The sequence below is a fragment of the Hyperolius riggenbachi genome, chromosome 4 (genome assembly GCF_040937935.1).
Source record: "Hyperolius riggenbachi isolate aHypRig1 chromosome 4, aHypRig1.pri, whole genome shotgun sequence".
Taxonomy (NCBI): Eukaryota; Metazoa; Chordata; class Amphibia; order Anura; family Hyperoliidae; genus Hyperolius; species Hyperolius riggenbachi.
Genome location: NC_090649.1, coordinates 139,022,197 through 139,094,285, shown reverse-complemented (window position 1 = coordinate 139,094,285; position 72,089 = coordinate 139,022,197). Strand labels below are relative to the sequence as shown.

Here is a 72,089-nt window from a genome sequence, read left to right as displayed (position 1 = left end):
TCCGCAAACGTATGCATTATACGCGGAAAATCATCCCGACGGCAAAATCATGCATACGTATAAGAAGGTCCGTATGCGTAAAACTGTACACATCTAACGCTGAAAAAAACGTACGCGTCTAACGCTAAAGAAATCCACTAACATGCGTCAATATAGCCGCAAAAAAGGTTGTAAGTGAAATGTAAAGATATAACAGCGGTATACACAAGTGCCTGGGGATTACCAAAAACGTCACCACAAAATATGAATCGGTCACCACCGCTAAGTGTGACAATGTGCAATGACCACAAACGGGTGTCCCCAGAGCAAACAACAACCACCTATACTTACAAAGAAGCAAAATACCACACATCGCTATGCGTTTAGCAAGACACATGGGGGTTTTCCTAAAAAAGAAAAAATTAGAAACAAAATAGAAAAAGTAAAAGGAACAAGGAATCAGTTCTGAAAGAAACCAGTTACTAAATGAATCTGGACACTACAAAGTGCATCTTCAACTATCGGCGCAGCAGAGGCTGAAGAATGTGTATGTTTCAAATGCTTTCAAGTAATTGGTGGGTTTTGCACTCCAGCCTAACCTTAACCCTGATCAAAGCTGTTGGATTTGTCAAGGGTCCATGCATAGTGCACAACATTGGAAAGGATAGATTAAATGTGGTGGAGATAGCGAATGACCTATTTCCAGATGTCAATTGTCCCGTTATGAGATATGAATGGGCATACTTTTGACCCTTTTTGCCCTTGGGTTACTCTTTGTTGGAAAAAAAAATCACAAAGGAAGCTTTCCCTTTTTCAGGAATTTTCACATTTACCACTTTATGTGTAAGTGAAACCAGTGATTATTCCTTTTTAAGTGATTTTTCACCATAGCAAATTTATTTTACTACACTGCTTCCTTAAATAGTAAATGGTCTAATTGGGCATACCTTGCACCTTTTGGAGCTTTTGAGGCCCACAGAGCGATCGCTCTCATAGGCTGATGCCTATGAGAGACGATCGCGGGGATTGGCTGGTGGGGGAAGGGAGACTTAAAAAAAATAGTACATTTTATTACAAAAATAATAACAATTAAATTAATTAAAAAAAACAAAAGCCTGCAGCAGCCGATCAGAGCCCACTAACAGAAAGCTCTGTTAGTTACAATAAAAAAAAAAACATAAATAGTTACCTAAGGGTCTGAACTTTTTAAATATGCATATCAAGAGAGTATATTATCTTATTTTTTAAAATTATAAGTTTGCAAATAGTGATGGACGCAAATGGAAAAAAATGCACCTTTATTTCTAAATAAAATATCGGCGACATAAATTGTGATAGGGACATCATTTAAATGGTTTAATAACTAGGACAAATGGGCAAATAAAGTACATGCATTTTAATTACAGTAGCATGTATTAATTTTAAACTATAATGGCCAAAATCTAAGAAATAATGAATCTTTTCCATTCCTTTCTTAATATTCCTGTTAAAATGGATTTAGAAAAAAATAATTCTTAGCAAAATGTACCACCCAAATAAAGCCTAATTAGTGGCGGAAAAAACAGGATATAGATCAATCGTGATAAGTAGTTATAAAGTTATTGCCGAATGAATGGGATGTGAAAGTTTCTCGGATGAATAAGGTGAACAACACTGTAGGCTGAAGTGGTTAAATACTGTGCGTACAAGTGAAATGAAAAACTGCACAACATGGCTGCCTTCAAAAACCAACCCGCAAGATAGTTGGGCAGGTTGATCCACTGGATGGATCTGGCAAACCACATGTTAATTATTAGTTGCTCATCTTGCTGTTTGCGAGCCATACACATTCCCAACTATCTTCCAACAGACCAAGTTTAGAAGAAAGTTCTTGGACTGGCCCAAAACCTGTCATCTGTCACCTTTTTTAACTGCCTACTTATTTCGCGAAAGAACTCCTTTAAACAATGCCCAGATATGTTTTTTGAAGACAGAAAACTACTTTTAAAAATCTTTTCACCTAAAAAGTAACACATCAATGTATTAGAAATTCCCTAAAATATGTCATCTGTTCTTAGTAATCAGAAGTTTCATGTGGTCCTTGGGGACTGAATATAGTATAAATTATAATTTACTGAATTCTTCTTGAAATGTGAGAGCAGGATTTATCTTTGCTACAAAGAGAATTTGCAATAAGAACACCAGAAAGAAGACTCAGTTAAATTCTCTTTTACAGCTACATAATTGAAAAGAAATATTATAGACTGCTTAAGCTCATCCAAAGCACAAAAATGACAGCAGGGTCATGCTGCAAGAGAAGCACAGCCATACCTGTCACAATATGTAATTTGTCTGTAATCTGTTCGTGTTGTGGTAGTTTGCACCCTGCTTCTCTCTCTGTCACCTTTGAGCGCAGACCACAATGGCAGTGCTGCTGACGGCTTTGACCTCTCTGTAGGTAATGCGTGAGTGTGCACATGCCATTTATAGGCTAGCTTATTAGCAATAGGGCCTGGTGCACACCAAAAACCGCTAGCAGATCCGCAAAATGCTAGCAGATTTTGAAACGCTTTTTCTTATTTTTCTGCAGCGTTTCAGCTAGCGTTTTGCGGTTTTGTGTAGCGGTTTTGGTGTAGTAGATTTCATGTATTGTTACAGTAAAGCTGTTGCTGAACAGCTACTGTAACAAAAAACGCCTGGCAAACCGCTCTGAAGTGCCGTTTTTCAGAGCGGTTTGCGTTTTTCCTATACTTAACATTGAGGCAGAAACGCATCCGCAATCCAAAATCTGCTGCAGCCCGGGAGTATGCGTTTCTGCAAAACGCCACCCGCTCTGGTGTGCACCACCCCATTGAAATGCATTACCCTAGCAGATCCGCACCCGCAAGCAGATCGCAAACCGCAGCGGAAACGCTCCGGTGTGCACTAGGCCTAACACAGTGGTCTGATCTCATAATCACAGCCAGGCGATGGGGAAGGGAAAGAGCACTCACCATAACACTCCAGAAAAATGCTAGATTTAGGAGATAAAAAAGGCCATGTAGAGCTGTATCTGCAACACTATTCCTAAAATAAGGATTTACATTTGGACTTTGGATAAGATTTTCATGTTTGCTGAATTGCAGTCTGTATCCAGTCTCTAATGTTGTCCTCAACTCGCCATTGCTGCAAAAGTACTTAAGGCTAGGTTCACATTGCTCAGTTACGTTGCGTCATAACGGAGTTTTTTAAGCGTACAAAATCGCACAGCAATGAAAAGTAAATGTGACGCTCACAGTGCATGCAGTGCAATGCATGTCAACGGGGAACGTAGAAATAATGCAGATCCTGCTCTGCGTGTATGCAAATATATGCATTGACGCGTTTAACTGCTTGCCGACTGCATCATGCCGAGGGGCCCAGGACCGCCTAACGCCAATCGGCGTAAAGTCATGGGGCTTCAGTTTGCTGGAGATCGCGCGCAGGCTGCGAGTGCATTTCCTGCTTGGTAGGCTAAGTGGACCTCCGTCTTCAGTCTCTCAGCAGGCAATCGTCGTCTAATTAGCATGTACAGTGCTGCGATCTACAGAAGCGATGTAGTGGGGACTCTCCCTGTGGGACACAGGAGCAATTGACAGTGATAGGCTGAAGCCTATCACAGCTGATCAGTTTGATAGGCTGGCCAGGGGAGGGAGGGACGGAGGGTGGGCAAAATAAAAAAGAAATACACATATTTATACGAAGAAAAAAAATAAGATAAAATTTTGTAAAAAAAAATACATCTGGGGTGCAATAAGACCCCACCAACAGAAAGCTCTGTGTGCTGTGTTGTGCGGCCCTGCAGCTTGGCCTTAAAGCTGCAGTGGCCCATTTTAGAAAAAATTGCCTGGTCTTTAGGGGGGCAGGGGGGGGGGGTAAAGCCTGTGGTCCTGAAGAGGTTAATGTTAGTCTATGCTTACGCTTCCATTTTTGAATTTTGGTGCAGTGTTGCACTAAGTTATGGTCATTACACATGCGCACATCTGTTTTTAAAAGGCGGGACTTTATACTCTGAAATGTGCGACACAAATGGCACACATCTATGATGCAATTTTGATTCTTATGCCTCCGTTACATCGCATGCCACCGCAACCACATTACTTGCTACTTTGCATTGCATTTTATCTGTTAGCCCTGTGAACCTAGTCTAAAGCTTGGCTCATAGTGGTCAGTTGCATAATGCACCCGTTATAATACGTTACAATGAGTGTGAACTGCAATGGAGACTAGGCATAGACTTTAATACAAATTCTGCATGCAACAAGTTAGAATTATGGAATCTGTTACAATTACTGTGAACAGGGCCATATAATTGTATGGGCAGTGAGTAGGCATGCAGAATTATTCTGCAATGCAACTGAGTGAGCACTGGGAACAGAGCCTAAAGTTTTGTCCTGGGAGTCCAAAAATGTGAATCATTTAAAATCAATTTTGCATATTATTAGGAAATCCCCGTTTCTCAAAAAAATCACACAGGGCGCACTAAGCTGCTGCTCATACTAAGACACCACCCACACCTAAGCTGCTGCCCACACTAAGACAGCGTCCATAGCTGCGCCGCCCCCACTAAGCCGCTTCTGTACTAAGCCACCATCCACAGCTGAGCCGCGCACACTAAGATGCCGCCCACACTAAGACACGCTGCCCACAACTCTAGTACACATTTAAGGCCCATACACACGTCGGATTTTCGTGAACGATGGGTCGTTTGAACGTCCCGTCGTTCAGTTGTTCGCCCGCTAAATCGGACGTGTGTACAGACTGTCGTTCGCGTGATAAGACTCAGTTTGAGCGATCCGCACGGCGGATGAATCAGATGCTAGAGCTCTAGCAGATACTAGGGTGAGAAAGTCCAGCTACAGAGGATGTCTCAAGACTTGGAGAGTGGATGGAGGAGATGAGTAGTTCCTCCCACTGTGCTACTCTGCTGGGGGGCAGAGGTCATTGGGAGGAACAGTGAGGACATACACAATGATGCATGCTTCTTGTGGAGGCTCCATGCACCACAGCTTAGAGCATGTTACCACAACACCCAGCATGCCCCATAAAGACACCACAGCATCTAGCTTAGCACAACTGCACCCAGCATGGCACTATGGCACCTAACATGCCCTCATAAAGGCACCACAGCACCGAGATTGCCCTCAATTGATGTGCCACAGCTCCCAGGATATTGCCATAGAGGGACCACAGATCCCTGCATACCCCCATGGAGCTGTGGAGCCTTTATTGGTACCTGGTAAAAGCTGTGGTACTTCAATGGCCAGTATGCTGGGAGCTGTGGTGCATCAATGATGGTATGCTGGGTGCTGTGGAGCCTCTATGGGGACATGCTATGGTGCTATGCTGGGTGCTGTGGTACCTTTATGGGGGCATGCAGGGAGCGGTGGTTCTTCTATGGAGGCAATGGTGGTTCCTCAGTTGCGGTGCTTCAATGAGAGGCCCATGGGGGCATGGGAGGGGGTTCATTAGAAGGTCGGGGAATGCTATGGGGGGACTGCCAGACAACCTTGAAGCAGGCTAGCCCACCCAGCAGAAAACCAGACTAGCCAGCGAACAAGCAAGGTAACTCTTCCTAGTTATGGTTAAGTGACACTGCCTATTTATGTGATATGCAGCATTTTTTTTTGTATTAATAGAGAGGGGGGCATCATCCAACATTCTGCAGAGCAGGCCTACTTAACCGCTATTAAGTTCATGTAAATTTGGCTCCACCCATGACCACACCCACAGTCTGGTGCGTGATCACACCCATTTTACACCCGGAGTGCTAAAAAGTGCCCTGGATCTCTTAGGATCCTAGCAATGTATATTTTTCATAAGGTGTGAAAACACCAATTGTGAGAAAATGTTTATTGACTCAGTGTTGTTGAATCATGTGTTATATTAATCCCCAGATAATGCTGTTATTTTTCAGCTAGCAATGGACTTAAAACTTTTTTTATGTATTATTTATCCTAGTCTAAAACTAATTGAATATTTTAGAAGATAACTACTTATTAGATTCAGTTTATCTTATTAATGCAAGTGGCTGTACGCGGACTTTGCTATTAAACTACTGTTTAGGCAATGCATGTTAGTCTTACTGTCTCACGGCAACGTTAATATTCATGCATGCATCCTCTCTACCCCAGAACAATTGTCTCTTCACATACAGAGTTGTTTTAGACACCATAATTTATAGGCGCTAAAGCTGCTAAGAAATTATCACAGTTTCCTCTGCACAACAGACAACAAGATACGGAGGCATTGCAAGGCAGCATCAGAATACGAAATAGGTGACATATCACAGATGGCAAGATCTATGGGAGCTCAGAAAGACTTAAATCACTAGTCAAGAAACCTTGAATTTAATCAATGTTTCCATAGAAAGTACATTTTCATTTTTATATGAATTCTATAACTCTTCCAGTCGCTGAGGAACTAATTCACTAAGGCAAACCATACGAGTAGTATATGCCTGCCTCTCATTGAACGCTATAGCTGCAGTGGCTTTCCAACTATGGTCTGATAACACAGACATGGGATGTAACATGCTTAATTAGTTGGGTTGGGGTTAACACTTCACTACAGGGGGTAAAACACTTTATTTTTTTAGACTATGGCCTCAATTCACTAAGCGTATCTCCTGTCTTTAATAACTCTTCTAGAGTTGTTACCATGGTGATAAGGCATGTAGTATTCAGGAAACATTTTACCTCAGGTAAACCTAAAGTTAACTCTTCTGTCTTTAACCACTTTACCCCCGCGCGTACGTATTTCTCCGCCCCTTTTTCCATCCTTTAAAAACCAGGGACGGAGAAACACGTACTTTCCGCGTTCCCGACGCTGTCCGCGCTCCCGCTCGTAAACACGCCGCCCGCCGCTAGTAAAACCGCCGCCGCCCGCTCGCCCGGAGATCAATGAACGGGAAAATCCATTCCCGTTCGTTGATCTAAGCCCCACAATGACCCGCTGCTCTCCTATGGGCAGCGCGATCATTGTGAGAAGAAACTCACGTGTCCAGCCTCCTTATTCTTCCTCCAAGCTTCCGGAAGGAGGCTTGGAGGTCGCAATAAAGCAAAAAGTTACTGTGGCCATCTTGTGGCCAAATAGTAAACTACACCCTACACATTTTTCACATAGAAATAAATGACTTTTACACAAAAAATTAACTCATTACCTCCCACACTCCCCATTTTTTTTTTTGTAATTAAAAAAAAATTCAAAAATTTACAATTAAAAAAAATACATAATTAGTTACCTTAGGGACTGAACTTTTTAAATATTTAAGTCAAGAGGGTATAACACTGTTACTTTATAAACTATGGGCTTGTAATTAGGGATGGACGCAAAACTGAAAAAAATGCACCTTTATTTCCAAATGAAATATTGGCGCCAAACATTGTGATAGGGACATAATTTAAACGGTTTTATAACCGGGACAAAAGGGCACATAAATTTCATGGGTTTTAATTACAGTAGCATGCATTATTTAAAAACTATAATGGCCGAAAACTGAAAAATAATTTTTTTTTTCCCCACATTTTTCCTATTTTCCCATTAAAACACATTTAGAAAAAAATAATTCTTGGCATAATGTCCCACCTAAAGAAAGCCTAATTGGTGGCGGAAAAAACAAGATATAGTTCATTTCATTGCGATAAGTAATGATAAAGTTATAGACGAATGAATGGAAGGAGCGCTGAAAGGTGAAAATTGCTCTGGTGGTCAGGGGGTAAAACCCCTCAGTGGTGAAGTGGTTAAGTTAACTCTCTAATCCTTAAAATAACTCCAGAGTTAAAGACAGGCTGTTCATTAACTGCGTGTAAAAATAACTACAGAGGAGGTAACTTAACTACAGAGGAGGTAAATAAACTACAGAGGAGGTAAATTAACTACAGAAGAGGTAACATAAGGAATGAAGAGATAAGATAACTCTCTCACTGTGTGGAGGTAAGTTTTCTCTTGCCTTATTATCTCCAGCATGATCTTAGTGAATTGAGGCCATTGGCATTAACAGCCTGTCTTTGGCCTCAATTCACTAAGCTAATCTCCTGTCTTTAACAACTTAACGACCGCCCACTGCACAGGGGCAGTCAGAAAGTGGATGCCGCAAGGACCAGCTCATGTGCAGAGGCGGCGGTCCTTGTATGGGCATAGGCGGAGCGATCGCGTCATCCGTGACGCGATCCTCCGCCGGGGATCGATGGCCGGGGATTTAGCCTCCAGCCCGACGGCCAATTAGCAGCTCCGGCGGGCGGAGGAATACAGATATCCGGCATTTAAAGCGTATAAAGCACTTTGTTAGGTAAACAAAGTGCTTTATACACGCTTCCTCCTCGCCTCGTCGTCTCATTGTTCCAGAGACCACCAGCGAGGAGGAAGCAGTAGTGAGTATGCACCACACATTTTTTTTCCACACACCCACCCTGATCGCCCACCCCAGCCTTCAGACCCCCCCTGCCCACCCCCCAGAACACTGTTTGCACCCAATCACCCCCCTAATCACCCATCAATCACTCCCTGTCACTATCTGTAAAAGCTATTTTTTTAATGCCCTAAACTGCCCCCTGCTCCCTCCTGATCACCCCCCACCCTTCAGATTCTCCCCAGACCCCCCCCCCCCCCAGACCCCCCTTGTGTACTGTATGCCTCTATCCCCACTGTAATAACCCACTGATCACCTGTCAATCACCTGTCAATCACCCATCAATCACCCCCTGTCACTGCCACCCATCAATCAGCCCCTAACCTGCCCCTTGCGGGCAATCTGATCACCCACCCACACCAATAGATCGCCCGCAGATCCGACATCAGATCACCTCCCAAGTGCAGTGTTTACATCTGTTCTCTCCTCTAAACACCCACTAATTACCCATCAATCACCCATCAATCACCCCCTATCACCACCTGTCACTGTTACCCATCAGATTAGACCCTAATCTGCCCCTTGCGGGCACCCAATCACCCGCCCACACTCTCAGATTGCCCTCAGACCCCAGCCCTGATCACCTCGCCAGTGCATTGCTTGCATCTATTTCCCCCTCTAATCACACCTTGAGACACCCATCAATCACCTCCTGTCACCCCCTAGCACACCTACCCATCAGATCAGGCCCTAATTTGGCCCGTGTGGGCTCCTGATCACTCGGCCAAACCCTCAGATTCCCCTCAGACCCCCTTCTGATCACCTCCCCAGTGCATTGATTGCATCTATTTTCCCCTCTAACCACCCCCTGAGACACCCATCAATCAACCTCCTGTCACCCCCCTAGCATTCCTATCCATCAGATCAGGCCCAATACAACCTGTCATCTAAAAGGCCACCCTGCTTATGACTGGTTCCACAAAATTCGCCCCCTCATAGACAACCTGTCATCAAAATTTGCAGATGCTTATACCCCTGAACAGTCATTTTGAGACATTTGGTTTGCAGACTACTCACGGTTTTGGGCCCGTAAAATGCCAGGGCGGTATAGGAACTCCACAAGTGACCCCGTTTTAGAAAAAAGACACCCCAAGGTATTCTGTTAGGTGTATGATGAGTTCATAGAAGATTTTATTTTTTGTCAAAAGTTAGCGGAAATTGATTTTTATTATTTTTTTTTCACAAAGTGTCATTTTTCACTAACTTGTGACAAAAAATAAAATCTTCTATAAACTCACCATACACCTAACGGAATACCTTGGGGTGTCTTCTTTCTAAAATGGGGTCACTTGTGGGGTTCCTATACTGCCCTGGCATTTTAGGGGCCCTAATCCACGAGGAGTAGTCTAGAAAACAAATGCCTCAAAATGACCTGTGAATAGAACGTTGGGCCCCTTAGCGCACCTAGGCTGCAAAAAAGTGTCACACATATGGTATCGCCGTACTCAGGAGAAGTAGTATAATGTGTTTTGGGGTGTATTTTTACACATACCCATGCTGAGTGGGAGAAATATCTCTGTAAATGGACAATTGTGTGTAAAAAAAAATCAAACAATTGTCATTTACAGAGATATTTCTCCCACCCAGCATGGGTATGTGTAAAAATACACCACAAAACACATTATACTACTTCTCCTGAGTACGGTGGTACCACATGTGTGGCACTTTTTTACACCCTAAGTGCGCTAAGGGGCCCAAAGTCCAATGAGTACCTTTAGGCTTTACAGGGGTGCTTACAATTAGGCACCCCCCAGAAATGCCAGGACAGTAAACACACCCCACAAATGAGCCCATTTTGGAAAGTAGACACTTCAAGGTATTCAGAGAGGAGCATAGTGAGTCCGTGGCAGATTTCATTAGGAAGGAGTTACAGCATCTAGCAAAACAAACAACACTCGGCACCTCTGTGACCAGAGGTGTTGTTTGTTTTGCTAGATGCTGTAACTCCTTTTTCTATTGCGGAGGAAGCGGGCATTGACCCGTGAAACGCGTTGCTTTGTTTTATCTGGAGTTCGTTAATAAATAGACTGAATGTACAGTCGTGTTGTGTCTGCTTGGAGGAGGTAAGTCCACCACTGCCTCCTCTAATTACCAAATTTTTGGCTTTTAAGCTCATTTAAAACCCCTTTTATCCTTTTGGCGCCTCTGTTCTCTCCTATATAATACCACATGCCTTATCACCATTGTGATAACTGTAGAAACTTTATTAAAGACAGGAGATAAGCTTAGTGAATTGAGGCCATTGTCACTTCTATGTTTGCTGCTATTTGCTACAGCAGAAATCATGCACATTTAAATGGACATGCATACATGCAGGTGCATAAGTGATGACAACAGGGGGGCATGCACATACACACACAAGAGCACACATGCACAAGCGCGTGGTAGAGTTTCAATGCAGGACATGGATTTCAAGTCCTAGAATGTAAAGAAAGACCAATTAGGATGTGAAATTCACAGTTTAAGTGGTTAACCACTTCCCTACCACGGTATTTTGTGCTGATCGGTGCTGCGTGGGCTCTCCAGCCCGCAGCACCGATCAGCTAGCAGCCAGGTCGATCAGACTTCCCCCCTTTTTTCCCCACTAGGGGGATGTCCTGCTGGGGGGGTCTGATCGCCGCCGGCTGCTTGCGCTTGCGGGGGGGGGCTCTTCAAAGCCCCCCTCCGCAGCGCTTCCTGGCCTCCTTCCCCTTCCCTCCCTCTCCCTCCCCCTGTGAGCGGCGCAGGACGGATTTCCGTCCTGCGCCTGATGGGATAGGCTTTAGCCTATTAGATGCCGGTGATCCCCGGCCAATCAGAGGCCGGGGATCACCGATCTCCTCTACGGCGCTGCTGCGCAGCAGCGCCGTATACATGTAAACACCGGGGAAGGTCTTCCCCGTGTGTTTACATTTACCCTGCGAGCCGCCGATCGGCTCGCAGGGTGTTCACGGAGACACCCTCCGTGAGCTGACATGGAACCCGTGGAATACACTTCAGGATTCAGGGGCGTGTATATACGCTCCGAGAATCCGGAAGTGGTTAAACAATCACTGCAGAAAACAAACAAATGCTATTTTGGTTTAACCTCCTTGGCAGTAACCCTAAGTCAGGCTTGAAGTGGAAAAAAGAAGCTAGGAGCGGTGATCTCAAGCCTGACTCGGGGTAGCCACCAGGAATCAGTGCAGAGCCTTAAGCGCAGCGGGCGCTTTAAATCACCTCCCCCAGAATCCAGATGCTAGCAGCCAGGTCCTCGGAGGCTCTGGATCCCTCTGGTGAGATCACCATTTATCATCATGATGACAGACGCCAATCTCACTGCAGGGTTACATCGCCACCCGGAGGACAGATGGAGATTTGCAGTACTGGATCCCAGGGAGTTGAGTAACTGCAGGTTTACCGTGGATCTCTCAGCGGTTTGATTTGTTTCTGGTTTTACGGTCTAAAAGTGTGCAGCAAAAATTGCACCACTTTTAGACCCTGAAATGCAGAAATAATCATACCACCAGGAAAGTTAAAGAAAGAAAAACACATTATACCATTAAAGGAGTTCAGCATTTGCTATGAATTAGTGGGGAATTATTTTACAGGCAAAGCACTGGTTATAGGTAGTACCTATGACTTGGTACAGAGTGGTCAAGAAAATAGAACTGTTTTCTCTCTTTATAACTGGATTAGTAAAATAGAGAACAGGCTAGAAGCACAGAACATGAATGTATGTTTCTTCATCCCCACTTTCCACTAGGGTCTACCCAAAGAGAGGTCCAAAAGCAGTTTGAAGATGCTCTACTGCGCATTTGAAGAAATGGTTTGGTGTCGTGCGCTCCTCACTTATCGATCAACAAATGTCCTAACCTCTATTATGCCTGGTGCGCTACAATCAATTGAGGGGTGTATGCCCTCTAGAACATATTATATTAAAATGATATTAGCGCATCCATTTGGGCTACAAGTGTGGGGTATTAGGATTGAGGATTTGTATATCTACCTGCTCTGTATTCTGTGGGGTTTATGTCAATATTTTCATAGTGCACTGTAACCTCATGTAGAGGTGTGGTGCATAAGGAGGGATTGTGAGGAACATCTGGTATTAGGCTACACGGCATGTTAGGTGCCGTGCCCTGTGAGTAACGTTGAAGGCCATAACATTTGCTGGGGCTAGGGAATTATTATATAGAGATCTGTTGAGCGCTAATATCCTTTTAATATAGTATCTACTGTGCATTTGCATAACGCTCATGGCGATGAGCGCGTGATCGAGCCGGGGGCACGAACAGGCCACGCATGCACAGTTGTGCAAAACTCCTCGCCAAGTCAGGCAGCTAACAGAGCTGTCAATGGGAGAACAGAGGGAACCCAGAGGACAACAAGGGACCTCGCAGGCTACCGGGGGCTGGAGGAAGCCCTAGGTAAGTTCAGTATTAAATTTTTTAGAACTGCTCAGGGTCACTTTAAAGCTAAGAATTCAACCAATCAAAAAGCATTTTATGTCAATCTGGATGGATGCAATTCAAGCTGCTTACAAATTGTAGCAAAATTTGCATCATCAGAAAAATGTGATCACCTCCATACCTATAATTCCCACTGCAACATCGACCAATCACTAGGCACAAACATGGTCATGTGATTTGCATATTTGGGAGTGATTATGGAAAACCACAGTTGCTCACTTAAAGTGTACCAGAGATGTTAAACTCTAAAGGTTTGATACTTACCCGGGGCTTTCTCCAGCCCCATAAGCTTTTATGAGTCCCTCGCCATCCTCCCACGATCTGCCATTAAGCCGCGATCAGCCCCGGTAAATGGCTTAGTCAGGTCCAGTCTGGGTCTACTGCGCAGTAGACCCAGACTGGACCCGACTGAGCCTGTTACCAGGGCTGATCGCGGGTGAACGGCAGCCCGCAGGAGGACGGCATGGGACTCAGACAAGCTTATGGGGCTAGAGGAAGCCCCGGGTAAGTATCAAACCTTTAGAGTTTAACTTCTCTGGTTTACTTTAAAGCTTAATTACCACAAATACCTTCTGTTTTAAGAAGGCAATTTATATTCAGTGATTTTTGCTTTTTAGTAAGAGGGCTTTTTGGTCTTTTTTAGCCCCTTCCCTACTTCCCTAGGGATTCTGAGTCATTATGAGTTATCTAGGTATTCTGTAGTACTGGCTGTGATTTACAATTGTGGGCTCTGCATTAATATAGCTAATGTAGAATCCGTTTAAGGGAACAGTTTCTCAGAATATTATCAAATTATGTCTAAATAGTTAAATATAAAATGACACTATTCATCCAATACTCTTTTTTTCCCGATCCCAGCAACACAGATGTGCAGGAAAATAGAATACCTGACTGACATCTGAAGAGGAAGCCAGCTGGTTTGAACCCACCGCATAGCCAAGTACTGTCAGCAAATCCATTGTAGTCATTGTGGTTGTGCAGAATGAGTTGACACGGCTGTCAAGGGAGATCTTGAAGACAGTGTAAAAGCAAAAACAAAAAAAGAAAAGGAAAGAAAAAAAAGTAACACCTCACTACTTGTGGCAAAAACTAACATTCAATAAAGCTGTTGTGTATGAGGAAGAATGAGTGTAGATCACTGGAGACTGATGGCAGGTGTCTAGAAGTTGAGGTTGTTGGGTGGGATGGCGGATGACACTAGGCTTTAATCATTAATGTTACAAGCCCCAGAGTGAGACTGACTAAGCTATGGCCTCTCAATGCTTTGCAGTATAATAATATGGAATCATGAGGCAGCCTGGCAGACGTCTTAACAGCGGGGGCCTTGTATGCCTGCAAATGATAAGCAGGAGTAAGTGATAACAGAACGCTGTTATTAACATTGCTTGTATAATTTCACATTTTTCAGCAAATAATTCAACATCAGAAGGAGCACTCTTCAAAGGAGAAATGACTGATTATACTCTTTTGAATTGTATTCCTCTGAAACACTTAATGGAAAAGACTGAGAAACCTTAGAATCTTTGGTATAAGATGTACTCAAACTTAGAAGCCAGAAATAATTACCTTTCAAAGACTTTTCATCAAAGAGCCCACATTGATTACAATCAGAATTTTAGCTTTAAAGTGAGAGTGTGTGTATGTACTGTATATGAGTGTGTGTGTCTCTGTAGGTGTGTCTGTCTGTGTTTCTCGTGAGTGTACATGTGTTTGTGTCTGTGTTTTGTGCGTGTCTCTGTCAGTATATATGTGTGTGCAGGGCTGGGCCGAGGCTTGCAGCGCTCGTGTACCGCCGTTGGGAAGATTATTATGTGCATCTGGTAAGCTCAGACGCCCCCTAGTATACGGTTCCTGATCCCTTTCTGGTTTTTCGTCTTGTCTCTTGTTGGTTGAGCCACACAGAGCTGGATATCACGGCCTGATGAAGGGCGCATACAGATTTATACAAAAGCCCGAAACGAACATGTGTCGTAGCCTTGAAATCTAATACCCTTAAAAGCTACAACTGCTTTTTGATTCAAACCAGATTATGTCTTCTTGTTGTTGATCCCTTGAAAGCCTACCATTTGAAAATTGAAGAACCGTGTTTTTAATTAATTTTTCTATATGTGTCAATAAAGTTTTTTTCAAAAAAACTTTTTTTTTGTATCTTTAAAGATTGCATTAGCCCTATTCTTTTTTCTTAAAGCAATAGATGAGTCTTGGGGGGCAAGGTGGATTGCCCTAAAAGAGGACTGTGTTTTGATCCTTCACGGCATAAAGGATTACACCCAGAGATAATTATTATTAATAGTATATATGTATGTGCAGGGCTGGGCCGAGGCAGAGGCGAGAGAGGCTCCAGCCTCAGGGCGCAGTGTAGGAGGAGGTGTACAACTGACTCAGTTATCATTCCCCTATTGTGTTTGAAGCAGAGAGAAATAAGAAAAGGGGATACATGGCAGTGACTGCAAGCCAGACAACTAGCGATTCATGTGTTTGGGGCCCTGGGATGCCTCTCTAATAGAAATCAGTGTGCGACGGCTGAGGTGGGAGGGATGGGGGGTGCGCTTCGGTGTCTCAGCCTTGGGTGCTGGAGGACCTTGTCCCAGCTTTGTGTGTGTGTGTGTGTGTGTGTGTGTGTGTGTGTGTGTGTGTGTGTGTGTGTGTGTGTGTGTGTGTGTGTGTCAGTGTGTCTATCTGTGTGTCGGTTTGTGTGTATGCATATGTGTGTAACAAATCCGTAATGTAAAGTAATATCCAGTGTGTTCAGACTCATCCCATGATGAAGATCAGGGGTGTAACAATGATCCAGGACCCACCTCCTTGTGGAATTGTCATGGGTCCCCCTGAGAACCAAACTCCTCCCCACCGTACTCACTTTTCCCCAACACCTTCGCAGAGTAGCACAGGGAATGGAGGAATAATTACTTGCTTCCAGCCCTGTGGGTCTCCTCCATGCATCACAGCCACACACTCTCTGCTGCCATTTGCTGAGTCTCAATCATGTGACTCCCTCATGTGATCGAGAGCTGACAAATGGCAGCAGAGAGTTTGTGGCTGTGATGCATGGAAGAGACCTGTGGTGCTGGAGCAGGCAAATATTACACTGCCTGCACTACTCTATGATCCCGGAGTAGCACAGAGAGCAGTGCAATAGGTTAAAACGTTCCTAAACTGCATACTTACAACTCACGTCACTTGCAGAGATTAGGACGCGGTCCCCCCAGACAACAGCTGGGGGCCGTGTTGTGTACAGATGCATCGCTAGTCTGTAGTTTAGCGTGAGAGTAAAGGGATAATGTAGTGCATGATAGAGCAGTATGGAGCGGGAGGGATAAAGAGGGAGACCAATGAAGTCAGCCAGAGCTCAGACAAGATGATATGGTAGTCTGGATTTCTCACCGATGCAAAGAAACATTTTGCATAATCATTCGCTGAGCAGAACTGATGCATCATGGGAAGTCCTTCTTGTAAACCTGAATAACTGCAAATACCAGTGGTGTACGGAAGCAACATTATATTAATCACAGGAATGGGAACTTTAGGTTCCACTTGTAACTTACAATGTCCTTGTGGGTCTTGTTGGATCCGACTTAACTGGGTACTATGTAAACTTCCCTGAATATTTTAAATACTGTAGATCATGAAATTCTCATATTCTACACACTTTCATATTGAGGAACTTAAATTGTTACATTATTTTCCAATGCATTGCTTCACAGAATGATGTGCCTCTCCCTTTGTTTTAAGAGACTCAGATTATCTGGGATGCCTTTGTTATTTCCATTCATGACACTGACCTGTTGCCAATTAACCTAATTTGTTGTGAGATGTTCCATTATGTACTTTTTTTTAGCATTACGCAACTCTTTCAGTGCTTTGTTGCTTTTAACCCAACCTTTGTTAATTGGTCCTGCCACAGGTTTGTTAATTATAAGAATTTAGTCCATTCATTTAGTTCATCACATCATCACAGGTGAAAACAATGAACATTAAAGAAAATGAATCAATACCTGTCTTCTGTTACTAAGGCTAAAATACATTATAGCCAGCATCTGTTGCCATTCCATATTTGTGAAGCAAATGTTCAGTGTGTGCTAAAGTGTGCCCCTTATCAGTAGCAGGAATGACAGGACTTACTTACCCAGGTCTAGATGATGATGCCTCTGAAATGTCTCTCCTTGCTCTAAAGCACAGGTGTCAAACGTCAGGCCTGGAGGGCCAGATCCATGCCAGTGTTTAGGATGGACTGAAAAAGAGAGGAAAGTGTTCCCATCAATTAATTTAAGCTGGATCAAAAATTTGTGAGGACCTCGGCCCTCGAAGGAGCGGTTTGACATCCCTGCTCAAAAGGCTCATACACACATCCAAACACTCTACCCGCCTATACTCTTAACTTGGTCTGTTGGACGACAGTTGGGCGACTGGCGTGTGTAGCGCTGGAAAACACCACGATGACCAATGGTAACAGGCGGTTTGCCCGATCTATCTCGCGGATCAACCTGTACAAATACCATGTAAGTTGCGTGCAAGTCGTTTGAATGACTTTGTTGTTTTTGAGTGCGGAAATGTTGTGCAGTTTGTCTTTTACCTTGCGTGCACAGTATTTAGGTGAGTTGGTCGTTTAGTCGGTTGGCATGTGTGTGTGTGTACGCACTGCACTTGTCGTGCAAACAATGTGTTGTGTGGTTGGTCATGCCTTATGTTGCATGCAGGGATGGTCGTAGTCAGCCAACTTCGCTACGCTAGAACTACGCGTATTTTTACGCAAATACGCTTCGCAATCTACGGCTCCGACATCAGCCACTTCACTATGTTAGCATACCGTAGACTACTCATTAAAATACGCAAGCTGCACGTATTGCGTAGCGTAGTTGATGCGACCGCTTATGCCCTTGTGCGGAAAAATTTCCGCAATAATCTGCTAACTATGCGCATACACAAACTAATATAAGCATACATTCCAACATCCAATGCGGAATTGTATGCGTATAAAGAGCAATAAAATTTCTGCGCATGCGCAATGACCCATATAAATGCAGTTACCGCACGCGTAGTTGACTTCGCAATACATACGTTAACTACGCGTAGCGGGCGAAGCTACGCATAGCGGGACTACGACTACGCGGAAATGCGTACGTGTAGTTCTTAAACTTCGCCTACGAACTACGATGCGTAGTTGCGTACTACGATGCGTAGATTCGCGCTGGTGTAGTTTACGAGCAACCCTGGTTGCATGTGTGTACAAGCCTTCTGCCTGAAGCTACAGTAGAGAAACATGTTTGAGCCTTCACATGATACTCATATAGAAGTCTAATTAGGAAATAATTACCCCATGAAGTCCCACTCAAAGGTTTTTTTTCGTGTAATACATTGACTATTTGGGATGTTGGGGAGAACAATATAATTCATCATCAGTTATTGATATCATCCCAAAATAAGCCATAACTAAACAAGTGTGCATAGAAGTCTAACAAAGCCCATATAGATTATACAGTATATATATATATATATATATATATATATATATATATATATATATATATATATATATATATATATATATGCAGTGGGTTGCAAAAGTATTCGGCCCCCTTGAAAGTTTTCCACATTTTGTCATATTACTGCCACAAACATGAATCAATCTTATTGGAATTCCACATGAAACACCAACACAAAGTGGTGTACACATGAGAAGTGGAACGAAAATCATACATGATTCCAAACATTTTTTACAAATAAGTAACTGCAAAGTGGTGTGTGCATAATTATTCGGCCCCTTTTGATCTCAGTGCAGTCAGTTGCCTATAGACATTGCCTGATGAGTGCTAATGACTAAATAGAGTGCACCTGTGTGTAATCTAATATCAGTACAAATACAGCTGCTCTGTGAGGGCCTCAGAGGTTGTCTAAGAGAAAATTGGGAGCAACAACCCCGTGAAGTCCAAAGAACACACAAGACAGGTCAGGGATCAAGATATTGAGAAATTTAAAGCAGGCCTAGGCTACAAAAAGATTTCCAAAGCCTTGAACATCCCACGGAGCACTGTTCAAGCGATCATTCAGAAATGGAAGGAGTATGGCACAACTGTACACCTACCAAGACAAGGCCATCCACCTAAACTCACAGGCCAAACAAGGAAACAAACACCTTCTTCCAACCATGTGGAAGAAGGTGCTCTGGTCACATTAGACCAAAATGGAACTTTTTGGCCAAAATGCAAAACGCTATGTGTGGCAGAAAACTAACACTGCACATCACTCTGAACACACCATCCCCACTGTCAAATATGGTGGTGGCAGCATCATGCTCGGGGGGGGGGGGGGGGGGTGCATCTCTTCAGCAGGGACAGGGAAGCTGGTCAGAGTTGATGGGAAGACGGATGGAGCCAAATACAGGGAAAACTTGGAAGAAAACCTCTTGGAGACTGCAAAAGACTTGAGACTGGGGCGGAGGTTCACCTTCCAGCAGGACAATGACCCTAAACATAAAGCCAGGGCAACAATGGAATGGTTTAAAACAAAACATATCTATGTGTTAGAATGACCCAGTCAAAGTCCAGATCTAAATCCAATCGAGAATCTGTGGCAAGATCTGAAAACTGCTGTTCAGAAACGCTGTCCATCTAATCTGACTGAGCTGGAGCTGTTTTGCAAAGAAGAATGGGCAAGGATTTCAGTCTCTAGATGTGCAAAGCTGGTAGAGACATACCCTAAAAGACTGGCAGCTGTAATTGCAGCAAAAGGTGGTTCTACAAAGTATTGACTCAGGGGGCTGAATAATTACGCACACACCACTTTGCAGTTATTTATTTGTAAAAATGTTTGGAATGATGTATGATTTTCGATCCACTTCTCACGTGTACAGCACTTTGTATTGGTCTTTCATGTGGAATTCCAATAAAATTGATGCATGTTTGTGGCAGTAATGTGACAAAATGTGGAAAACTTCAAGGGGGCTGAATACTTTTGCAACCCACTGTGTATATATAGATAGATATATATATATATATATATATATATATATATATATATATATATATATATATATATATATATATATATATAAAGTTCAAGATACTGTAGAGTCATGATATCCAGCAATGCAAGTTCAAATACATACACAGTCAATGTGTGAAGACAACAGAGGCACCATTACAATAAAATAAAATCAAAATTTTAAAAATTGCTTGGAAGGCAGTGGTAAAACAGTATATGTTCAAAGTAGCACACAGGCACCTCGTGCTACTTTGAACATATACTGTTTTATACCCGTTTATTGCCTGATGCAGCGGGTTATGCCTGCGAAATGCGTTGCAACTTTTATTGGGGAGTATATCAATAAATGCGTGTCATTTTCAAATTGACAGTGTTGTGTCTGCTTATATGAGGTAAGTCCACCACTGCCTTCAAAGCAATTTTTACATTTTTTATTTTATTCTATTGGCGCCTCTGTTTTCTTCATACAAGATTTGTGTCTACCCCTGCTGGAGGGGTGTTATACCCCTTTTCTTCCGATTTGCAGAGTGCGACTTCTTAATCTTGAGTGAGGACAGGTTCTAAACTCCTCACCTGCATTTACAGTGGTTGCCTTGGAGATAACACTGGTTTGTGAGTATCCTTTTCTCATGTCTCATTATACACTCCATTACCAGTACATACTACACTATATTAGGCTCTCAGTGTTTCTTTTGTAACAGTTAATGTGTGGTTTGATATATCACTGAAAGAGGAGCTGTCAGCCATACTATCTCAGAAAAAAAACACATATATAAGTAGATAAAAACTTGCTCTACTTACATATGTATTGCACTGTCCACATTTTGATTTTAGTGATTTTTCTATAGTAAAAAAAGAGACATTTTTCTTAGGATTTTCCATTTTAACTGTGTCTATCTTGAAGCCAATCCTGATGTCATTTCCTCCCTTACTCTCCTCTGCCTGATTGTGTATGCATTGCCCGCCCTCCTCCCAGTCTTCAGGCACTCCCACCCAGCTCTGCAATAGAAAGTGCACTGCCTCAGCATGATAAATATTGGCCAATAAGAGAGGAACAGAGGTGTGGGACAGTAAAACAGGGAATGATCATTAATCAACAAGAAAAGTATTAGTGATTTTTAACTTTGGATTCCCTGGTTAGCAATCCATGCAGTTCATATGGCAAATTACAGCAACATTAGAAACAATAGGCGAAGGTCCCTGCCCTTGCGAGCTTACAATCTAGAGACAGATATATGTCCTGCGTGTCTTTTCAGTGAACAAAGCACCATATAGAGCGGCTAATCCTCTCCATGGTTACTTTCCCAATGAACCATCTCAATCTACACTAGGCAGGGTTGGAAATGTCAATAACTTATACCAATGGAGTTTCAAATTCTGAGTAAATCAGAATTACTGATTTCTGCTGAATGTTTCAGGTTTTGTTTTGTTTTTTTGTTTATTTGTCAATAAAGTTAGTTCATTTTAAAAAAAAATCTTGTTTTTTTGCCGAATCTGCTATATTTTGTGGATGTACGCTTATTAGGCGTAATTTGCATTTCTGATTGGCAACTGGAATAGACTTCCAAATTCTCTGATTGGCCTAATAATTCTAAGTCTTGTGATTAGTCTAAAAATGTTGAACCTTGGTACTCTGTATTTTGTGGAATTCCGATTTCCGTGGTACAATACTAATTCTTTGATTGGCCAATACTTACAAGTCTTATGAATGGCCTATAAATTTCAAGTGTTGGTACTCAGTATTCCACAGAATTCCTTGGTACAATACTGGTTCTCTGATTGGCCCAATACTTCTGAGTCTAGTGATTGGCCTAAAAATCTTTGTGTCTCAGTAATGCAGTATTCTGCAGAATTCCAATTTCCACACTCATCTCACAAGCTCATCTCTAATCTACATCATTGACCTGTACACTGCTGAACTGTACTATGGTTCCTTGCTCTACTTGGCCAGTAGTTTTGGACAAACAAAGGTAGACCTCCCTGATAAACTGAAATGAATTATATTATGAACCTACCGCGGAAGTTTGGTTCGCACAAACTTTCGCGAACCGCAATAGACTTCAATGGGGAGGCGAACTTTGAAAGCTAGAAAAAATTATGCTGGCCACAAAAGTGATGGAAAAGATGTTTCAAGGGGTCTAACACCTGGAGGGGGCATGGCGGAGTAGGATACACGCCAAAAGTCCCGGGGAAGAATCCGGATTGGACGCAAAGTAGCATTTTAAGGGCAGAAATCACATTGAATGCTAAATTGCAGGCCTAAAGTGCTTTAAAACATCTTGCAATGTGTATACATCAATCAGGGAGTGTAATTAGAGTACTGCTTCCCACTGACACACCAAACTCACTGTGTAACGCACCGCAAACAGCTGTTTGTGTAGTGACGGCCGTGCTGGACTGGTGCGCACCATGGCCAGAGTGCAGGCCGTGATGGTTTTCAAGCCCATATGGTCACCGGGCTGTGGTAGCTCAATGATAGAACAACAGTGACTGTCCAGCTGATCGAATTTGGTCTGTCCACAATAAAGCAACGACCTTATTATCATATACACTCATATAGACGGCGGTCATTGCTTCATTGTGATACGCAAGCCCCTTCACCGCGGCAAGGTAATGATCACGAAGGGGAATGGGCACTGTTAAAGGAAAATAACTTACTCAATGAGACTTCTCCAATTCGTGCCAATGAAAATGAAATCTTTATTCACTCAGCTGAGGACCCTTTTATATACCAGCATTTATTAAAGGAGAAACAGGCTAGCTGCAGCCTGGCCAGTCACAAAAGGGTGGAGACTTCCTTCCTCTGTTGATCTTTATACCCCAGTTAACATGCTAATATATTCCTCCCTCCAAACAGTCTGTAATCCCATGAGTCCAATGAGCAATGTCCAGTTTCTTCTTCTGGGTGTGTCCTCCTCTGTGTCCTTCATAAATAATTTAGAAGTCAACAGGAACAAGAAATCTTCTGTTCACCAGTTTCCTGTTTCGTTTCTCTCAGAGTCGCTCTCACCTTCAGGAAACTGGTTTAGACTGGCCCCTTCAACCTGCTCATTCTGCGCCTGGCACAGAATGACACTGGGGGGAGGTTTGAAGGTTGTTCTGGTCTTTTACTGTGAAGGAATATAGAAAGCTGTGCACAGTGAATGGTTCAAAACATATATATAACATATATTCAGTGATATCGTGATAACTCCTTGGTTAACAATAATCCTTTTACTTAAAGTGTCACTCTAACACAATAATCTAATCTTGTGCATGTGGTCTGTATAGCCACATAGGTTACACAGGATATACATAAAGATTAACAGATTAATTATAAAATTCTTTCCACAGCACATGTACATGCCTTTTGTTTTGTTGTTGCAGCTGCAGTGCAGCCAGAAAAATTAGGCAGGCATGTACACGCACCAGAAAAATTATTATAGCGGCTGCTAGCAGCGGCCTTAAAAATTCAGGAATCCGCCTGGAGTCCTGGACCCTGTTGGTGGTGGCAGAGAAGGCAGTCAAGCGGCCTGGGGGCAGATATGCTGTGTGGAGAGCGACTTAGTCTTGGGGCAGGCAGTCACACGGCGTGCAGGCAGAGATGCTGTGAGTGGGGACTGACTTAGTCTTGGGGCAGGCAGTCACATGGCGTGCAGGCAGAGATGCTGTGTGTGGGGACTGACTTAGTCTTCGGGCAGGCCTGAGCGTGCTTTGCAGACCAGGCATCCGTGGTCAGATGGACCCTTGACCCAACGCTGTGTGCCAGAGATGTCACCACTTGCCTTTCAACATCATGGTACAGTTTAGGTATCGCCTTTTTTGAGAAAAAATTGCAGTGTGTGGCTTTGCTTTTGTGTGCTGCTTTTCCTCAGGTGGTCATCCCATTGCAGTTTGTGCTTTGTAATCATGTGCCTTCGTAAGGTAGTTGTCCCTACGCGGGTCTTGGTCTTTCCACAGCTCAATTTACGGTGGCAGAGAGTACAGATGGCATTGCTCTCATCTGAGGCAGACACAAAAAAAAATTTCCACACAGCAGAGCCCTGGGCTGATGGCACTTTGGTGGTGGCGGCCGACTGAGTGTTAAGTTGGGTGCCAGAATCAGAGCAGGAGGACGAAGATATGTCAAGCTTCTGTGCGGAAGCTGAGAAAGATGAGGTGTTCTGTGTTCAATAGTCAACTACGTCCTGACAATATTGGGGGTTGATGGCACGTGCCTTCTTCTGAACACTGTACTTTGGTCGAGGGCCGCACAAAATCATGACAGCGTGACCTTGAACAGACCTGCCAGGTGGCCTGCCTCTGCCTTTTGTTTTGTCCATATTGGGGAGGATGAAGTGAAAGGTATGCACTGACTTGACTAATACAATGTGCAGTCAGTCACACAGGTGCAGTTAACAGTTATGCACGGAGTGGTATATCACACTGCATGCGCTCACGTAGGTAGGTGGGTGCACTAAAGTGAACAACAGGTAGTAGGTATATGCAGTGATGGGTATTACATGTGCACCTGTCACACACACACAGGTACCGGACAGGCACAGTGACACTGCGTGCGCTCACGTAGGTAGGTGGGTGCACTGAAGTGAACGACAGGTAGTAGGTATATGCAGTGATGGGTATTACAATGTGCACCTGACACACACACAGATACTGGACAGGCAAAGAGACACTCTAGTTAGTATTCCATTTTTACAGAATCTGTTTCTTCAGAAACTGGAATGGGTCAGAGCCAGGTTGCCCATAAGACATCTAGGCAAATTGCCTAGGGTCTAGTGGATGTTCAGTGGCCTTGCTTCCATCTTTACTGACCCCAGCAGTGGGCACCAATATTGACATCTTGCCTTGGGCCGCACTAATCTGCTACTGGGTTGGGAAGAGATAATATGTACGGAAGGTGTGTAGAGATATGCAGAGGCGTAACTACAAATCACTGGGGCCCCCTGCAAAAATTTGGATGGGGCCCCCCTACACCCCACCACAGGAATAGGTGCCTGCTCTTATTATAGCCAGTTATAGGTGCCTACCCCTAGTATAGCCAGGTATAGGTGCCCTCAGTATAGCTAGGTATAGGTGCCCACAGTTCAGCCAGGCATGGGTGCCCCCAGTATAGCTAGGTATAGGTGCCCACAGTTTAGCCAGGCATGGGTGCCCCCAGTATAGCCAGGCATGGGTGCCCACAGTATAGCTAGGTATAGGTGCCCTCAGTATAGCTAGGCATGGGTGCCCCCAGTATAGGCAGGCATGGGTGCCCCCAGTATAGGCTGGCATGGGTGCCCCCAGTATAGCTAGGTATAGGTACCCACAGTTTAGCCAGGCATGGGTGCCCCCAGTATATCCAGGCATGGGTTCCCACAGTATAGCTAGGTATAGGTGCCCTCACTATAGCTAGGCATGGGTGCCCCCAGTATAGCCAGGCATGGGTGCCCCCAGTATAGGCAGGCATGGGTGCCCCCAGTATAGCTAGGTATAGGTACCTACAGTTTAGCCAGGCATGGGTGCCCCCAGTATATCCAGGCATGGGTGCCCACAGTATAGCTAGGCATGGGTGCCCCCAGTATAGCCAGGCATGGGTGCCCCCAGTATAGGCAGGCATGGGTGCCCCCAGTATAGGCAGGCATGGGTGCCCACAGTATATCCAGGCATGGGTGCCCACAGTATAGCTAGGTATAGGTGCCCTCAGTATAGCTAGGCATGGGTGCCCCAGGTATAGCCAGGCATGGGTGCCCCCAGTATAGGCAGGCATGGGTGCCCCCAGTATAGGCAGGCATGGGTGCCCCCAGTATAGCTAGGTATAGATGCCCTCAGTATAGCTAGGCATGGGTGCCCCCAGTATAGCCAGGCATGGGTTCCCCCAGTATAGGCGGGCATGGGTGCCCCCAGTATAGCTAGGTATAGATGCCCTCAGTATAGCTAGGCATGGGTGCCCCCAGTATAGCCAGGCATGGGTTCCCCCAGTATAGGCGGGCATGGGTGCCCCCAGTATAGCTAGGTATAGGTGCCCTCAGTATAGCTTGGCATGGGTGCATCCCTTGCAGCCCCTATTGTTACGCCCCTGGGGATAAGACACGGTAATAGTCAAACAGAAGAAAAACTTTCTGATATAATCATAATTGCTCCAAAAGACTTCATTATTCAGCATCCTTCTTTAAATGCTGCCAGCTGCCCATCCAATGCCAGGCAATCAAAAGGAAACACACCGCAGATATGAAAAAAAAGATGCTTTTAATTGTGTACATATTGTGGCAGAAGAAAAAGGGGTAAACATCAAATCACGTATAACAATGTGGCAGCTGATTTGAATTGTTACAGTGTTGCTGATAGAAGTTGTCTTGCGCCATATGCAGACATTACGGCTGAGTATAGAAATGCAAGATGTGTAGGTGAGATATTGTGTTGGAAAAGCAGCCTGTGGGCATACACACAGCATTGTGAAGCCATAAGACACCTGTTAAATCCAATCACTTCAATAGTGCCCTCCAGCTCTACAATGCTCTGCAACATGGCTCTGCTTGCTTTGTCTATCGGAGATATCACAACAATTTCCTATTCCCACAGTAATTAATTTCTGTTTAGCCTTTGTATGTCTCCTTTTATCACTGCCTCCATGCCTCTGCTTTTATTTTCCAGTTGTTTTTGGAATTCCGTCTTTGGCTGCCTAGTTGAAATTCACTTTGTAGAATGTACTGACCTGAGGATCTGTTCTTTTGTGTTCCTTCCCTCATGATAACTAATTAGGGACCCTGCAGTTGGCAGCTGTTAATACGTCCACTGTTCCTTCAGCAGTTGTTTTCTGTTTGACTGCATTAAACATAGATTGATTTGTCACCGGGGAGAACTTCATATTATCACAGCCAAGCTGAAGCTGAAAGCCGCTAGTTCTATCTTAATCGTACGACTTTATTTAAGGACATATGCTTTTGGGTTCATCACATCCCGAGACAATAATGTTTTGTTCACAATATCAAAAAGCTTTATTGGGCACAACCTCAGTGTGCTGCTAACCTGCTAGCCCGCTATACATGAGCAAGATCCAACAAGACAAGATAGGAATAATAATGTCGGTAGCATTAGCATCTAAGCAAAAACTTCAAAACTCTAGTGAATAGCATTACGATAAGCAAATTGACCCATAACAGTGTTAAAAATATCAGAGATTCAGTAGACCTGATCAGTGTATTCTACATACATTCTCTACAGGAATAATTCACAGTAAATAATTTGATCGGGAGGTTTATAAAGGTGTGTAAACACCTTCAATCGTTGTCACTGGTAAGGATCGAGCTCAATGTTGCTTTGGAGTAGTCTGTTTCTATGGAGAGGGGCGGAGGTACAAAGGATTGGCCAACTACAAAATGGCTTCCAGCAGGCCGAGTAGGCAGAGAATAATGCACTTTCTCATCAAAGTCATTTGGAGATACAGCATGATGCATTACTATGAAAGTTCGAATAACAGCTGTCCACCTCAGCTGAGAGGGCCACAAATGGCTGCCAGGTTCTGAAGTTCTGCTTAGCATGTGTACAAGACTTTATTCTCTGAATGTGTGGTGGTTGACTGGTCGTAGTCTTACCGCACATTACAATTCCTGTTTCAGCCTGCACAGAAATCAGAAGAGAGACATGACCAGCCAATCAAAGATCTACAGATCAATCACGTAATTAAATGAATTCCATACATCTTAATGAATATATATATATTATAGAAGACAAGACATAAAACATTTATATTGCGCTTTTCTCCTGGCGGACTCAAAGCACTTCAGAGTTGCAGCCACATAGGGCGATCTCCATGGAGGACAAGGAGCAATAGGGAGCCTTGCCTATAGACTTCTTACTGGCTTGAGCCCTGGTCAAAGGCTCAATCTTTATATCAAAGGCAGCACCCTTACACAGTACACTATCCAGCTGCTACCCAGCTGCTATAATTTAATTATAATTGTCTCTACAAACCAGTAAAAAAACCTAATGGCAAGCACCACTCTTAAAATATTGCATGTTCCTAGATGAAAGCAGAACTTGTGCATTCACAACAAAGCTACTGTATATTTCAGAATCAGAAGGGATTATTTATATATATATATATATATATATATATATATATATATATATATATATATATATATATATATATAAATATACAGACCAAAGGTTTGGACACACCTTCTCATTCAAAGAGTTTTCTTTATTTTCATGACTATGAACATTGTGGATTCACCCTAAATGTATCCAAACTACGAATTCACACATGTGGAAGTATATTACATGACCAAAAAGTGTGAAACAACTGAAAATATGTCATATTCTAGGTTCTTCAAAGTAGCTACCTTTTGCTTTGATTACTGCTTTGCACACTCTTGGCATTCTCTTGATGAGCTTCAAGAGGTAGTCACCTGAAATGGTTTTTACTTCACAGGTGTGTCCTCTAAGGTTCAATAAGTGGGATTTCTTGCCCTATAAATGGGGTTGGGACTATCAGTTGCGTCGTGGAGAAGTCAGGTAGATACACAGCTGATAATCCTACTGAATAGACTGTTAGAATTTGTATTATGGCAAGAAAAAAGCAGCTAAGTAAAGAAAAATGAATGGCCATCATTACTTTAAGAAATGAAGGTCAGTCAGTCCGAAAAATTGGAAAAACTTTGAAAGTGTCCCCAAGACACCAAAAACCATCAAACGCTACAAAGAAACTGGCTCACATGCGGACCGTCTCAGGAAAGGAAGACCAAAAGTCACCTCTGTTGCGGAGGATAAGTTCATCCAAGTCACCAGCCTCAGAAATTGCAGGTTAACAGCATCTCAGATTAGAGACCAGGTCAATGCCACACAGAGTTCTAGCAGCAGACACATCTCTAAAACAACTGTTAAGAGGAGACTGTGTGAATCAGGCCTTCGTGGTAGAATATCTGCTAGGAAACCACTGCTAAGGACAGGAAACAAGCAGAAGAGACTTGTTTGGGCTAAAGAACACAAGGAATGGACATTAGACCAGTGGAAATCTGTGCTGTGGTCTGATGAGTCCAAATTTGAGATTTTTGGTTCCAATCACCATGTCTTTGTGCGACGCAGAAAAGGTGAACGGATGGTCTCTACATGCCTGGTTCCCACCGTGAAGCATGGAGCAGAAGGTGTGATGGTGTGGGGGTGCTTTGCTGATGACACTGTTGGGGGTTTATTCAAAATTGAAGGCATACTGAACCAGCATGGCTACCACAGCATCTTGCAGCGGCATGCTATTCCATCCGGTTTGCGTTTAGTTGGAACATCATTTCTTTTTCAACAGGACAATGACCCCAAACAGACCTCCAGGCTGTGTAAGGGCTAATTGACCAGGAAGGAGAGTGATAGGGTGCTGCACCAGATGACCTGGCCTCCACAGATGACCTGTCCCCTAGCATAAGTAGCTAGAGGAACCCCCTGTATGGTTAGCCAAAGAGACCCTGAGTATAGGTAGCCAGAACCTCCCGCACCCCCTGCCCCCGTTTACGTAACCAGAGAGCTCCCCCTACTAAAGGTAGCCGAAGAACCCCATCTCAGAGGGTGCCTCTCAATGCAGAGTGTACAGCAGAGGGGTTAAATAACCCTCTCCACACTTGGCCTCCTATATATACATCCACACTGACCCTCCTATATATCTATATATATACAGTGGGTTGCAAAAGTATTCGGCTCACTTGAAGTTTTCCACATTTTGTCACATTACTGCCACAAACATGCATCAATTTTATTGTAAGTCCACGTGAAAGACCAATACAAAGTGGTGTACATGTGAGAAGTGGATCGAAAATCATACATCATTCCAAACATTTTTTACGAATAAATAACTGCAAAGCGGGGTGTGCGTAATTTTCGGCCCCCTTAATCAATACTTTGTAGAACCACCTTTTGCTGCAATTACAGCTGCCAGTCTTTTAGGGTATGTCTCTACCAGCTTTGCACATCTAGAGACTGAAATCCTTGCCCATTCTTCTTTTCAAAACAGCTCCAGCTCACGCAGATTAGATGTACAGCGTTTGTGAACAGCAGTTTTCAGATCTTGACACAGATTCTCGATTGGATTTAGATCTGGACTTTGACTGGGCCATTCTAACACATAGATATGTTTTGTTTTAAACGTTTCCATTGTTGCCCTGGCTTTATGTTTAAGGTCATTGTCCTGCTGGAAGCCCCAGTCTCAAGTCTTTTGCAGTCTCCAAGAGGTTTTCTTCCAAGTTTGCCCTGTAATTGGCTCCATCCATCTTCCCATCAACTCTGACCAGCTTCCGTGTCCCTGCTGAAGAAAAGCACCACCCGAGCATGATGCTGCCACCACCATATTTGACAGTGGGGATGGTGCGTTCAGAGTGATGTGCAGTGTTAGTTTTCTGCCACACATAGCGTTTTGCATTTTGGCCAAAACTTTCCATTTTGGTCTCATCTGACCAGAGCACCTTCTTCCACATGGTTGCTGTGTCCCCCACATGGCTTGTGGCAAACTGCAAACAGGACTTCTTATGATTTCTGTTAACAATGCCTTTCTTCTTGCCACTCTTCCATAAAGGCCAACTTTGTACAGTGCATGACTAATAGTTGTCCTATGGACAGAGTCTCCCACCTGAGCTGTAGATCCTCTGCAGCTTGTCCAGAGTCACCATGGGCCTCTTGACTGCATTTCTGATCAGCGCTTTCCTTGTTCGGCCTGTGAGTTTAGGTGGATGGCCTTATCTTGGTAGGTGTACAGTTGTGCCATATTCCTTCCATTTCTGAATGATCGCTTGAACAGTGCTCCGTGGGATGTTCAAGGCTTTGGCAATCTTTTTGTAGCCTAAGCCTGCTTTAAATTTCTCAATAACTTGATCCCTGACCTGTCTTGTGTGTTCTTTGGACTTCACAGTGTTGTTGTTCCCAATATTCTCTTAGACAACCTCTGAGGCCCTCACAGAGCAGCTGTATTTGTACTGACATTAGATTACACACAGGTGCACTCTATGTAGTCATTAGCACTCATCAGGCAATGTCTATAGGCAACTGACTGCACTCAGACCAAAGGGGGCCGAATAATTATGCACACACCACTTTGCAGTTATTTATTTGTAAAAAATGTTTGGAATCATGTATGATTTTCATTCCACTTCTCATGTGTACACCACTTTGTGTTGGTCTTTCATGTGGAATTCCAATAAAATTGATTCATGTTTGTAGCAGTAATATGACAAAATGTGGAAAACTTCAAGGGGGGCGAATACTTTTGCAACCCACTGTATATATATATATATATATATATATATAGAGAGAGAGAGAGAGAGAGAGAGAGAGAGAGAGAGAGAGAGAGAGAGAGAGAGAGGGGGGGGGGAGAGAAATGTACCCTAAAATTCATTTTACGCTCGATCTTCAACAACTATCACCCACAACGATCTGACTGATAGATCAGCCAACATGACAGACAACCGCCAGTCATCATTCATTTTTCCAGTTATTGGCGTTCTTTTATTTTAACAATAATCAGATGATCCGTCATTAGTCATTCATTCTCACCAACTTTTGCCTGACGTGTACAAAGCTTAAGACTTCTCAGGATGCTAGCCTGGTCTTTGCCGTTCTACTATTATACAATTACTATTAACACCTCTTCATCTACAGATTCCTTGGCTATAGCTTCTAGTACTTGAAGTTATTGCCCGTGTTTATTTCACACAGGGAAGTGTGTGTAAGGAGTGTCCTGCATGCTTCTAACATTATTCAAAGGTACCGAGTTTAAAAATACAATCAGAACACTCATATTGTATGATTTCCTGTGTTTAACCATTTTCTGAGTTTAACTTTAGCTTGTCTTGGCTCCCTGCTGTCTGTTTCTCACATCCGCTAAACTGCTACCTGGCAATCAGTATGACCCTTTGCCTTTTGTCCGGACCTTCTGCTTCATATCTGACTTTGTCTGTCTGCCTCTTGTCTCAACCACTTGCCTGTTTCCAACTATAATTTTTCTGTTTTGTTTTTCACTTTGCTTTGGCTGCCAGCTGTTGCCAGATGAGCAAGCCGGAGGGGTGCAACTTTAGAGACATTGAATCTCGTAGCAAAGCTTACTATAAGCCTATCAGAGGTGTTCTGCACAGAACAAGCTGTCCCTTTACATTCTGTGCCTTGGATGGTTTTAAAGTAATTAAGTGTAAAGTCTGCTTTTTACACCCACTGTTATCCGCTTGAACAGTTTTGCCTGCCTCATTTTAGGGCTAAGACACCATGATGCGTGAAAGTTAGTGATTAAATTAACCATACAGGCATAAATGCTTGGTGTGTTCACCTGCATTCATTTAAACTGAAGGAACCATTTTGAATGCTCAAGAAGTTCAGATATATTTGCATTCCTTGCATTAGACAGAAAGGAGAGAAAATTATTTATAATAGGCTTTTACTTTTTAAAGTTAACCTTTGTTCACCTTAAAATTTCTAATCTAGGTGAGCTGAAAAGATGCACTGTTGCATACATTGCAAAGTGCACTGGGAATTCTGAATTCTGGGTACTCAGATACTCATGTTTTCTACGGATGGCAATTAGTACATTCCCTTCCACAGTTACCCCATTTCTGTTTGCTCATTTTGTTGTGTTCAGAAGTCATGGATGCAGGATAACTGAAACTGGGGCAGGACGGTGGCGTAGTTGTTAGCCCTCTCACCTTGCAGCACTAGGTTCTGGGTTCGAATCCCAGCCAGGGCACTATCTAAATGGAGTTTGTATGTTCTTCCTGGTTCTGCATGGGTTTCCTCTGGGCACTTTGGTTTTCCCCCACATCTCCAAAACATACAGATAAGTTAATCGGCTTCCCCCTAAATTGGCCCTAGACTATGATACTTACACTAGATGATACATACATAGACATATGACTATAGTAGCAATTAGATTGTGAGCACTTCTGAGGAATAGTTAAGTGACAGGACAACATACTCCGTAAAGCATTGTAGAAGATGCTGGTACTATATAAATCATAATAGCTAGGTTTATTTACAGGATTCACCAACTCCTTATGTAAGCAGAATCTTCACTACTGTATGTGTGTCTAGCTAGGAAAACAGGAACAAACAATCACCAACAGTCTAGATGATCTTATTATTTATACAAGTAGAGCAGTGCCAACTACAAGCCAGATGAATAACCACATCATAGTGATGGGCCAATAGCAAAGGTCCGACACCCAGAAAAATATGACAAGTTTCTCATAATTAGCATTGGACTTTAATTACTGCATGTAAGTCTCCTGGGGCAGAACATAACAATCTGTTTTTCTTACTCAACTTTCTTTTTATTTCATGAAGTATTACAGCTGAGTTTATTTAAAATAATTATGGATAAAAAAACTACTTCAAAATTGTTCAGAACTAGCCAAATAAGAGAAGCTGACTTTATCTCGTCTGCACTGAAATGGCATTGTCATTTAGCCTGCAGGAAACAAAGCAAATAAACTCTTTGGTTATTCTTTTTTTTTTCTGTCTTTCATCTCCTCGCTACAAATTGATTTTGTAAATTGTTTTTCTTCATTTTTCAGAAGTGCTTTAGTTTAAAAGAAGATGTAGGGCTGAATGCAATATTTACTTAAACGCTTTTACATCTAGCACAAAGCCCAATGCATTTTAAGTGATCAGCCGGCCTCCTTTCTTGGCACAGGTTTGGTTAATACGTGGAATTATGTATTAGGAGATTGCTTTTGAATTACGGTAAGCTGCTGCCTGGGGGACTTGTTTTCAAACAAAACTCAAGAACTTTCTCTTGCGTGTTTATTCAAAAAGGAATTATATTACCTTCTCGAGCTCCGTCCTCAAACCCACAGCATTGTACACATCGTGTTTACTTGATTCATTTCATTTTAATTTTACTTTTAAGATGTGTTTTGAAAAGCGGTCAATTACATCCTATTACTGCATTTTATTTTCATGTCCGTGCTTTCTTTTCCCATTAACGCGTTTCTCATCGCAGCGATGGTCCTGCTACTTTATGTGTGTTTTATTGTATCTTGCTCGCTTTATGACGCAGTACCATTTTATGGAGATAGTTTTGTCTTTTGCTGTTCTCTTTCCTCTCGTGATAGGCTATAAAAGGCCTCTTGCCATAAAATATTTGTATACATAACATTTGTTTGTTTCATGGAAACTGGTAAAGTTACAATTAAATGGTAACTATAACGTGAAGACAGTACAACAGGAGGAATAAACAATGATTAGCAGAGACCTAAACCGAACCCACAAGACAAACATATAACGATGATGACCCATTGTAAAGTGTTTTTATTTCTTTCAAAGTCAGTAAGATGATTTCATTGCTGAGACTGTTATTGTGCTTCTTCTTTCCAACTACTTTCAGATGTCTTTGAAGTCCCGGAAAGAAAAGTATAGATTTCTCTTTTGTGGAGATCTTTTATTTATATATCAACGTCAAGTCTAAAATAGATTTTGCTTTTTAATAAGTAAATGTCACTGTTTTATAGATAAATATTTAATATTTACCAATTGGAGTAGGTAGGTGGCGCTCTTTAGCAGGCACTGTTAGAATTGAGGTCTTTTCATCATGGGTTCTTGTGAAATCACTGGTTTCATGCTCCACAGTTGAGTGGTGCACGGTAAATTTTTCCATAGTGCTTTGGCCATAGCATAAAGCCTGATTTGGGAATACAATGTAGATAACACTTAAGTGTTCCAGTACAAAGTTTATGTTGGTAGGTCTTGCCAGGGTTGGCCCTACCATGAAGCAGACTGAATCACGTGGTTCAGAGCAGTAGACTGTAGGGGGCAGCATCAGCTCTACACTCAGCTAATCTTTTTCAGTCTCTCACTTTGCTCTGCTACTTCTGCCTGACTCATGGAGCACAGAGCTTGCCTGCTATTAGTCTGTGTGCTGGCATGCCCCTTGATTAAAAATGCACAGCTCTTCGCTAGCCCTGCCTCCTCTCCATGCGCCATTCTTCCTTTTGGTTTCCCTACCCCCAGCCACCCATCTACACATCCGCACTCAGCCAAACACCTATCAGCACCCATTCACTCACCCATCAGGATCCATGCCAAAACGGGTAAAAAGGGCTCTGCCATGGAGATAAATGTAAATTGCAGCAATTTTCCTGGGAGGGGACACAACCCCTCCCAGAAGGCAATGGAAAATTAAAACAATATTACATATATTTTCAAACGATTGAACACACCTGTCGATAAAGTTGAAGGCTTAACTAACTAATCCAAACAATTTGGTGTGCCAAATAATCAGTACTAAGCAGATACATTTGATTTCATTTCCTACAGCTGAATAATTCACTAAAAATGTTGTTGAGAAAACACCACAGTACACAGATATTTATAGGAACTGAAATAAATTCCACTGTTATCTTTTTTGTTGATAGTAGAGTAAATTATTATGCAGGCTGAAAGGGGTTCCCAAACTTTTCATAACAGAAATGTACCTTCTTAAAACAGAAGGTATTTGTGATTATTCAGGTTAGCGTCAGTATATGAGGTGTCCCACGATGCATCACTGCTGAATATGCAAATCATCCCTTTGATGTCCCTGAAAGCTAAACACACCTCCAGAATCGCTGGAATGCAATGATGTGTCAGCTTTTTCATTGTACAGAGCCACACTAATCCAACATGCATACAGACTGTTTCAGACTGGTTGGTCCTCATCAGTGCATGGCAACTTTTTCATATGACTATAGTGTGCGCTTGTGAAATTGAGCCCCTTGCTCTTTCCTTCCCATTTTTCAAATTAATTTGTGATAGCTGATATCTGTTTTGGTTGATTTTTTCTATTTAACACATCATGGCATACATAATAAATTAAATTGTGTAATTGTGCTGTAATGTTCAAATTAAATATTTAAAGTTTTAGCTGCGACACTTCTAAAAACAAAGTGAGTTAGAATAAATGGAAAAAGAAAAACTAAAATAACGTAAAGTAAAAAGAATTATTTGTGGCCATAACCCGTAGTTACTTCAGACCTGCAAAGAAGAAAAGTGCTAAAATCCATGTTATTATAAGTTTTAACATATAAAGTTCAGCTTCTAGAAAAAATAAAATAAAGAAAGAGTTCTATATTTATAGAAGTACTTTGCAACACCAATAATCATATAGACATAGCTGTAAAGAGCGTAAAGTGTTCCTTTTCCTAAGAAATAACTTTAAGTGAATACAGACATTTAAAAACTTTTCCACTAAGGCTTAAATGGATTAGATTGTCCAGTAATGCAGGCTCACCCAGTAGAAGAAAGTTTAGATCACCCCAGTCTTCACCTGGGAATGAAAGTCACTAAAAGCATCGATTAAGGACTGTGAAAGGCAAAGAGGAAATGTAGGTAGCCATCATTACAGCAAAAGCCAACATAATGAAGGGGGAACTGAACACAGAACCATCACCAGTTTCAAACATCACAAAATGTTCCATAAAAAGTTTTATATACCTTATAAGTGTACTTTTTATGACGTGTTGTGCCACCTTGAAGGGAAACATATGAAGTGTCTTTCTGTCCATCCTAAGTCCATCGTATTAAAGGGCCAATTAATGTATATGTACTGTATGTTTTCAATTAGAAATAAGTAGAACTGCAGCACTCACTGATTCAGATGTGTGTCAGTTGTTTACAACACAAATCCCCCTGAAGAGTCTGGGCCCTCCACACATAGGTCAGAAAAGTTTTTCGTGGTAAAGGTGAAGAAAGCAAGCGTCCATTGCTCTATAAGGAAGTAGAGACAGGCACCATCTGCATTTCCGACATGCTCTTTTATTTGTAATCCACAGGAGTATCAGATATGCTTTGCCAAAATCTGTTGTTACTCTTACAAAGGGACCTCTGCAGGCAATTGTCGATATGGCATATGATTTAGCCAAGGGGTACAAGGTGTGGATGCAGGGGCACTAAGAGCTGTACATGATAGCCGTTTCACGTAGGAAACTCCTATTCACAAGAAGTCCAGGCATATCACTATAACTTATTTGTATATTTTTGGAATGTGGGAGGAAACCAGGGTGCCTGGAGGAAACCCACACAAACACAGGGAGAACATACAAACTCCTTGTTTATCATAACTTTTTAACCATTTTTGATTAAATTCATACTTGGTAAATAATTTTGATTTGGTTTGTCTTGTCCCTGTACAATAATTTTGTCGAGTCAAACGCCATGAATACCCCAATTGTCATTCTTAATCATGGACCAAGATAAAAAAAATACCAAAAATATTTACCAACTTACCTGTGAACTGTTAAACAGTCTTAGTTAAAAAAACAAAACAAAAAAACAAATACAACAATATTCGCCAAGTTGCCTTCCCAACCGACTCTTATGCATTTTGCATGAGTCCTGTAATTAATGGCAAATTTCCAATTTCATTGACTCTGCTCATCCTTACTTGTTTATCCCCGCTCAAATCATTTACGTTGAGGAACTTTTACAAAATTATAACTTATTTCTGTTGTATTATTGAAGTAAAGGTCTATTATAAAGAAAAAGAGAAATAGTTTTACTTAATATAGTTCTGTTTTTTAATTATAGGACCCATAGAACAAAAGTCACACAGAAGATTTATGGCAAAGAAAGATTGTATTGTTTTGCCAACTGATATCCTTTGTCTTCAACTAAGGTATTATTTCAGTTTGGCAATTATTTTTTAACTAAATCAATATCTATATAAACAATACCTGATGTATGATCTCCTCTAATGTGTTTTAATGAATCTGTGCTTATGAAGCATGGTTGTGCCATACTAAAATGCTACTTACTTTAATTTTTCTACATCTGTTCATGCATTAGCTACTGCTCTAATCAAAACATATATTTCTCAAGCTCACTCGCTGTAAAAATGTAAACATTTTTGCCCATAAATACACATTAACAGCTATGTATTTACATATATAGTATATATCAAGACTTTCCTTTTCATACTGGTTCTTGTAACACAGACATAGGCTCTACAACAATGCACAGTGCAGCTAGTCTTGCTCGAACACCAACTTTAAACATAGAATGTTTTCCAAATAAATACTAAATTTTTTAGACTATAACAGGGGTCCCCAATCTTTTCCGGGGCGTGGACTACTTTCTGACCAAATTTTTGATGGGGGGGTTTGGGGGGTGCGCGTCCTAGTGGACAGTGTCGTGCGGTTATGGGGGGGAGGGGGCGGGGGTGCTGCAGCATAGCTAGCATAGTTGCCCCAGTATTGGGAGTTTAGTTGCCCCAGTATGGCTAGTATAGTTGCCCCAGTATAGCTAGTATAGTGCCCCAGTAATAGCTAGCATGGTGCCCCAGTATAGCTAGTATAGTGACTAGTATAGTGCCCAGTATGGGTAGGTAGTGCCCCAGTATAGCTAGTATAGTGCCCAGTATAGCAAGTATAGTGCCCAGTATAGCTAGTATTGTGCCCAGTATGGGTTGGTAGTGCCCCATTATAGCCCAGCGGCTTCCTGTAGCGGCGATGTGTATCGCCGTTACTGTGGGAACCGCTCTCCTGCTTCCTGCCTCCTCACAGACAGCAGCCAGGAGACGCGCTGCTGGGAATCAGTTACACACGCAGGAAAGGGGAATATAGGGAAGCGGCCGATGGCTAAGGTAATAGGGGCGGGGGGGGCAAGAGGATAGTCCCACGGCCCAACTGCAAATGTCCTATGGACCAGCAGTGGGCCACGGACCGGTGGTTGGGGACCCCTGGACTATAAGACTCACTTTTTCTCCCCCAAAAGTGGGGGGAAAAAGTCACTGCATCTTATAGTCCAAATGCAGGGACTTCCTGACTTGTGAATGCCTGCCGATACAAACTTTCATGCGCCGCAATGTCCGGGACTACTTGTACTGTGCCCATGCAGAGGAGGACACAGAGGAGGAAAAACAGGGGACACAGGGGGACGCAAATGGGCATAGAGGAGGACACAAGGGAGACAACAAGGGGCATAGAGGAGGACAGAGACAGGGGGACACAGAAGGACACAAGGGGACAGAGGAGGACACAGGAAGACACAAGAGGTACAAGCGGGCATGAGGTCCAAGGAGGGCATAATCCACAAGATGCCTCTTCACCATGGATGCACCAGGTTTAGTATATATTTTTTCCCCTGGTTTTGTCCTTAGGAGTGTCTTATGGTCGGGAGCGTCTTATAGTCCAAAAAAACACGGTACTTAGTACATATTTAATGTCTCTTTTTATATGTTATTTATCTCATGATTTATCTCACTCGGCCAGTGACACAGTCACCTGTTGGCTTAGTTAACATACAGTAGAATCTGTCTAGAGTACAAAGTAATGTTATCACCCATCTCAAGCATAAGGCTGTTTATGAACAAGAAAAGACCCAACATGCATGCACACTCTTAAAACATCCTTCTTACTTGCTGGGATTGTTGTCCAGTAATGAATGGATGAGGGGTTGTGCTATACAGCTGCTATGAAAACAAAGCAATTACTTAAAGGAATTCTATCGAAGAATGTATTTTTTGTGGCTGCATTGGTAAGGGATGTAAAAGCATTATAAATAAAGGACTCTACATATACTTTTGTCATGTAATGCTTTTTTAGTCAATAAACCTGTTTTACAGTTTCCTATAGATAGCAGTGGACAGAGGAATAGTCCACTTTTGTAGGTGCCGACGCTGAGGGTAAAAATGTGTTAAAGCTTCCCCCCACTCCACACACACACACTCACACACACACACGTAACTCATGTGGCTGCTGTAGAATGTACTCATATGCCTGCCAATGTAACAAGAGCTGAGAGCTTCTCTCCCCTTCTCGCCTTCCTGTCATGTGTATGTCTGCTAATATGCCCGTCAATAGGCTGTAACAGGAGCTGAGAGCGTCTCCCTCTTATCTCGCTCCTGTCATAAATTACTCTAAACACACTGTGTCTGCCGTGTCATCGGAGGTATGCGGTTGCTATGCAATGGCAAACTAGGAAAAGGGGGGCAGAAACATTCCATTCTGCAGAGCAATTTGAACATGTTTTAGTACAGATGATGCGCTGCAGAATGGGACGCTTCTGCCCTCCTTTGTATTAGTTTGATTTTGCATAACCACAGCACACAATGACGGGGCAGACTCAGTGTGCACACAGAAGGTACAGGGCAGGAGCGAGAGAAGGGAGATAGCTCTCCCTCCTCTTACATACTATTGCTGGGCACAATTTCTGCAGCTGCCACCTCAATTAGAACTTGCATTGAGGAGGGGTGGGCTGCATAATAGGAGCGAGAGAGGTTGTCTCTCCTTCCTCAAACCTAACTGCGTGTTGGGAGAGGGGGCGGAGCCAGGAAATACACTGTGCCGCTCAGATTACAGAGATACATCAGCGGCATCCCCTAGGAATGTGGACAGTTCTTCTGCCCCGACGCCGTCAGTTAATCCAGAGTACCCTGACGTGCAGGTACCTGGTATGTAAAAAGCATTATATAACAAAAATATATGCTGAGTCCTTTATTAAAAATGCTTTTACATCCATTACTAATGTTAGCACAAAAATGATTTCTTTACTATTCCTTTAAGCAACCTAACCCTCATTAATGGGTACAAGGGTCATCTACCAGAGTCCTTATTCATTGAGTTGTAAAACGTGTAAAAAGTGTTAAAAACACAAACAATGAATGTTTTATTATTTTATTTTTATATTGATTGAGGAATGTAGGGTTCTTCTTCCAGCACCTTCATCTGGTGACTTGAACAAGGTTTCTTCTTTTACTGATTGCACTGGCATCCTTTTGGAGTAGCTTGAAGTTTTCTTGTAGGTTGTATGAAGAATCCTTACAGATTAGCATCAGCATCCTCTTATTTCTTCTAAAGTTCATAGCAGCCCTCTTCTGTCTAGATGGAAGAGATGCTGTATTGGGCATCTTCTTACTTTGAGCTCATCTGATGAAAAATGTATAATTTTTTTTACACCTGATGTGATTATCTCAGTGACGTTATTAATTGAAGCTAATACAGTGAAAGTAGTGGCTGTGATATTCACCTTCCTATGCCATCTACGCATTGTCTAAGGTGCTGTATACTGCATTGGTATGTTTTCAGTGTCATGTCACGTCTCTGCTGACTCAGTCAATATGACTGCTCCATTGTACTCAGATAACAATAGGATCTAACTTATTAGGAATTGACTTTCATCATTTAGAGGTCACATGATCTGATACCCTTCGCTTCTAGGAATGAAGGTATGAGTGCTTTGGCAGTATTCTTTCACTAGATTTTTTTCATAAAGTTTTTTCTTAGCTTGTTTATTTATTGTTTTAGTAATAAAATCAATTCTTTAGAGTGGTTCAAAGAGGTATGTGTTCATGTAAGCACAATCTGCATTATTTTTATCTATAAGGAGACCAGTCATTGAGAATACATAAAGAGAACCCAAATCAGCCACAGTCAGTGCTTCTGCATGATGGTTCACAAGTATGCCAGCTCCAGATATGACATCTACAACAACTAAAATAGAGAGTTCATTGACTTCTGGGTGTCCAAGCTTGACCCAGAGCTTGACCAGAGCTTGCAGAACTTCTTCTAGAGTTGCTTGCCTGTCCAACTGCAAGTGTCTTATCAGAAAGAGTATTCAATGCAGCTGATGGTTTCTGATGCATTAGCCTTTCCTAAAGCCAGTGTAGACTGGCTAACTCTTATTAAAATGAACCAGACTTGGATCTATTCTATTTTATCAAATTCCACTCATTAGCTGCAACATACTGCTAGGACTTCCTCGTTTATATAACACATTAATTCAAGAGTATCCTGACTCTTATCAGTGGCCTTGGGACATTTTTTGAACATCAGTTCAAGAGTCTCTTGCCTCTTCTCTGTGGCTAGCCTAAATGTTTTAACCATCAATTAAAGAGCACGCTCTGTGGTCGGCCTAAACCTTTGCTAAGAGGACCTGTTTAAGAGGCTTTTTTAAACTCAAAGGGCCTTCTGGATCTACTCTGAGGTCTTCCTATTTTTTTCTAAAGAATGGACCACTTCTAGAGCCTTCTGTTTAAGCTCCGGGACCAATTTTATTTTTTGTTGAGATGAGAGACTAAAGTCTAACAGACTTTTAACTATTACTAAGAAAAAAACTATTATGGCGCCAATCTAATTTACTTTTTCTCCTAAGTTTTTCCTCTCTTAGAAGGTCATTTTACATCTTCTGATTAAAACAACTTTTTCAATCTACAATTAAAAAAGTACCAAAAAGCATGTGAAAAAGTACCTTCAAAGTTATATGGTCTTGTTAGTTGGTAGCTTAAAGGAAACCAGAGACGACACGTACTTACCGTTTTATACATACCTGGGGCTTCCTCCAACCCCATGTGCATGGATCGCTCCCACACTGCCATCCTCCGCTGCCTGAAGATCCGGTACCGGGTCCTGTACCTTCCTCCAGTCGTGGCCAGTCTGCAGAAGAAGAAGTGTGCTCTTTATGTATCTCTCCAGCAGCTGCTAGAGATATATGTAAAGAGCCCATTTCCTCTTGCGCAGACTGGCCACGACTGGCTGAACTAATGGGAGCCGATACTGGAGCTTCAGGCAGCGGTGGACAGTGGCGTGGGAGTGATCCGTGCATATGGAGCTGAAGAAAGCCCCAGGTATGTACAAAACAGTAAGTCTGGTACACTTTAAAAGGTATTTCACTTATATTGTGAAAATATCACGTAGGAGAAAACTTAGGAGAAAAAGTGATTTGTATTGGGCCCCTTGTCCACTGCAAAATTAGCAATATTGAAATACAGGGAGCAGCAGAACAAGACAAACCTAATGCTAAACTGGCACAAGTTGAGGTTGATCTTACAGGGAAAAAAAAAAAGTTTTAGTTTTCCGGACATGTCTTAATTTTTTTGAAAGTGCATACACACAAATAGTAAAAAAGAGATTGATAATATAGAGCAAAGTGCGTGCTGTCAAAATACTGTGTCACTGTTTGGAGTCCAAAAATGAGCCACAGTGACTCCTTGGTGGCATTAGCAGGATTAAGGGGCCCCACAAAGCTATGAACTGAATTCATGTCCCTTCCAATTTGCTATTGTAGCCACCAAATTACCCCTCATTACCCCTCATTACCTATCACTGAGAACATTTTCCCTATTTTTTTTTAAATAGCACATTGTTCATGTGGTCTTTCCATTTCTTTTCATAAAATGGCTGTTGTACAATCTCTGAAGAGATCAAAACGGAAACCCGTTTTCCCCCATTAACTTTCATGTTATTCAGATTAGTTTAGGACTTATTCAGACAAAGTGAATCCAAACTGAATGAAGGTAAATTCTGCTGATACTAGTCAAAAACAATACTGGGATCCATAGATCTGGGGATGTGCCCTGCTTTAAAAGAAATAGGTTTTTATGTTTAACCAAAATGACAACCTTGTAGATGATGCAATGTTTTATTATTATCAATTGAGAGATTACAATTTAGAAGTGGATTGTTTCTTTGAGTGCTTGCCAGCCTGACACCCCTTAACAATCCAATACTTGACTTTGACTTCAATATTCCTTTTCAACAATAAATAACCATAGGTGCCCAGGCAATACTGGATCTTTGCCTCATTACTCCCATTATTACTAAAGCTATTATGTATTTAATTAAGTGAGCTCTGTTTGGCTTCAATAGTGTCTCCATTCCTGGAAGATTTCCCAGTAAATGTCATGTCAAAACCCACCTATTCTTTTAAAGTTCAGGACTATTCAGAAAAATGTAATAAAAAATGGATATTTTGAAGATATATGAAATATCTTCACACTCCTAAACTCCCACTATCAGGCACTTGCTGTTATTACTATTGTAACAGACTTTCAAAGATACAGGAAAGAGGACCTGTCCCCCATGCATCTGCATACATTAAATTAGGGCGACTGGAAAAAATGGCACAGGATGAAGCCAAAACTGTAAAATATCAGCTATAACAATGTTTTTATCATTGCATCATCTTTATCTAAAATATAATAATAAATATGTTAAAATAACGGTATTAAAAATGATGCGGGGTGAAGGTGAAATTGCAAAATATTGTCTATAACAATGAAAACAAAGAAATATTTACTGTCGTAATGAGGATAGTAAAACATTGGTAAATATCCTATATAATAATTTGCCTATGTCCCTGTGCCCCATGTCCCTGTGTCAGTGCTTTTGCACTACTGCGCATGTGCCGCTGACAGCCGTTTGGGACAGGACAAGGACAGGCCAGGGCGGGGGCGGGCGTGTTTGCGCACAGTGGGCTTGCGCGCTGACATGCAGCGGTGGCGGCGGTGACAGACCTAGAGAACATTTTTAAATGGGCTTAGGTGGACTAGTTACCTATATTATACTACAACTAAACCTAACCCTACTCTCACAGAGAACCCTCCCTCTACTGATGCCTAACCCCCCTGGTGGTGCCTAACTCTAAGACCCCCTTCCTGATGCCGAACCCTTACACCCAGTTTCCTGAGGCCTTACCCTGTTGGCAAATCCTAAAATTTCCTCTGCCACACATAACGTAAAAAGCCTGATACATTTTTAAGACAATTAATTGACGATAATTTACAAAATGATAATCTTCAATAAGAAAAATTTTACTTGGATGGGCACGGCGCCCACTATTTATCGGGTGCCCAAATGTCTGCTTTTGGTGCCCAATAGCTGATGTTCCTCATTATCATCTATAGGGCAACCAAGTAGTCCATTAGCTGCAGGTGCCCAAATTTTCTGCTTCCCATGCACCTACATGCAGCACAAAAGCCAGAAAATATTTCAACATGTTAACCAATTAATGGCAAACGTACTTATTAGAACGTCCTGTTTGAGCCTGTTAATGGCAACAGGAGGTTTTAATAAGTCGCTCCCTCCCGCCACCGCTCTGCACGTTACCCATCGGGTCTCCGCCGTTACCCATCGGGTCTCCATGTTCTGTGATTGGGGAAGAGGACGGAGCGGTCCTCTACCCAATTACAATGCCTGGAATGAATGGGCATGACCGCGATCAGCAGCCACGTCCTTTTAAAAAACAGGAAGCCGTCACAGTTCAGTAAAATATTTTTAAAAAAAATGAACACTTCCTAAACAGGAGAGTGTTCACTAGCGCCATCTTGTGGCCAAAAATTTAAATTACACATACACACATACAGGCACATACATACACATAAAATTATACACAATATCAATAAAATTAATAACTTACACTTCCAAAGCCCCCCTCCCCCCCAAAAAAAACACTTGTAAAAAAAAATCAGTTTAAAAAAAAAAACATAAATAGTTGCTTTAGGGACTCAGCTTTTATATATTATGAGGGAATATTACTATAGCTTTACTACATAGGGGCTTCTAATTATGGGCCGGACAAAAAAAAAATAGAAAAAAACCTATATTTCCACATAATATATTTTCACCACACATTGTGATAGGAACATAATTTAAACAGTTTAATCATCGGGACAACTGGGCAATAAAAATGTGTTGGTTTTATCCTCAGGAGAATGTTTAATTCTAAAACTATAATGGCCAAAACCGAGAAATTTTTTCCATTATTTTCTTATTTTTCCCATTAAAACGCAATTAGAAAAAAAAATCTTAGCAAAATGTACTACCCACAGTAAGTCTAATTGGTGGTGAAAAAATGAGGTATAGATCCTTTTGTCGTGATAAGTAGTAATAAAGTTATTAGGGAATAAAAGGGAGAAGCACTGACAGGTGAAAATTGCTCTGGTCCGTTAGGGTAAAAACCACTTGGGGGTGAACTGGATAAAAGACCTAAAGTGATCCTATAGTGAAAGGGATATGGAGACCAGTTGCCTGGCTAGCCTGAAAACCTGCAAATCTTTTAGTTTCAGAATTGTCTGCATCATACATTTTAAACAAGAAAGCAGAGCACCTCGTGTTCAATTTTTTTCTAGTCTGTGGCTTAAATTGTACCAGAGATAAACAATATTAAAGATTTATACATACCTGGGGCTTCCTCCAGCCCCATCCACACAGATCACTCCCACGCCGCTGTCCTCAGCCTTCTCCATCCAAGAGAGGTGCAGTACCATACATCCGTAGGGGCCAAGCTGGGACGACAACACAGCATAGTGCAGGGGGTGGAGTGGTTAAAGAGGAACTTCATCCTAAACCAAGCATACTGTCATTAAGTTACATTAGTTATGTTAATTAAAATAGATAATAATAATATAATCTCTCACCCACCCTGTTAAATGTTTATGATTTCATGGGGGCAGCCATCTTTTTGGTTGAAAGGAGGTGACAGGGAGCATGAGACACAGTTCCAACTGTCCTGTGTCCTGATTGCCCCTCCCAGCTGCGCGTGCTAGGCAACAAGAACAAAAACATCAGAAATCCAATCATGCTTTGCACATCATCAGGTGAAAAATGCACAGGCAGATTTCTTTGATGGGGCAGAGTTTAGCTTCTGTGCAGCTAAAAATGAGGCTTGGGTAAGATAAACAAAGTTCTGATGCTGTGAAACTGTTAAAGAAACACGAAACCTTTTCAGTGCTGCTGAGTAGATTTTTAGTCTGGAGGTTCACTTTAAGGTAAGGTAGCGGGTGAGGTGGCTATGGTCAGGTAGCGGGTACAGTGGTTAGGCATCTGGGGGGTTATGCATAGGTAGAGGGAGGGTTCAGTGTGAGAGTAGGCACGGGTGTGTATACATTACCTGGTCCCGTTGATCTGCAGCCAGCCTATCACCATACGGCTTCAGTCCCTGCATGGTGGTTGGCTGGCTGTAGGACTCCTGCACACTAACCAGGCAGTGGAAGAGTCACGTTCGTCAGAACCAGGTAATGTATAAATGTTAGATGCCAGTAATGACATAACTGTCAGGGAGCACTCAGTAAAAAACAGGTTCCTTTATTAATTAAAAACCACCCTCCATAAATTTGTATACTTTTTTGAATATAATTCTTAATAGGTATTTTAGTCTACTATTTTGCATTACACTCATTCATTCTTCCATTCGTAGTGGAAAAATGAATGAGTGTAATGCAAAATAGTAGGCTAACATACATATTAAGCATTATATACAAAAAAGCATACAAATTTATGGAGAGTGGTTTCTAATTAATAAAGGAACCTGTTTTATACCGAGCGCTTCCTGGCAGTTTTGTTATTGATATCGTATATACTCGCATATAATCCGACCCGCATATAAGCCGACCCCCCAACTTTTACCTGAAAAATCAGGAAAATATGATTGACCCCCATATAAGCCGGGGGTAGGAAATGCTGGATAGGTGCACGCCGCGTGATCCCCCCAGTGTGTCCCAGACAGTATAGCTAGTATGGTGCCCAGTATGGGTAGGTAGTGCCCCAGTATAGCTAGTATAGTGCCCAGTATAGCTAGTATAGTGCCCAGTATAGCTAGTATAGTGCGCAGTTTTGGTAGGTAGTGCCCCAGTATAGCTAGTATAGTGCCCAGTATAGCTAGTATAGTGCCCTTTATAGGTAGGTAGTGTCCAGTATAGCTAGTATAGTGTCCAGTATAGCTAGTATAGTGCCCAGTATAGGTAGGTAGTGTCCAGTATAGCTAGTATAGTGCCCAGTATGGGTAGGTAGTGCCCCAGTATAGCTAGTAAAGTGCACAGTATAGCCAGTATAGTGCCCAGTATAGCTAGTATAGTGCCCAGTATGGGGGAGTAGTGCCCCAGTATAGCTAGTATAGTGCCCAGTATAGCTAGTAAAGTGCCCAGTATAGCTAGTAAAGTGCCCAGTATTGGTAGGTAGTGCCCCAGTATAGCTAGTATAGTGCCCAGTATAGCTAGTAAAGTGCCCCAGTATAGCTAGTATAGTGCCCCAGTATAGGTAGGTAGTGTCCAGTATAGCGCCCTCACCGCTCCCTCCGCGGCCGCCGCTGCTATTACCTGTTAAGCCAGCGGCCACTTCCTCTAATCCGGGTTCCCCTCTCCATGCGTATAAGTGTTTCCCAGCAGTGCGGCCGGCGCTGCTGCTGTGACGAGGCAGGAGGCAGGAAAGAGCGTGGCTTCCTGTAGCAGCGATGTGTATCGCTGTTACCAGGGGAGCCGCTCTTTCCTGCCTCCTGCCTTGTTACAGCAGCAGCGCCGGATTAGAGGAAGTGGCCGCTGGCTGAGCAGGTAATAGCAGCGGCGGCCTCGGGGGGAGTGGGGGCAGGGGGGGGCCACGGACCACCACGGAACAGGACTCGCATAGGCCCCAACTTTTGGCCCCCTTTTGGGGGGTCAAAAATTCGGCTTGTATGCGAGTATATACGGTATTTATATTTTTGAGTGGGGGAAGGGAATACCCACTAGTAATAAGATGCGGCTAGTAAATATAAAGGTAACGATACTGAAAGCAGCACCCATAGGTCTCTTGAAATATATGCCAGTAATGACATGTTGTTACTGACGTAATTTAATGTTTTAGAAATGTCCTAAAACGATAAGTAACTTTAGTAACAAGATGTCATTATCGACATCACCCTGGGGTACAGTGTTAAAAAAGGAACAGTTCATCTCTATCAGGCATTACAAATAGCATTTAGGAGTTAAACCGGAAAATAACTTTAACTAAACATCGTTAGATTTATTTAGTACTTTCATTCAAAATGGTATTTAATGTTTTAAGGGCAGATACTATAATTGCTAAATAACAATAAGTGGAAAAAATAGCGGCTTTACCATGCGCCATTTTTCATACAAGCCGTTTTTCACTGTATGCGTTTCCAGCTGCCAAGCAAGGCATATCTCCCTCTACAGAATGTTCGTTTAGGCCTCGTTAACACTGCAAGAGAACACACTCATAGCATTACATTAGCAAGAGCTTTTAAAATCCCAAACGCTTACAAAAAACTCTAGCAGTATGAACCTGCCCTTATTGAGAGTTCTATGCACAGAGATCACCTGGCAGGACTAAAGATGTTGCCACCAGTTATACATATCAGGATGTAAATGAGGGTGAAGAAAGAGGTTACATTGGGCAGACACTGACAAAGTAATTTGTAAATAAATATTGTAAAAAAAATTAGAAGTTTTATTAGTTACGTTTTCTCACTACAGTTCCTCTTGAAAGCTGAACTATCTCAAATACCGGTACCGGTACCTTATGTTTTAAGAAGGCAAAAAGCCAAAAACTAATTAAAAGTAAAAAAAAAAATTGCAGTTTCAATATCTCTCTTACTACAGGGACACTTTAGAAACTCCAGGAATTTCTTTTTGTTTCGGTTTTGGACAAGTTGTTTTTATTGCTGTCTGTGTAACACTCTGGAAGGATTTCCCTAATCTCCTGACTAGAAGCATATCTCTCTAACAGCGAGAGAAATTACAGCTAATATAATACATTTTGGCAGAGCATCGAAGAGTTAAAACACTTGACAGGATTTTATTTCTGCCTCCCTTTTTATGTCCCAGGTCCCAACGGGTTAATTATGACATGGAAGTCCACGAAAGTCCATAGAAAAGGAAGTAAGAGAAAAAACCCCAATTGGGACATAAGCAGTAATAAAAACCCAATCATAACATCAAAAGTTAAAATACAAGTTATTCCTGCAGTTGGGCTCTAAAGGCACTGTACAGCTCTTTTTTATTGTTCTGTTAAATGCAAACATTTTTTTTACTTATTTTTCATCATGCAAATGTAAAATATTACATATAGTTGTTATATATTTACCACTTGCAGCTAAGCAAAGACACCGGTTGTCGTGTACTCAGCTGCATGCGAGAGACCAGTTTAAATGACAACCTAGAAACACTTCTTTGGATCTAAACAAATGTACAAGAATCAATTTATGTTTTTAGTGCCTCCAGGCATGCTGCTCCTTTCTGTGCTTAGTCGTCTAAAAACCTAAGAGGCTTAGCAAATTAAGCAGTATGTCTGCATCCTGTATCCATTATTTATGTATAAAAAAAAACTTTCAAAGTGGGAATATACTTCCAAAACAAAGATTTCAGTAACAACTCATAAAAGAACATTTGAAATAATTCCAAAGCATTCCCTTTGTGTAAAAATGTTTATTTTCCCTACAGAGAGCAGTAGAAGCTTGCTTATCTCTGGTCATCAGCAAAGGCAAGAATCTCCCTGTGCTGCTGAACTCTGCAACCCTTTTCTGCTGAATGGACTCACTGTTGCCAGGGCAATTTGTCTAAACATCAGAGGGAGGGGTGCAGAGAAAAGGCACAGGCACGGGAGATGTTTGCCTTTGCCGATGACTACAGATAAGCAAGCTTCCACTGCTCTCTGCATTAAAAATAAATTATTTTACATATGGGCAATACTTGGGAATGCTTTCAAATGTTATTTTATGTAACTAAGAGTAGTTACTGGAATTTGTAGCTGAAAAATAAATAATTGAAAAATGTTGTTTTGGGAGTATAATCACTTTACCCCCCACGGTACGGATTTCTCCGTCCCTTTTTCCACCCTTATAAAACCAAGGGATGGAGAAATCCGTACCTCCCGCGCTACAGCCGCTGTCCGCGCTCCCGCCGCTCGTGCGCGTGCTCCCGCCGCTCATGCACACCGCCGCCCGCTCGCCCGGAGATCAATGAACGGGAAAATCCATTCCCGTTCGTTGATCTAAGCCCCCACAATGATCTGCTGCTTTTATGAGAAACAGCGCGATCATTGTGATTTTCCCAGCCTCATAGTGCTTCCTGTAAGCATCCTTCCGGACGCTTACAGGTCGCATGAACACAAACTCACTGTGGCCATTTTGTGGCCAAATAGTAAAACTACACCCTAAAGCATTTTACATATACAAATACATTAGTTTTACACAATAAATTAACTCATTACCTCCCACACTCCCCAAATTTTTTTTTTGTAATTAAAAAAATAAAATAAAATAAAAAAAAAACCCATAAATAGTTACCTTAGGGACTGAACTTTTTAAATATTTATGTTAAGAGGGTATAACACTGTTACTTTATAAACTACGGGCTTGTAATTAGGGATGGATGCAAAACTGAAAAAATATACCTTTATTTCCAAATAAAATATTGGCGCCAAACATTGTGATAGGGACATAATTTAAACAGTTTTATAACTGGGACAAATGGGCAAATACATTTCATGGGTTTTATTACAGTAGCATGCATTTTTTAAAAACTATAATGGCCAAAAACTGAAAAATAATATTTTTTTCCCACATTTTTTCGTATTTTCCCATTAAAACACTTTTAGAATAAAATAATTCTTGGCATAATGTCCCACCTAAAGAAAGCCTGATTGGTGGCGAAAAAAAAAGATATAGTTCATTTTATTGCGATAAGTAATAATAAAGTTATAGACGAATGAATGGAAGGAGCTCTAAAAGGTGAAAATTGCTCTGGTGTTCAGGGGGTAAAACCCCTCAGTGGTGAAGTGGTTAAAAAAGTAATGAAAATTCCGTTGATAAAATTAATAAGTCTGATTAAATACTAGTATAGTTTTAATGTATATTGAAATTGTAGCTATTGAAAGAATGAGTCCTTCATAATGAGTCCTAAGATAATCCAAGCAACACATCAAAAGTATTTTTTTTAGTGGAAGCTGAATTTAGAACGCCCTTTTGCATTCACAAAATAGCGGGGTCTATAAACTGGATAAGAAAAGTCAAGTAAAGATTTCTACCTGGTGCTACCACCTTAACCACTTGCCGACCGCACGCTTATACCGTGCGTCGGCAAAGTGGCAGCTGCAGGACGCCAGCTGCAGGCTGATTAATCAGGAAGCAGCCGCTCGCGCGAGCGGCTGCTTCCTGTCAAATCACGGCGGGGGGCTCCGTGAATAGCCTGCGGGCCGCCGATGGCGGCTCGCAGGCTAAATGTAAACACAAGCGGAAATAATCCGCTTTGTTTACATTTGTACGGCGCTGCTGCGCAGCAGCGCCGTAAGGCAGATCGGCGATCCCCGGCCAATCAGCGGCCGGGGATCGCCGCCATGTGACAGGGGACGTCCTGTCACTGGCTGTACAGGACGGATAGCGTCCTGTGCAGCCCGGATCACCGGGGAGGGGACAGGTAGGAGAGGGAGGGGGGAATTTCGCCACGGAGGGGGGCTTTGAGGTGCCCCCCCGCCAGCCACACGCAGGCAGAAGAGATCAGACCCCCCCCCCTGCACATCATCCCCATAGGGGGAAAAAAAGGGGGGCAATCTGATCTCTCTGCCTGCACCCTGATCTGTGCTGGGGGCTGTAGAGCCCACCCAGCACAGATCACTAATAACCACGCTGGTCCTTAAGGGGGGGTAAAGGGTGGGTCATCAAGTGGTTAATAAAGCTGCTTCTTGTGATATTTCAGGTGCTAACACTTGCCCTTAAAGCCAGCAAATCTTCTATTTCAGTACCCTTCACTTACAGGGGAGCCACATAAGGCTGTCAACCACCAGCTAGTTCGGTGGACACAGAAAAGAATACTTTTCACTTTTAGTAACTAGAAGTAGCTAAATTAATATTTTAGCCTATATAAGATACTTTTTAATGGATGATCTAAACATAAACCATGTCAAAACAAGTTAAATAATAGCCTTTTGAATTTTTCAGCCCTATCTTGATACCGGAAGTGTTTCCTCAGCCAAATAAAAGTGTTTTGACTTATGATTACTTTTCAGGACAGGCAAAATAACTTCTGTTTCACTAATTCATTTGCATAGATAAAAGCACTAATTTATTAACCCGTGCAATAGAAAAAAAACATTTTTGAAAAGGGACTTCAGACAAGATGTTTATAGGACTGGTACATAAGACAATGGGTCTTTCTGCTTAGGAGCAGCACTTGCTAGCTGCCTGCAAGTGGTAAACATGCAACAATTTTATGTAATTTTTTACTTTCACATGATAAAAATTATTAAAAATGCATAAAGCCTTCAAATCATATCACTATAATGTCACAAAGCAGACTGCAGCTAAGAGGGGTCGGAGAAGTGTGTACATTTTCATATTGTTTTAAAACATTTTGCAAGAACCCCATATTTGCTTATTCATTTCAATAAACATTTTGAAAAAAAATGTGTTTATTAGGGCTCGTTTCCACTAGTGCGGTGCGAATCGATGCGATTCCACGTGTGTTTTTGCCGCGATTTCGCATGCGATTTCGCATAGGCAGGGTATATGCGAATTTAACCATGTCACTGCCTGGTTCAATTTACATTAGTTTTCATGCGAATTCGCACGCGAAATCGCGGCAAAAAAACGCATGTGCGTTTTCCCTATCAAATACATAGCCTGCGAATCGCCTGCATTCCTCACGCAGGCGAATTCTGCAGGCCCTACCGTGCAGAAAAATCCTGCACAGAAAAACGCTGGAAAAAACTGACAAGTGGAAACAGGGCCATCCACTTGTATTGGCTGTGCGAATCCGCATGCAGACAACGCATGCGGATTCGCTCTAGTGGAAACGGGCCCTTAGAGTTATTAGATCATTTAAGAAAGACAACAAGGAAACATTCTACATGTTAAAAAAGGACTACGGAGGATGCCATCTTGTTTCTTTTTAAGAAATTTTTAGTGGTCTGGTTGTCATGCTGGTATTTTGGCTATACTAGTGTACAGCTTGCATAGCTGTAATAAGCATGTAGCTAATCGAGTCAGACTTAAAAAGGGAACTTTATTGAATGTAACTTAACCTCCTTAGCGGTAACCCCGTGTGTGACACGGGGTAAGCCGCCGGAGGGTGCCGCTCAGGCCCTGCTGGGCCGATTTACATAATTTTTTTTTTGCTGGACGCAGCTAGCACTTTGCTAGCTGCGCCAGCACCCCGATCGCCACCGCCGCGCGCCCGATCGCCGCTATCCGGTGCGGCGCGCGTCCCCCCCCCAGACCCCTGCGCTGCCTGGCCAATCAGTGCCAGGCAGCGCCAAGGGGTGGATCGGGTCTCCCAATGACGTCCCGACGTCGCTGACGTCGGTGACGTCATTCCGCCCCGTCGCCATGGCGACGGGGGAAGCCCTCCAGGAAATCCCGTTCTTTGAACAGGATTTTCTGATCGCCTATCGCCGGAGGCGATCAGCGGGGCTGGGGGGATGCCGCTGAGCAGCGGCTATCATGTAGCGAGCCCTCGGCTCGCTACATGATTTAAAAAAATTTTTTTTTAAAAAACTGCTGCGCTGCCCCCTGGCAGTATTTTTCATACCGCCAAGGGGGTTAATGATTAAAATTGCTTATATTTTACAATACTCATTTATAAATTGCTTTGCCATTATTTTCCTATTTTTAAATCTTTTCTCTTTTTGATTTACATTCTTAAATGTATCACAGGTGGTGACATGTTTACAACTGGCAAGGTGCATCACTGTGAAATGTTTGTTTGTTGTAGGATCCAAAGTCAGTAGAAACAACACCTGTACTCCCACAGTGTTCTGGGCAGAAGGCTGTGTGACCTTATAGCCTAGGATAAACATGACTTGGATGGTGGTGCTATATACCAATATACAGCAATATATAGCAGAATACAGCATATATCTTGGTTTCAGTATCAGAAACACTTCCTTTATTTATAGAAGAGAAGAGAAATCAAGAGATAATTGATCATTGCCATGTAATTTGTTCATATTGTTTGATCCACAATCAGCCTGCATGTAAACATCCTTACTACTGGCAGACAAGAAACAAACAGACAGCATTAACTGCTATTATCTATAACCACACCCCATAACAGTGCGATAGGCTAAAAAGTTTTTTTTAAAAATAGATATACATATGCACAGAGGGAGATACTGGCTGCTTGGCAGTTGGAAACAGCAGTAATTTCCAGCAATGCAACAAGGTTCACAGACAGGAAACTGTCACGACCTAGGTCCTGACATCACACTGTAAGAGGGCTTTCGCCACAATATCAGCCATACAGACCCCCTGATGATCTCTTTGAGAAAGGTAAAGATTTCTCATGGGAAAGGGGATATCGGCTACTGATTGAGACGAAGTTCAATCCTTGGTTACAGTGATTCTTTAAAGTATTAGGAGCAGATAAGTATATGAGCCATACAAGCAATTGTTTTCTAAATGCTGTAAGGAAGAAGATCCTGCATTTTCTTAAAACATGGAATAAGAACGAGGTATGATTAGGGGCTGCCCAAAGGTTACTTGCCAGCCACTATGGCTTCTCTCAACAATGATATATTCTTGAATCCAACATTGTTTATGCTTTAAGGTAAGTGGCATCATTTTGACTCACAGGGCTTACCTAGCCTCCTACAGCAAACCCATGCAAGTCTGTTAACGCACAGCAAAAATTAGGCATGATTTATAACTACCCCCACTTTGTGATCATTCCCCATTGCCAGAAGTTTTGAGAATCTATGCTAGAGCTGCATGCATATGGATTTAGTGGCCTCCTAAAGAGTGGCCTCCTAAAGAGAGTTTAGAAATACTTTAATACATTTTGAGGTTCAGTCGTACATTCAAAAAAAGTTAATGAAAGGATAACAAGCTGTGAATATTAGACAAGAAAGCTATAAGTTGATTAGTAAAAGATGCTATTTAAAGCATTGCCAACAGACCTTCATTGCAGAAGAGATTTCTCGGCACTACAGTGTTTTGCTGCTGCATGCTGAACATATAAAAATAGACTGTGTCTCATCAGTGACTGTGTACCTCCATGCTGTGTGACAGTTGTCTTGTAATTGACAGCCGCTTAATAATGCAATGCTATGTCTTTGCAACAGTCAATTCCGTCTTTTGGAAGTCAGCTTTTTGCAAACTTGTTTTTCTAAACCCCTTTATATCTATCAAGTGCAGATTTTAGGAGTGACCCAGCCTCCTTGGCAGATTCTGCTTGTGGGGGAATGAGGACTGGTAATGCTGTTCATGTTCGGGTTCATTCGGGATTCAGAAGCTCTCTAATTGAACTGCGGCATTCGTGGTAAAGTAATGACCTGGGGGCCTGGGCCTTTGCAGCATCCAAATAGTGTCCAGGGACAAGCAAGGACATGAAATCCTATGAGGGAAAAACATGTCTCCCTCCATAAACTTCAAAAATATTGATTGAACAGCGGAGCAGGATCATCCACCAGGCAACCTAGGCAGGTGCTTGGGGCCTCGTGGGCATCAAGGGGCCCACCAGCTCCATTATCTGACCTCTCTCCACTTCACATTACCAAAAAGACCACAAGGGGTGGCCAAATCTACTAATTTGCCTAGGGCCCCATTACATCTTAATCCATCTCTGTTTTACAGCCGATAGTGATGTATTGTTCTGTTTTGTCGTTGTTTTGTGCTGTGAGGCTTATTCTAAACTATTTGCTTTTGCAGCATATTAGACCAGGCACTGAGTAGCATTGGTGCTTGTCTGCCCAATATGGCTTTAAACTACATTTATTGTTCATCATTGTTGCTCTGTGCTATGGAGCTTATTCTACTACATCTGCAATTGCAGCATCTTACACCAGACATTAGGAAGCACTGCAGCCTGTTGTTGTGGGAAATTAATTATGATAAGCCCCAAGTTGCAAAGTAAGAGTAAACAATAAAAGATTGTTTACAGATGTACTGTACAGACTAATAACACTGCGATTCAGAGTCTGGTCTATCATGCTGCTGCAATATCAAATTTGGCATAATAAGGCTCATAGCACCAACCAATATGATGATGATGAGACCAAGGAAAGTCCAAACATTATCAAACCTCCACAAAATAGTACTCACTGGTGCAGGATCCAGTTAGCTAGGCCATAGTGAGAAATGGAAAAAAGATCCACAAGCTCTGCTGAGTGTAACGATCGGTGTAACACAGAGAGGGTCTCATTACCGGTGATCTGCAGTATCACCGAGAATACAGATATATACCCGATTATTGATGATCTGCAGTATCACCGATAATCAGATATATCTCTAACCTCTGGACACCTGGGTAATAAGAGTGTTTGGTGCAACAGAAATACTTTGAGGACTGCACCTGAGGAGCAGGTGCACAGCAGTAAGGAGTACTGCACCGTAACACGTTCCTTCCGCAAGCCTGAGACTCTCCCGAGGGAGGGGTCAGGCTAGGAGTAGGAAGGACAGAGTGTGAGTGACACCAAGGAAGGGTGTCACACCCAGGTCTGTGAGCTATCTCCAGACTGAGGAGATAGCTCTCAAGGTCGGGCAAGCCGGGTCGGCAACAGACAGACAGATCAGGGACAGAGACAGGAGACAGATGCGGAATCCTAAGACAAGCAGAGTTCGGCAACAGAGTATCAGATATAGCGAAGTACTTAATCAGAGATCAGAAGAGTAGTCAGGAAAGCAGAAGGTCATAACAAATAATCAACAATGCCTAGTCTTGGGTGTGAGCTCCTTGATCATCAACACCCTGGAACTGGTCTGAGTATAACTAGATGGTAAAGCTAATTCCTAGTCTGAGGTGTGAGGTCCTTGATCATCAACACCCAGGAACTGGTCTAGATAATAACACAGATAATATCACAGATACTGACAAGGTCTGAGTGCTACCACGTAGTGATCGCAACACCAGACACCAGAGAAATGACCAGCACCCAGTATATATACACCAGCGCTCTCCAGCGCCTCCCCTAAGTGCTGGACCAATGAAACCTGATAGAATTGTCAGCTGATCGGCTAGATCAGCTGACACCCTTCTGACTGCCATAAAGGCTCTGCCTCTCAGCGCGCGCGCGTCCTTCTGAACCTGTGTGGACTATCAGTCCCAGCCACACCAGACATGTGTTGTAATGCATCTGTTGGTTTGAACGCGGGTCCAGCCGCACCGCTGTCAGAGCATGCGGCGGCTTCCCCGCGTTCAGCCATACTGCTAGTGGTAAGCCCATGCGTGCAAACCGCTGCGTCGGATGTGGAATCCGCCGCCTTGTTCACTGGGCATGCGGCGGTTTCTCCGCGATCCGTCAGGCTAGTGGATGCAGGCCCATGCGCGCAAGCTGACATGTTGAACGCGGAATCAGCCGCCTTACTCTGAGTACTCGCGGTGGCTTTTCTGCGTTTTCTCACAGTACCCCCCCCCCCCCCTGAGGAGTGGACTCCGGACAGCTCCTACCCGGTTTCTCAGGATACAAAGCGTGGAACTCCCTCCTTAATTTATCCGCATGCATGCGACACTCAGGTACCCATGTTCTCTCCTCAATACCATAACCTTTCCAGTGAACTAGATACTGCACTGAGTTCTGTACAACACGTGAGTCTAAAATCTTTTCTACTTCGTACTCAGGTTGGTCATCTATCATCACAGGAGGAGGAGGAGTGGAACCTACATGAACTGCTGGCTTAAGCAGGGACACATGAAAGGATCTTACACCATGCATGCAGGCAGGGAGATCAATGACATAAGTAACATTGTTGATCTTCCTGGTCAATGGAAAAGGGCCCACAAATCTGGGTCCTAACTTGGGCGAGGGCTGTTTCAGGGTCAAATGACGCGTGGACAGCCAGACCAAGTCTCCTGGCCGGAACTTCCACTCTAAGGAGCGTTTCTTGTCAGCTTGACCTTTCTGACTTTGAAAAGCCTTCTCCAAATTATTTTTCACGATTTCCCAAATGTTCTTAAATGACTTTTGCCAAGCCTCCAAAGCTGGAAACGGAGTGGAAGCTACTGGCAGTGGGGGGAACTTAGGCAACTTTCCAGTTACCACCTGAAACGGAGAAAATCCAGAGGAAGAGCTTTTCAAATTATTGTGCGCAAATTCTGCAAACGGCAAGAACTTGACCCAATCATTTTGCGCATCCGCAACATAACACCTTAGAAACTGTTCCAACGACCCGATTAATTCTCTCAGTCTGACCATTGGTCTGTGGATGGTAGCCCGACGAAAATGACAGTTCCATGCCCATTTGATGACAAAATACCCTCCAAAATTTAGAAACAAATTGGACTCCCCAATCTGACACAACGTTTTCCGGAATGCCATGTAGCCGGAAAATGTGAATGATGAAAAGATCGGCCAACTCCTGGGCCGAGGGGAGTCCTTTCAGAGGCACAAAATGGGCCATTTTACTAAAACGGTTGACTACCACCCAAATGACCGACATGCCCTCAGACCTCGGAAGCTCACCCACAAAATCCATGGACAAATGGGTCCATGGTTCACTCGGGGTAGGCAAAGGCTGCAACGTTCCCACAGGTGCCAGACGGGAGGGTTTGCTTTTTGCACATACTGCACACTCTCTAACATACTCCTTGCAGTCAGTTGCCAATGAAGGCCACCAAGCACACCTAGCAACAAGGTCCTGTGTTCTGGTGGCCCCAGGATGTCCAGCATTTTTGTGGGAGTGGAACATCTGCAATATCTGGAGACGAAATGGCAGTGGTACAAACATCACCGCTTCAGGCTTTCCTTCAGAGACATCCTGCTGGAAGGGACTTAAAGTCTCCATCCAGTTTTTCCAGGTCTCTGTGGCTGCCAACACTACTCTCTGTGGGATAATAGTCTCTGGGTCTGAGGGCTGTGCTGTCTCTGGCTCAAAGCATCTGGACAAAGCATCCGCTTTAATGTTTTTACTACTCGGAGTGTACGGAATTACAAATCTGAATCTCGAGAAAAACAGTGACCACCGAGCCTGACGGGGACTCAATCTCTTAGCCCCCTCAATGTATTCCAAATTTTTGTGATCAGTGTAAACGGTAATCGTATGTTCTGCTCCTTCTAGCCAATGACGCCATTCTTCGAAGGCCAATTTAATGGCTAGGAGCTCCCTGTTGCCTATATCGTAGTTTTTCTCTGCTGGTGAAAACCTACGAGAGAAATAGGCACACGGGTGTAATCTTCCCTGCAACCCAGAACGCTGAGACAGCACAGTCCCTACCCCGACCTCCGAGGCGTCCACCTCCACAATAAAGGGATAGGAGGTGTCGACGTGTCTCAAAATGGGTGCAGAGCAAAACAATTCTTTCAAAGTGGAGAAAGCAGCCAGAGCTTCGGGTGACCAGTGGTGGGTATCTGCCCCTTTCTTAGTAAGATTGGTGAGGGGTGCTATGACTGTGGAGTACCCCTTTATGAACCTTCTATAGTAATTAGCAAATACTAAAAATCTCTGGAGAGATTTCAGTCCCACTGGCTGAGGCCATTCCAGGACAGCAGAGACTTTGGCAGGATCCATAGAAAGGCCCGAGGTGGAAATTATGTACCCCAGAAAAGTGACAGATGTTACCTCAAAAATGCATTTCTCCAATTTAGCATAAAGCATGTTCTGTCTTAACTTGTGCAGCACAAATTTGACATGAGCCCTGTGCTCAGAGAGGATATCTGAGAAGATTAGTATATCATCCAGATATACCAGAACAAATTTACCCAACACCTCCCTGAATACTTCATTAATGAGTTCCTGAAAGACGGCCAGGGTGTTACACAACCCGAAGGGCATCATCAGGTTCTCGTAATGCTCATCGGGTGTGTTAAAGGCCGTCTTCCACTCATCGCCCTCTCTGATCCGCACCAGGTTGTATGCACCCCGCAAATCCAATTTCGAGAAAATCTTAGCATTGGTGACCTGAGTGAATAAATCGTCTATCAAAGGCAATGGATAGCGATTTTTTACTGTGATTTTATTCAGGCCCCGGTAATCAATGCATGGCCGAAGGCCTCCGTCTTTTTTCTTTACAAAAAAGAAACCTGCTCCGGCAGGCGACCGGGAAGGGCGAATGAAACCTTTAGCCAAGTTTTCACGGATGTACTCTCGCATGGCCACTTTTTCTGGCCCAGACAAATTGTAGAGATGACCTCTAGGGGGCATACAACCAGATCGGAGATCGATGGGGCAATCGAAAGGGCGATGTGGAGGTAGTTTCTCTGCAGCTTTGGGACAAAACACATCTGAAAATTCAGAATATTGTTCCAGTACTCCCTCCACATGAATCCTGGTCTGACCCAAGGTTACCCTCACTAAACAATGATGAAAGCAATGGGCTGACCAGCTTGTTAGCTGACCAGTGGCCCAATTAATCTGAGGGGAGTGAAGGTGTAACCAAGGCATGCCAAGGATGATAGTGGAGGTTGTCATGTGTAACACACAAAAAAAAAAACTTCTCCCTATGCAGCACCCCTATAGTGACTCCCACCTCTGGTGTCGGAGACAGAGGGCAGTTACGTTGCAGGGGGGAATCATCCACTGCTGTAACTTGGATAGGTGGTGTTACCGGGGTGAGCGGAATACCCAATTTCTTAGCAAATTTGTAATCCATAAAATTAGCCGCTGAGCCCGAATCAACAAAGGCCTCAGTGACTTCAGATTTATCTTCCCATGTAATCGTACAAGGAAGAAGCAACCTTTTATCATCTAGGGGTAAAAGTTGTACGCCTAGGGTATTACCCCCAACTACTCCTAGGCAGTAGCGTTTCCCGATTTCTTAGGGCAATTCTGTACTCTATGACCCCCCTCTGCACAATAAAGACATAACTGCTCTGAAATCCTGCGTCTCCGCTCCGCTTGAGACAACTTTGACCGACCAATCTGCATTGGTTCGGGTGGAGGTGAAACAAGAGGAGGTGGAGTCACAGGAGGCGCAGCGTAGGACACCATCCTTACATGGTCTCTACCTCGGGTCTGTCTCTGATAGCGTAGCCTACGGTCGATCCTGATGGCCGATGAAATGGCCTCATCAATGGTCTTAGGTTCAGGCTGACTTAACATAAGATCAGAGACCTCATCTGACAACCCTGATAAGAAACAATCTAACAGGTCAAAGGTGCCCCACCTGGCTGATACTGACCACCTTCTGAATTCAGCAGCATACTCCTCGACCGGACTCTTGCCTTGACGTAACAACTTGAGCTTCCGCTCAGAAGTCGAGGCAATGTCTGGATCATCGTAAATTATTGCCATGGCTTTAAAAAATTCATCCACAGAGGTTAGGGCTAAGTCTCCAGCGGGTAGACTGTACGCCCAGGTCTGAGAATTGCCTGATAACAAAGTCTTAATAAATGTGACCCTTTGGGCCATAGTTCCTGAAGATCTAGGTCTCAACTCAAAGTATGATAACACTCTACTCCTAAAATTTCGGAAATCAGATCTGTGACCAGAAAATTTTTCAGGTACAGGCATGCGTATGTCTGTGCTAGGAGGAGATCGCACTTCATCCACAGCCGTCTGGAGGGTTTGTAAAGACCCGGACAAAGCGTCAATTAACGCCCGGTGATTACCCAGCACTTGGTTGATGGTATCCACCGTAGTGGTAAGTGCGCCCAGACGGTCGGTGTGTGCATCCATTTGCATTTTTCGGTCTGGTGTTCTGTAACGATCAGTGTAACACAGAGAGGGTCTGATTACCGGTGATCTGCAGTATCACCGAGAATACAGATATATACCCGATTATTGATGATCTGCAGTATCACCGATAATCAGATATATCTCTAACCTCTGGACACCTGGGTAATAAGAGTGTTTGGTGCAACAGAAATACTTTGAGGACTGCACCTGAGGAGCAGGTGCACAGCAGTAAGGAGTACTGCACAGTAACACGTTCCTTCTGCAAGCCTGAGACTCTCCCGAGGGAGGGGTCAGGCTAGGAGTAGGAAGGACAGAGTGTGAGTGACACCAAGGAAGGGTGTCACACCCAGGTCTGTGAGCTATCTCCAGACTGAGGAGATAGCTCTCAAGGTCGGGCAAGCCGGGTCGGCAACAGACAGACAGATCAGGGACAGAGACAGGAGACAGATGCGGAATCCTAAGACAAGCAGAGTTCGGCAACAGAGTATCAGATATAGCGAAGTACCTAATCAGAGATCAGAAGAGTAGTCAGGAAAGCAGAAGGTCATAACAAATAATCAACAATGCCTAGTCTTGGGTGTGAGCTCCTTGATCATCAACACCCTGGAGCTGGTCTGAGTATAACTAGATGGTAAAGCTAATTCCTAGTCTGAGGTGTGAGGTCCTTGATCATCAACACCCAGGAACTGGTCTAGATAATAACACAGATAATATCACAGATACTGACAAGGTCTGAGTGCTACCACGTAGTGATCGCAACGCCAGACACCAGAGAAATGACCAGCACCCAGTATATACACACCAGCGCTCTCCGGCGCCTCCCCTAAGTGCTGGACCAATGAAACCTGATAGAATTGTCAGCTGATCGGCTAGATCAGCTGACACCCTTCTGACTGCCACAAAGGCTCTGCCTCTCAGCGCGCGCACGCGTCCTTCTGAACCTGTGTGGACTATCAGTCCCAGGCAGCCACACCAGACATGTGTTGTAATGCATCTGTTGGTTTGAACGCGGATCCAGCCGCACCGCTGTCAGAGCATGCGGCGGTTTCCCCGCGTTCAGCCATACTGCTAGTGGTAAGCCCATGCGTGCAAACCGCCACGTCAGACGCGGAATCCGCCGCCTTGTTCACTGGGCATGCGGCGGTTTCTCCGCGCTCCGTCAGGCTAGTGGATGCAGGCCCATGCGCGCAAGCTGCCATGTTGAACGCGGAATCAGCCACCTTACTCTGAGTACTCGCTGCGGCTTTTCCGTGTTTTCTCACACTGAGTACTAAAAGCCGATAAACTCTAACCAGTTCAGCCTATCTGGACAAGCATGTTCATCCAGATAGGCTCTGCTGCTGCTGCGCAATGCGCGCGATCCCGCTGCCTGACGCTAGCCCCCTGATCAGTGAATGGGAATATAGTTCTCATTCACCGATCTATGTCTCCCACGGAAAAACCGACGAGACCGCTGTCTTTCTGCCCAAAAAATGTTTTCCCGTCCGCTTTCTGGTTCCTGGGTGCGAGATCGTTCGCATCCAGGACTTTTTTGACTGTGCCCATCTTGTGGCCAAATAGTAAACTACACCCACATACATTTTTTATTAAACAATGACATTGTTTTACATTTAAAATTAGCTGTTTCTCTCCCACACCAAAAATTACCCAAATACATGTTTTAATAAAATAAAAAAAAAATACAATTAAAAAAAACAAAAACAACATAAATAGTTACCTAAGGGTCTGAACTTTTTAAATATGCATGTCAAGAGAGTATATTATTATATTATTTTAAACTATAAGCTTGTAAATAGTGATGGACGCAAATTGAAAAAATGCACCTTTATTTCTAAATAAAATATCGGCACCATAAATTGTGATTGGGACATCATTTAAACGGTGTAATAACCGGGACAAATGGGCAAATAAAATATATCAATTTCAAACTATAATGGCCAAAAACTGAGAAATATTGAATTTTTTTCCATTTATTTCTTAATCTTCCTGTTAAAATGGATTTAGAAAAAATAATTCTTAGCAAAATGTACCACCCAAAGAAAGCCTAATCAGTGGCAGAAGAAATGAGGTATAGATCATTTCATTGAGATAAGTAGTGATAAAGTTATTGGCGAATGAATGGGAGGTGAACGTTGCTCGGATGCATGAGGTTTTCGACACTGTGGGGCTGAACCGGTTATTGAAGGTAAATGGACACAAAAAAGCATGGTCATCCACAGGATCAACTGTAGTGTGTCGTGCCTACAATAGATCTTTCTTCATAGTTGCAAAGAACCTGAGAGAAAGGTGGAGTCTTTATAGGTAGGTGGAGGAAAACCTCTCCCACACAAAAGAAAATTCAGCCACCTGATTTAGAGACAAACACATTGAATTGTTTACATGCCATAGTAAGAGCACATAAAAACAAAGTACATCTCCAGAAAAACACTACTAATAGTGTGACACCAACCTAGTAGAAAAAAAGGGGATTGAAGGATGGGGGAAAGATTGGTGGGAGAGGAGGAGTTCCCTGGAAGACAAAGGCGAAATTGATTAGAAATCATACATTAAATCAAATCCCACTGTGTATTGAGACCTGCATTTGAAGCAAGATTCTCCCCCAGTACCCACAACCTCTGCTCTGTTAGAGCAACAAATGATGTTCATTTAATTCAGGACATTAAAACTCTTTTAACTTTACAGGATCTAGTGGATACTGGGACTCCTAGGGTTGGTTTAAAGGATGTGGTACTGATAACTGTATCAAACTGTAATAGATAGCGGAGATGCTGCCGCGGCAGTGAGCGGCATGGCGGCTGTCTCCGCGTCTTAGCCGGCGGCCTTCGGCGCGCAGTTACATGGTGGAGTTTTGCCTGGTCCTTCAGTTGCACATAGACTGAGGGCTACGAGCGTACGCGCGCCAAGCGACAGGACCTTTATGCGAATAGAAGGGGAGTCAGCTGATCGGCCGGTCAGGTGACTCCAGCAGTGCTCCTGATTGGCTGAGTGACTGGGGCGGCGCTGTGGGGCGCTCTCAGTATATATAGGACCTGCTTGTCAGTAGCTTCTCGTCTGCTGTTGCAAATGCTACGTGTTAGCACTCAGACCTTAGTCAGATCCCAAAGTGTGCTAGAACCAGCAGGAGCTGGGGATCCACACTTAGTCAGATTCTGTTGATAGCTAAAGTACTAATTAAATTGTATTATTTGTTATGACCTTCTGCTAGCCTTGACTACTCTTCTGCTTACTGATTCTGTGCTTCTGCCTATCTGATCCTGTTGCCGACTCAGCCTGAACACTACTCTGATTTAAGCCTTCTGTCTTTGTACTGTATCTGTCTGTTTGTTGCCGAATCTGCTTGTCTTACTCTCCTGCCCTCACCAGTGAGCCTAGTCCCTGGTGAGGGATTCTCTGTACAGCTTAATCACCTGCTCCTCAGGTGACCAGTAGCTGCAGTACAGTTTTAATCACCTGCTTCTCAGGTGACCAGTAGCTGCAGTACAGTCTTAATCACCCGCTCCTCAGGTGACTAGTAACTACGGTACTGTCCTCATCACCTGCTCCTCAGATGATTAGGAGCTGCAGTACAGTCTTGATCTCCTGCCCCTCAGGTGATCACCTGCTGCAGTACAGTCTGAATCACCCGCTCCATGGGTGATCAGTATACGTTGTCTTACTGTGCACTACCCGCTCCTCGGGTGAACTGATTACTAGTTCATCTGCATCTCCGTGCTGATCCCTGTGTTCTATAGAGATATCTCCCTCTACCAGCTTCTCTGGGGGAGTTGGTATCTCTATCTGTATCACTGTTGCACCAAACACCTATCTTTACATCTGGTTGTCCTGTGTCTCGCTATATACTCACATTATTGGTGATTCTGCAGATCACCACATAATCAGGTATAGTATCTGTATTATTGGTGATACTGCAGATCACCAATAATCAGAAAACCTGTTCTTGCTGACACCAATCGTTACACAAACTCTTCCTTTTACCCAAAAAACAGTAGGACTCACATTGTAGATACTCAGATCTCTCCCGCCTTCAAAGCATCTGGCATTACATTCACTTCAAAATGATGCCAGTATCGTTATTCACTCAGCAGACAAGGGAGTAGTGATTGTAATCCTGGATGCCTCTGACTACCATGCAGAAGCTCTTATGCTGGGCATACACAGCCCAGATTCTTCTTATGAATCGAGCCACTGATGGCTCGATTGATAATTTCCGACATGTCCGATCACCGCGTGGATCGATTCCCAGCTCGATCCCCGCGGACGGACAATAGGCAACAATGAAGCGCTGATAAGCACTGAGAAGGAAATGCCCGTGGGGACGAGCGGGAATCGATCTGCGCACACGCGCGGACAATCGGTGACGCGCCGGGATCGAGCCGCTGGCTCGATTCCGGCGCATAAACGTGCCGTGCATGCCCAGCATTAGACAGTTTTTTTATCTTTGGGAGGTGGGGGAAAACAGGGACAATGGGATGGGTCAGACATAAATATTGAGACACACGGTTTGTTAATAAGCCCATCGCCTGTCCAAATTCCAACAGCTCCTGGAGAACAATCAGGCAATCCAATTTAGAATTTGAAGACAAAGGCCGATGCACATCCCCATGCATGTCTTCAGTCTCAAGTCTTCAGACTTGCTGGTTATCTACAGGACCCCTGCCATATTCTTTCTAGCCTCCGAGAGTTTGTGTGGTAGGAACATTTTCATTTTCAATATGAAAATGAATTTGGATGTCACCTCTCTATACTCATCCATTTCACACAGGTTGGCTCTGGAGGTTTTTGAGATCCACTTGGTGAGGTTTTCATTCTTTCATATTCCTTTACTCTCTTTCTTGGTAGTGTCCATGCAGTACCTCTTCACACACAATTATTTTATGTTCGATTCAGGGTTTTATCTCCAGAGATGTGGAGCTTCTATGGGGGCAAGGTTCTTCCCATCCCTAGCCAACCTCTATATGGGGTGACTTGTGTAAAAAAGACCGCGCTCTCTGTCATAAAAAATAAGAGTAAACAGTCTCACAGTTCCTTGCCACTTTACAGCAGGCTCCGTTACAGTTTGGCTGTCTTCCAAAGATCTTTGGCTCTTTACTTTTAGACACTCGCCTCAGCATGCAAAAGAAAATAAACAAAGACCGCCTTATAGCGTAACACTGTGCTGAGAAGTTGTCCCAACACCTCAATCAATCACCTGTGAGGTTATTAGGCTAATCACCCTGCCGATCACCAGTGCGTAGACACCCCTCCCCCCAAGTGCCCGCACTCACCCTGTAAACCTCCTATATCTCCGGAGGTCAGAGTAATGGTTTGTGGGGGTTTAGAGGGATTAGAGTTATCCTCCTGTCACAGTCCAGCAACAGACCACGCTGTAAAGTCCTGGTCCCTGACGAGTCAGTAAGCCTGACGAAATGCATAGGGCGGAGCTGCAGCACATGTGACTGGACCAGGAAGTGTGTAACTCAAACAGAGCAGCCAGACGAGGAGCTGAGACGGCAGTTGCAGAGCGGTCTCCCGGGGACCAGGACTTTACAGCGTGGTATGTTGCTGGACTGTGACAGGAGGATGTGAAAGGCGGTCTTTGTTTATTTTCTTTTGCATGCTGAGGCGAATGTCTAGAAGTAAAGAGCCAAAGATCTTTGGAAGACAGCCAAACTGTAACGCAGTCTGCTGTAAAGTGGCAACGAACTGTGAGACTGTTTACTCTTATTTTTTATGACAGAGAGTGCAGTCTTTTTACACAAGTGACTTTCTATTTTTTACACGAAAACTTGAGAACACGAACCGCTTAGTGCAATACAAATGTGTGTTCTTTCCTAAGCGCATTTTCTTCATTGTATTTCTCTATATGGGGTGGTGGGATGAACTCCGCATCTTTGGGGATGACAACCCTTTTGCCTCCCATATCATGTGATTCTGAATGTATTTTTGGAATATGTTAACAATAACCAGCTAAATGTATTTTTTACTATGAATACCCTTGCCACTGTCATTGACTATTTGGACTTCACTCAATTCAATGTGGTTGTCTTTTTTTAATCAGATGGCTGGCTGTATTTGCTTTTAAGTGGGAGGGTTTTCCTCCACCTATCTATAAAGACTCCACCTTTCTCTCAGGTTGTTTACAACTATGACTACTGTAGGACCAGCAAGTGTCAGTTGATTCTGTGGATGATGATGACCAGGAAAAGGTGGATTTTACATATGCATAATTATGATAACATAATTACATAATATTTAATTACAGAAAGACTTGAGAAATATATTTACATTTTATAAAATAGAGTTTCATTTTAAACATGAAAATTCTAATTATTACAAAAGTCAATTTGATGCCCATTCCTGACAGGTGCACTTTAAAGCTAAAATATTATATTTCAACAAATGAGCTTATAAATATATTACTGCATTCACCTTAAAATATATGACATCAGCAAAACAAGTGAAGACCTACATCAAATCACTGAGATTTATATTGTCTTATCTGGATAATTATTTTAAGTTTTACTTTCCTGCTTACGGGTAACCCCTTCTTATTAGACCTAATGCCATCAATCTCTAACAGGCAAATTACAGCATACAAGCTTATTCCCTGAACTGTCAATCTCTGTGACATGAAATCCGAATACAAGGAAATATCAGGAAGGTTTCATTTACGATGAAATCCTTCAAATACCTTCAATCTGACAGCAGGACATATGTGAAAGCTAAATGTTCAAGATCGTGCCACATTTTAATTGCACCTCCAGATGAGTCCAGTGTTTTGAAACCCTAAATAATGTCTGACAAGCAGAAGAGGTCTCATGAAAGAAAAAAAAATACCAGGTGAAAGGTGAAATTTAAAAAACTTGATTGTGGAATTAAAAAGATGTCTAAGACATGCACATTTCTACAAATCTAGTGACTGGCAATGGAATTACCGATCCAATTATTTCTCCAATATTACACCATTTATTTGAAGTGTTCTTCCCTATCTATGCTGTATATTTATGTGTTAAGACACTTATTTTACTAAATATATTACAGCAACATACTAGAGACTAGTGTACATGGACCTTTGAATTCAGGTCAACATCAATTTAGCTTGTGTTTTTCAAATTATAATGTGGGTCCATGAAGCCTGTCTTCAGATTGTGTTTGGTCTGACCTTAGGTTGACCTCAGCTTTCCATTGAATGGTACAGCTGGGACGTGTACTGTCTGTAAACTGAAAACTAACTGAACTTAAATGTCAGTTTGTATTAGCCCTACAGGTCAGCGTGTGCTTGGTGTTGTCCTCTTCAGGGGCTGAATTGAGGAGGCTGAACTGAAAACAATTAAAGAAGAGGAACTTTACTAAACATAACTTGATGAATAAAACTGCTTATTTTTAAAGTATTTATTTCTCAATTATTTACTCAGTGGTTTCCCATTGTAAAATCTAATTTCACCTTGATTTCTGTTCTTAAATTTATCAGTGATGCAGGTATCTTTATTGCTGGCAAGGTGAATCACTGTGGATTTTTTTCCCTCTGTGAAGACATCAGGATCATCACATGATCTCCCAGAGTGCTCTTGGGTTGAAGGCTATTTTCACCTTAGCATAGGATAAACATGATTGGACGGGTGGGGTTACATACCAGTATACAGCAAAAAATAGATATAGGAAGTGTTTTTGACACTGAAACCAGAATGATTGTAATGATTACCAAACAGGCAATTAGGAAATGACCACAGTTTGCAGGAAAATTGACACTGAGGCATGATTGTTAGTGTGCAATAGTATTTATTGCAATGCAATAAGGTGAATAAACATAAATGCAAATAAAATGCAAACCACATGCAAACACAATATGTACAATGAATCTCCCACAACCAGACCAAACAGTGTGAACACATACAAACAATCCCCTGACTAACTAACTATCTATTTACAAACAAATATACAGGATAATATACACACAATAGCGCAGTATCACAGGGAGCAGGCAAAGACAAGTCAAGACGGAGTATCAGGGTAAGCAACGGTAAATGAGATACAAACAAGGTACAGTGGAATGAGCAGAAGCAAAGTCAGGACAAGCAAGGTTCAGCACAGGTAATCAGATAAGCAAGCAAGGTACAAGGATCAGGAATCAGGTATGTCCAGGAACTCAGACCTAAATGAACAAAGTTCTGGCAATCAGCAAGAGGAAGAGGCAGTTCTTAAATAGGCCATGCAATCAGCAACCACAGGATGCAGCTGGTGGTGAGCAGTTTCAATTAGAGCTCCCTTGAAGCCACCAAGAGGTTCAGGATGATGCAAAGTCCTTAGAGCCCTCTGCTGGTGGAGCAATGAATGTCCAGGAAAGTCCAAGTTATTACCACCACCAGGCAGCAGGAAATGGCAGGAGACAGTTCGTGACAATGATTAACCTCCTAAGTGGTATGGACGAGCTTAGCTCAGCTCGTCCATTACCGCCGGAGGGTGCCGCTCAGGCCCTGCTGGGCCGATTTTGTTCAAATAAAAAGGTGCACACGCAGCCGGCACTTTGCCAGCCACGTGTGCTACCTGATCACCGCCACAGCGCGGCGATCCGCCGCGTGCAGCGGCAAAAGAGGGTCCCCCCAGCCGCCCGAGCCCAACGCAACAAATAGTTCCGGCCAGTGCTAAGGGCTGGATCGGAGGTGGCTGACGTCAGGACGTCGGCTGACGTCCATGACATCACTCCGCTTGTCGTCATGGTGACGAGGAAAGCAAAACAAGGAAGGCCGCTCATTGCGGCCTTCCTTGTTACTTCTGATCGCCGGAGGCATCGGGAGCGCCCTCTATAATAGTTTTTTTTTTTTATTAAAAAAAAAACCCTCCCGCAGCCGCCCTGGCGATCTTAATTGAACGCCAGGGAGGTTAAGGTAAAAATGGGTATCCTGAGTAATGTATTATGTTGTACTACATGTTTTTAAGGTTCATCTTTAAGTGATCCTCTAGACCAGTTTTTATCAGCAACATTTAAGTATGCACCCCTATATTAATGACTGTGTTGGCCAACTCTCCTGCATTGTGGGTAACATCATCTCTCTTATTGACTTACATCTTTTTAGGTATACTCTATTAATATTTAAAAATGCTTTTCAAACATTCCTGGATGCTTTTATTTAACTATACATTCTTATTACAGATTTCTTGAAATATGCTTTATCCCTTTTTTTAAATCCCAGAATGTATTGACTATGTGTACTCTCCAAGCCCAACTAAAGTCCACTCTGGTGGGGTGTACAAGAATCAGAAACAGAGGTCCAATGTCGATTGAAGATCCTCAAGAGGGTGTTAACAATTTTTGTATAGATTGCTTATTATAAATGTGGATGTAGATACATACCCCAACCACTGGATTTTGCATTTATGGACTATTGATTACTGCTTAAAAGAATAACAAAAAACACATAATTGTGTACCTATGGACTTTTCTGGAAATCCTCCATATTGTGTATTATGGATATTTATGATATTTTGATGCAGGTAAGATCCAACCGCTCCTAATTATACTCGTTAATTAGATTCTAAGCATCTGTAGGGCTCCTCCTACTGTTTTACTAGTACTATTGTTGTCTAGGTATAGATTTGAGGCTTTGTTAATCAAGTCCAAATGTCAAGGAGGAGTTCCACAAATCATTAAATAGAGGCATCATTCAAGACTAGGATAGTTATTGCAAGTTGGCCATCCTCTCACAACTGACTTTTCTACTTTTGCTTAGGCCACCTATTCCTATTTTTTCTGATATCAGTGCTTGATAAATGCACAGTTACATGAACCAAACGGTCTAATGCCACTGCACTTATTACTATTATTGGAATATGGCATTTTCTTATGACCGATTAAAGGACAAGCCGTAGTTGTTGCAATTATATATAATTATATTTGGAATTAAATTTGTGTTTTTTGTACATTATTTCAAGGTGTATCGAACTCCTTCTAAAAAGTTTTCCGGTGCAGATTATATTGCTTCTGTAGGTGACTGTATTGTTTTTGGATCTGCCAGTCACGATATATATGTCTCTATAATGTCTCTTCAGACTGATTTGCAATCTTTGGTCAGAATGACGACTAAAGACAGAATCTCAACATTACTCAGACGTTTTGCTGCTGACATCTTTTAAGGGCAAAAAAATAAATATAAATGACAAATTTTATTCCTACTTTATTCCCAATCCAATGACTTGGAGGGATTTTCTTTTACGGCCTGAATTTACTTTGTTCTTGCTTCATTTAGCTTTGGCGCAAACCGCATTAATTGGAAACTTTGAGCATGGATATTCTGAGTGTATTTTATGGGACATGTATCATAAAATAT

General features: G+C 42.8%; 2 long non-coding RNA genes across 2 annotated transcripts in view; one reads left to right on the top strand and one right to left on the bottom strand.

Moving 5' to 3' along the window:
* The window catches only part of LOC137570533 (uncharacterized), a 15,608-nt gene extending 1,678 nt beyond the window's left edge, over positions 1 to 13,930 (top strand). Inside the window, exon 3 of the long non-coding RNA XR_011031076.1 lies at positions 13,675 to 13,930. This is a non-coding gene — a long non-coding RNA (uncharacterized lncRNA). The remainder of the gene's footprint in view (positions 1 to 13,674) is intronic.
* A 26,460-nt stretch (positions 13,931 to 40,390) lies between these two features.
* Positions 40,391 to 48,438, bottom strand: LOC137570532 (uncharacterized). Its single transcript, XR_011031075.1, has 3 exons — positions 48,341 to 48,438; positions 45,651 to 45,811; positions 40,391 to 40,619 (listed from the first exon to the last, which is right to left on the bottom strand). It is a non-coding gene; the product is annotated as an uncharacterized lncRNA (long non-coding RNA).
* Between the last annotated feature and the right edge of the window lie 23,651 nt (positions 48,439 to 72,089).